This window comes from Cibotium barometz, chromosome 49 (genome assembly GCF_041138505.1).
Source record: "Cibotium barometz isolate CiBa-2024 chromosome 49, ASM4113850v1, whole genome shotgun sequence".
NCBI lineage: Eukaryota > Viridiplantae > Streptophyta > Polypodiopsida > Cyatheales > Cibotiaceae > Cibotium > Cibotium barometz.
The window spans coordinates 3,040,528-3,112,616 of NC_141094.1; positions in this window are offsets into that span (position 1 = coordinate 3,040,528).

Consider the following 72,089-nt stretch of genomic DNA (forward strand, 5'->3'; position numbering starts at 1 on the left):
CTTTCGGAGGTAGCTGTGGTAATGGATTGAAATCCAAAGATATCTTTGCCCTTAGGTAGAAATTGAGCACTAAAAGTGCTCTTATTCCAAGAAGCCTTGCCACTCCCCTAATCATTTCAGCATTTGGTGATGCTATTTCCTCATCTCTTGCTCTGCAGATGGGGTTTGCTAGGGCATCAGGCGGTGGAGGATTTACTTGCATCATTGGTGGTGGTGTTCTTCTTTCGGAGGTAGCTGTGGTAATGGATTGAAATCCAAAGATCTCTTTGCCCTTAGGTAGCAATTGAGCACTAAGTGCTCTTATTCCAAGAGGCCTTGCCACTCCCCTAATAATTTCAGCATTTGGTGATGCTTTTCCTCATCTCCTGCTATAGATTCAGGGGAAATGACATCCTCATCCAAGTCCTCTGTTACTGGTGAATTAGGTGGATTGATTCCTTCATTCGGATCCTCTGCCAAAGATGATAATCTTTCACCCAACCTAATTCTGAACTGCGTGTCATACATATGAACAGGTCTTCTGAAATATTGTTCCTCCTCACTCATCTACATTTGCACCCGCAGTATCAGCACTTGTGATGAAACTGATGATAATAACAGTTCTCTAGAAACCTTTGGGCCTTACTTTTGGACCATTCACTATTCCAAAGGGAAGAAAGTTTTTCCTCTGTGTTTTCCAAATGATTGCCCGTATATGCCGAATCACATCCACATGCAAATGAGGAAACTCCTCCCTTAGAAATACCTCTACATAGGCTGTATATTCCTCTTCCTTGGTAACCCAATTGTTGCTAAATTCTTGGAGCCATGTATCCATTTATTTAGCCTTTCCCAGAATTGCTATTGCCATGTCTCCTTCCCATAGATAAAGCTACTAGGCATGCGAAACATTAGGATCTCCAAAAGTGTTGAGGCTAAACTCAGCCCCCGAATAATCATCACACACAGACATGAGACATTACAAGAAACAAGCTTCAAATACTTTCCACACATCACCATCATCATTTCAAGTTACCAAGATAAGCACAAACTAACTATCTTCATCTCAGATACATAATTTAGCATTACATTATATCAAGAAAATAGTTTCTTGAAAGATCACGTAAACCAACAAAACAATAAGACAAATGTAGAGATGCTTAGAATTCAGTTTCTAGCTACACATAATGCACGATTCAAAACGGTTATATCTATATATAAGTTCCAAATGCTATCGCTTCAAATCTTAGGTAAAAGACTAAGGTTCAAAGTATCTAAAGGAAACTATGTAAAACTCAAGGTTTAATACAGAAGCTCCGCAGAATTTGAGATATGCTTGGAGTTCATGAGCTAGAGTTGAGCTTGAGGGGGAGTGTTGAGATGTCAAGCTCAACATAAGCTAACACTCACGAGGCGCCTGCATGACTATTTGACATTTATATCACTATGGGTTTAGTAGCTAACACTGACATATCTTCGCTAGAGATTCTACAACGCTGGACCACGACCACACTGACTAGTCCACATCTACCCACTCCTCTTAGCATGTTCACATTATGTACCACTTGTAGATACTCTATATGTGTGTTAGTCACTTTATCTTCTTTGTAGAACTCTTTTGTTGTGTGAATAAGAAGAAGATTTTTTACCCTCTCACCTTGTGTGCTCTCTTCTAGGGTTTGTGTGAGTGTGTGTGTGCTTGCAAGAGCTCAAGCTCTCTTCTCCCCTGCATCTTTTCACTACCATCCATAATGTGCTTTTGATTAGCCCTAAGGCCATTGTTTCAGTCACATTGTGCATGGTAGAATGATCGTGTGGCCATTCTAAGCACATTATGCTTGCAAGGTTGGCCATAGGGGCATTCTACCATGCGTATTCTTGTTATATTACACATCGATTATATTTTATGACAATCTTACTTTAAAATGGTAGGGATGGATGTTCAACTTGGAGGCAAGGTATATATGATGCTAGCAAGCGAATGTGTTGGTATTGGTTGTGTGTCTAGAGTAGATCCAACTTATTTTTGCAGTGGTACAGAGATTGGGTAGGGGATTTGTTTTGTGTTTGTGGAGGAGTGTGTGAAGGATGCACATCTTCCATTTCTTACAATGGATACAAGTGAGCTAAGAGCTAAGAGGTGCAATGTGGAGTACCTTTTGGTGACTCTAATAGTCATAACAAATTTTCCAAAGTAAATCTACAAAAATCCAACCGTTAGATTTGTAATTTTACCTTATACCCACATTATACTAATCTTTCCCAATCTAATCATCACTAGATCCATACAATTTGAGCATTTTAAATGGTAGATGTGGTGGGAGGATAAAATAGTTTATTTTTTAATAATTTTAATACCTTTTAAATAATATAGAAAATAGTAGAACACATCAAAAATTACTCGATAAATCAAGTTAAGCTCTATGTTATTTGTATTTGTGATATGCAAAGTGGGAACATCATATGAGTAATAATGTAAAAGTTATAGGCAATTTACTCACATTCACTGTATATGTCTAAACCTACGACAGGGCCTGTATACAAACTTGGTTCCCAAAGAAAAGGGGATTTGCAATTATTGGATATTTGATCAGATTATAGTTTTAGGTGCCCAACTTTGCATATGATGTTTCATTAGAAGACCTTGAAGTGAAACTCCTTGGCTAACTAGGAGAGATTGGCTATTCTTCTTGAAAAAATGCCTGTTTTCCAGCTAACGCCAAGGGCGCCCACTACATGAAACTAGATAACCTCATCTTGCAACCACCCTAGACCATTATTGTGTTAAAGATATGAATGATATGATCTGAATGAATTGTTAAAGCTCATGATGTACTGCCGATGAAGATGTAGATGAGCTTGGGATATCAAGACTCTCAACACTCCCCCTCAAGCTCATCCCATGTACTCCCAACATAGTCCGGAAGTACTCAAACTTCTCCCTGCTAAGTGGCTTCGTGAAGATGTCTGCCACCTGCTCATCAGTCTTCACATAGTGAAGATCAACTGTACCATCCAGCACCTTTTCTTTGACAAAGTGATAATGGACCTCTATGTGTTTGGTCCTCACATGAAACACTGGATTCTTTGCCAACTGTATACTGCTCATGTTGTCACAATGAATGACAACTTTGCCATCAAGAGGCTCACATAAATCTGCCAAGAGACTCTTTAACCATATAACCTCACAAGTAGCAATGGCTACTCCTCTGTACTCAGCCTCTGTACTGGATAAAGCAACTGTAGGTTGCTTTTTTCTACTCCAACTCACCACAGCACTTCCAAGTGTAAAAGCATATCCACTAGTAGACCTCCTGTCATATGCGCTACCTGCCCAATCAGCATCTGTGTAGCCATGTATGTCCAAGCTTTTACCACTCTGATAAAATAAACCATAATGTGCTGTGGTCTTCACATATCTCATGATGCGTCTCACTGCATCCAAATGTGGTTTCCTGGGGCTCTGCATAAACTGGCTGACTAGCCCCACAGCATAACTCAAATCCGGGCGTGTGATAGTCATGTATATGAGACTACCAACCATCTTCCTATACATAGAAGGATCACCAATTCCTCGCCATAATCAGCCCGCAACTTCACATTTTGCTCCAATGGTGTACTCATAGGCTTACACCCTGTCATGCCATACTTTGCCAACATATCCAATGCATATTGGCGCTGTACTAACCAAGTACCTGCATGATCTTTCACCACTTCAATTCCAAGGAAGTATCTCAACTCACCAAGATCTTTCATGTCAAATTGCCCACTCAAAGCTTTCTTGACATGCATCACATATGCACCATGATCACCTGTGATAATCAAGTCATCCACATAGATGACTAGTAAAACAATCCCATGCTCTGTCTTCTTCACATAGAGTGAAGAATCTGCTGTAGAGATCTGAAAACCAAGTGAGATAAGATATCTGCTCATCTTATCACTCCAAGCACGTGGTGTTTACTTCAGACCATATAATGCCTTTTTCAACCTGCATACGTGAGTGGGATATCTAGGGTGTACATACCCTTCTGGCTGTGCCATGTATACTTCCTCTTGTAGATCTCCATTTAGAAATGCATTCTTAACATCCATCTGATGCATTTCCCAGCCATTAGCTGCAGCCATAGCAATGACTGCTCTCACTGTGCCCATCTTAGCCACTGGACTAAACGTCTCATCATAATCCAATCCATGGGTCTGTGCTTAACCCTTTGCTACCAATCTTGCTTTATGTCTCTCAATAGAACCATCAGATTTGCACTTTACTTTGTAAACCCATTTACATCCAATAACATTCTTGTCCTTTGGTAGTGCAACCAAGTCCCATGTATCATTATGGACCAATGCGTCCATCTCCACATCCATTGCTTTTTCCCATACATGCTCTCCAATAGCCTCTGTATAGCATGTAGGTTCCACATGCTTCACCATAGATGTCATATATGCATAGTGCATAGCAAAATCTCTGTATGTCAATCTATCAACAGGATATCTGACTCTCTGGGATCTCCGCAATGCCTGCGGGTCACTCTGTACACCTGTAACTCTAGCATGTGGTGGCACATATCTGTCCTGCCTCGCACCAGGTGTGCGTAAAACAGGTATGCCAAGCTCCTCATCCAAACTCTCTGAACTAGATGACTTTCTTTTTGCCTTTATCCATAGCACTACTCCCAGTGCTTACACTCTCATGCCTCAAACGTCCTGACCATGGACGTACATTGCTACTCTCAGCTTCTGCTGCTGGCCCAGACATAGTAGTAGAACTAGAACTTGCTTGTGATGGCAAGTTCACATGAACATCAGCCTCAAGTGACTCAATAACACCCTCATCTTTTGCTTTATACCAACTAGCAAGCTCATCAAACACCACATCACGTGAGATGACCACTTGTCTAGTTTGTGGATTATAACACTTGTAGGCCTTTCGATCCTGTGCATATCCAACAAATATACATTTCTCTGCCTTAGGATCCAACTTCCTTCTTCTTTCATCAGGCACATGCACATAAGCTATGCATCCAAAAACTTTAAGATGTCCAATGTCTGGCCTGTAACCTGTGAGCCGCATCTCTGGCGTGCTTCCATGAATGGCTGCTGTAGGTGTTTTGTTCAATATATACACTGCAGTAGCACATGCTTCTGCCCAATAGTAATCTGGCATGCTCTTTTCATTAAGCATTGCCCTTGCCACTTCACATATGACTCTATTCTTTCTCTCAGCCACACCATTCTGCTGGTGTATACCTGCAAGTCAGCTGTCTCCTTATTCCATGCTTCCTCAAGAAATGCTCAAAAGCTTTTGAGGTGTATTCACCACCTCCATCTGTCCTCAGACATTTAATCCAACAGCCATATTGCTTTTCTGCAAAAGCTTTGAAATCCATGAACTTTTCCAATACTTCACTCTTCTCTCTCAGAAAGTATATCCATGTCATCCTGCTAAAATCATCTATGAATGTAACATAGTATAAACTGCCTTTGATAGATGGGTTTTGTGCAGGACCCCATACATCACTGTGTACTATCTCAAGTGGCCTGTTACTCATATTTCCTTCTCTAGGAAATCTCAACCTTGCCTGCTTCCCAAACTGACAGGCTTCACAAACATGCATATGTCCATCATATTTGAATCTAGGCAATCCATTGACAATGCCTCTTGTTTGCATGTTCTTTAATCTCTATATATTGACATGTCCACCAATCCTCTTGTGCCACATATCAATGTCCTGTACCACATTCCTGCTCTTTGAGAACATGGCTGATTTTAGCTCAGGAATTCCAGCATCCAGCTTAAACAGTCTTCCTTCTTTCTTGCCTTTAGCAATCACTCTACATCCATGTTTAAAATCTTCAACGAAGCATCCATGCTCGTTGAAACGAACCTGTAATCCCTGTTCCACCATTTGACCAACTGAGGCCAAGCTTTTAGTGATCGAAGGCACATACAGCACATCTAACATAGACTTTGTCTGACCATTATGCATGACCAATCGTACACTCCCAACATGTGTAATGACATGCTGGGTATCATCACCTGTTTCCACATAGCCTTTTACATCCATAGGCTTCATGTGCTCAAACCATTCACCATGGCATGTCATATGGTTTGATGCTCCTGAGTCCATATACCATGTATCATCATTCTCAGCATTTGTTGTCATAGAACCCACAACATGCTTCATGGCAAACAAATGATTTGCAGTTCCATCATTGCTACTTGATGCATAGTTACCACCATGTTGTGCATAGTTTCCACCATGATGCATAGTTACCACCATGTTGTGCATAGTTTCCACCATAATGACCACCACATTGTGCTCTTCCCCCTCTCAAATCATTCTATTTGCGAAAGCAATCTCTCGCCATATGACCATATTTGCCACAATAATGGCATTCCACATCTTGCATAGAATTTTGTTGGCCTTGCCAACGTCCTCTTCCACGGGGATTACCACGACCTCTTTGAGGTGCATATCCACGACCACCTCGAGCACCATATGAAGGCTGAAAATTCTGTTGTGGAGGCCTATCCTGCCATCCACGACCATTACCACCACATCCACGTGATGCAAATCTCCCCCTGCCTCTAAAACCTCTTTGCGAGTAGAAAGCCTGATTTCTGCCATCATCATGGCTAGAAGATGCATCCAGAAATGAATCACTGAGCTTGATTTCCTCAACCAATAATAGTGAAACCAACTCATCGAAGTCGGGTAGACCTGTACTCCTCACTGAGATAGATGTATCAAAGGATTTGTATTTCTTGCCAAGACCACGTAAGGTAATATCCACAAAATCATCATCAGGCATGGGGGCATTTATTGTGGCCAATGCATCTGCAAACTTCTTGATTTCTTGCACATAATCATGTATGCTCCTTTTATTCCTTTTCACATTATGTATCTGCTGTCGCAACTAAGACTTGCGAGCACTCGTATCTGTATCAAACATCTTGACCAAAGTATCCCATGCATCTTTGGGATTCTCAGCATCCTGAATGTGTATGAGCATGGCATCAGAAATGCATATAGACAAATAATGCAGCACTTTGAATGCTCTCTCTGACCATTGCTTATGAGCAATAAAGCTGCTGCTGTGTAGGTTGCCGAGGTAGCTCAGGCTCTGGCTCAGCACCTGTAATGAGATTCCAAAATCCTTTCCCTTTCAAGAAACTCTTTATCTTGTACTTCCATGCCTGGAAGTTCTTCGTATCCAGCTTTTCACCAACAATCTGAACTGGATTATCCGACATGTTGCTCAATGCATACACCTTCCGCACACTTCAAATCTGTAAATGAGCCTTCCTCAGCTCAACCACACTCCAATGAATGTTCCAGATACTCCAAGATAGCCAACAAACTCCAAATTTGATGTAGAAATTCAACCTATAATCATCCAAGATGAACTGACTCACGCAGTCCGGGATACCCTGTATTGACACGCCTTCCAAGGCTCCAAATCGCAATGTAATGGTGAAATCAAGTCTAGGCAACTTGCATTGACACCTAATGAACCTCAATGTTGAGTATCAACTCCATCTGACATGTGTAATTATCAATTTTTGAAAACCCCTTTCTCTGTTTTTGGAAAAACCAGAAAAACCAGAAAAACCAGTAGAAAATTTGCTCTAATTCCTTCAATATTTCACCAAATTGAGCAACCAGGAATTCATTGGCTTAGAAATAGTGTCCATCAACTCCATGTAAGAGGAATTTGTCCAATTGTAAAACACCAAAGATTAATTGCTCAATTAAAATGCTCTGTTTCTCTGCAACCAGTGGACAGCCTGTTTTAATCAGTTCATTCCCAGGTCAATTAAGCATCATTGACCAAACAAATCACATAGCCCTCTTCTCCAAGATGTAAAGCATCCAATTGCTAAAGAGATTGTGGAAGGAACCAAGCACCCAATGAGAAATTGACCTCCTCGTAGGCAAAAACCAGAAAAATGCTCTGTTTTCTCTGTATGGACTGCGCCGCCTGCTGTAGGGCCCTTTGGGAAGCTTTATGATGATAATTGATGAGTGCTACAAGTGCCCAAGACACCTAGGTATGTGTGCAATCCACCAATGGTTGGATTTTAGCCAAAATCACACTCCAATTGCTTCAATTTTGGGCTTCTTTTTCACTGTTTTGTGAGAGCTCAAAAAACAGAGTTTTCCACTCAATTAAATGCATTCAAATTGCTCCAAAATTTGTTCAAGGCTTGCACATGGGTTGCCAATACATCCCTCTTTGACAAATGCATATGTCTTTTGCCAGAATCACACGTATTTCCACCATACATCAATGTTGTCAAGCTTTAATGGAAAGCTTCAAAAACCAGAATTTTGCTTTGCTTTGATTTGCTCTATTTTGCTTTGTTTTTGCCTGTATCACCTGCAATCCGCTCAAGGATGTTTAGAGGACCTTACCCGGTAGGCCAAGCTTTCAGATCTGATAGTATTTGGTGTGCTCCAAGCTTCACAGCTTCTCTTCATAGCTTCTTCTTTTCCCTCTTCACTCACTCACTCATAAACCCTAATAAACAGCACAAGGCTCTGATACCATGTTGAAAGAACGGTAGAGGAGGAGGAGACACACACACAGGAGCAAACCCTAATGTATATTGCAAACCCTAACCATAGAGGGAAGCCATGTCCACTCTCACACAAAGCATAATGCACTAATCCATAATCCACACAACACACAATGAGATGTGTCCACACTCTACTAACCCTAGCTAATGTCCACACACTATGACCAGTTGGACACGCGGTCATTTATGTCTCACACATGTTCCTACCTAATCTGCAGCACATAGCATAGCTGACTCACACTGACATCGAGCTTGAATCTCAACAGCCCCTCTCAAGCTCATGATGTACTGCCGATGAAGATGTAGATGAGCTTGGGATATCAAGACTCTCAACAGTTATATCTGATGATGAGTTCTATATGAGGGATCTTTATCCCAGGATTCTGTTGGCCCTGACGAGACTATAAGGAACCCCAGAATCAGTTGGATCTTAAGGGAAAGAGTTGTCCTCTAGTTTGCGAGATGACGACATCTCGCATTTTTTAAGTCGGGTAGGATGTAAGATTCCTCCCTCTAGCTTTTGAGGTGTGCAAGTGTAAGAACTTCCCCTTATGATCTTATAATTATTTCCCTCTCTGAAATAAAAGAAAGATCCTGTTTTACCCTATTTTGGCCTGGAGAGAGAACATGTCTAGAGGGAGGTAATTAAAAATTGAGATATTTTTTGATATAAAAATCCTCCTAGTGTCTAAAATGGTTTCCCCTAAAACAGAAGTTCAAAAAGAACTTTCCAATGTGCAATTGGAATTAATTGAAAATAGGTATAAAGGACCTTAGCCTAAGGGTTTAGATTTTCAAAAAAAATTAGATTATGCTTCAATTAAGGTTCCTTTGGGCCAATAGGATCAATTCAAGTGTAAGGAGAAGATAAATTGAAGAATAAAAGAAAAAGCCCCCAAAAATGAGTAAATGCTCACATAAGATGGAGTGGACTTAAGGACCAAAGAAAATAATTAAAAAATTGAATTTTGACATCACCTCAATGTGGGGATCTCCCCTCATGAGGTAGGTACCTTTTTCTCATCATTACCCCCAATTTTTAATCAATAAAATGACATATTTTCATCTCTCCTCTCTCCTATTTCAAAACTAGATCCTGAAAGTAAGCTGAACTAACCCAAAAATGGTCAAAAATTGACCAAACTGATCTGGACAATTCTAGAATCAATTTGCTTGGTCAGATCCTCACTTTTTACTATAAATAGAAGCCTCCCTCTTTGTCAAAGCTTAATGGTGTTTTATGCACTGTTACTCTACTCCTGTCCTGAGCCACCTACATTGATTTTTTTAATAATTCAATTGTTTTTGGCCTAATCCTCTCCAAAGTGAATTGGTGGCCACTATTGCTTCAAATAACAGTAGAACCCTCAATCCCTCAAGCCAAAGGAGAGCTTACAAGCTCCATGTAAGCTAATTTTCTTACTTGTTTTCAAATTTTAATGAAAAGTCTATGGTTTTCTTGATTTTTATGTTTTGCTAATGTTGAATTAAATTCAAATGCTACACCTTTGATAAAAAGGCCATCCCCTTCTCTTCTTTACATTCCAACCTTTTTCAATTCTAGAAAGATTAACTAAGAGATTAATTAAACTCTTCTTATTGTTTACTCTCTTGAATTTAGAAAATTGTGTACATTAGAGTTCTATAAATCTAATTTGGGTTAACTTAAGTTAAATAAAGAATGACAAAAATGAGAAATGGTCAGCCATATAAAGGAGGTAATGGTAAAATTTTCCAGAATTTTGTGGAAAAGAAAGTTTATTTTTTAGTTATTCTAAAAGACAATTCCCACCATTTTTGCATCTAAAAGAAATATTCTAATTACTCCATGTACATATTCACCTATAAATACGCATGGATCTCACTGATATTAATTATTAAATATGATTTTGATGCATAGAAAGATGCATAAAGGAAATTTTTTATTTATAAAAGTGTTATTCTTATTAAATTTGATTTTTATGCATAGAAAGATGCATAAAGGAATTTTTTTATTATAAAAGTGTTATTCTTTACTAAATTTGATTTTTATGCATAGAAAGATGCCTAAAGGTAATTTTTAATTATAAAAGTGTTATTCTTATTAAATTTTATTTTTATGCATAGAAAGATGCATAAAGGATTTTTTAATTATAAAAGCGTTATTCTTATAAAAATTGATTTTTATGCATAAATAGATGCATAAAGAAATTCTTTTTATTTTAAAAGTGTTATTCCTATTAAATTTGATTCTATGCATAAGAGTATTTTTATTTTATAAAAGTGTTATTTCCATTGAAGTTGATTTTTATGCATAAATAGATTTTATAACAAAATTAGAATTCTCTTAAATTTTATGTTTAAATTCTATGAGTATTTGATAAATGAATAATTAAATACTCTAAGAGAGAAATTTCTATTATTTTACATTCACACGGATCGTAAAAAGAAAATTCTAAAAATCTATCGAGATCAAAATATTCAGATAAATGATTAATTTATTCCTCATTGGGATTCATAACTAGTTTAGAAATCAGTTAAGTGATTATTCAAAGAAAGAAATTGAGTAAAATAGTAACTGAATTATCAAACCTTTTCGAGAAAGATAGTTCGGGAAAAATCTTATCTGACTCAAACCTTGAATCAGACTATGACCAAGACCAAACTCTTGCGCCAGTTTTGAGGAAAGAAGGTGTGACCAGTTTAGAAAAATACACTCAAAACTCCGTCAAAATGAAAATTAAGTTAGAGATGCTTCAAATTGATATGTGGATCAAGGTTATAGAATTCGAAGAATTCTGGTATGTAATTCAAAATTTTGATGAAGAAGTTTTGGGGATACTGATTCAAGAAATACTCCTTGTCTTCAAAAGAAAATCAAACTGAAAACTTGCTTAGAAACCCTGTTTTCTTAAAGGACTGTCTTACGCCAGAATGGATGTGGATGTGTATGTGAAAGAAAGGAGGTGGGTGTGTATGTGAAAGAATGGATGTGGATGTATGTGAAAGAATGGATGTGGATGTGAAAGAATGGATGTATGTGAAAGAATGGATGTGGATGTATGTGAAAGAATGGATGTGGATGTGGATGTGAAAGAATGGATGTGGATGTATGTGAAAGAATGGATGTGGATGTGTATTTGAAAGAATGTGGATGTGGATGTGTATGTGAAAGAATGAATAAGGATGTGTATGTGAAAGAATGGATGTGGATGTGTATGTGAAAGAATGGATGTGGATGAGTATGTGAAAGAATGGATGTGAATGTGTATGTGAAGAATGGATGTGGATGTATGTGAAAGAATGGATGTGGATGCGTATGTGAAAGAATGTGATGTGATGTAAACAGATGTAATGTGACATGAATATATGTGGATGTGAAGTGATAGATATGAATGTATGGATAGATGTGGGTAGTTGTACATGTGAACGATTGGATGGATGTGCATGAATGAGATGAGATGTGTATGAATGAGATATGATGTGGATAGATGTGATGTGATGTGATGTGAAGTGGATAGATGTGAGTGAATGAGATGTGATGTGAATCGGGATAGATGTGAATGAATGAGATGTGAGGTGAAATGGATGTGATGTGATGTGATGTGGATCGGGGTAGATCAGAATGGATGAGATGTGAATGAATGTAATGTGATGAGATGTGGATATGGGTAGATGTGAATGAATGTGATGTGATGAGATGTGGATATGGGTAGATGCGATGAGATCTGATGAGGATAAATAAGGAAAGATGTGATGAGATGAAAATGATGTGATTAGATGAGAATGATGTGATTAGATGAGGATAAATAAGGAAAGATGTGATGAGATGAAAATGATGTGATTAGATGAGAATGGGAATACATATGAAATGGATGTGGATTAAATAATGTGGATTGATGTGGAACAATGTGGAAAGACGAGAGTTCGTCATAGAAACTGTATTTATGATCTATTTTTTAATGATTGTTTTATGTCAAGAATGCTGGGGAAGCATTTTGATCATCTTGTGAATGAGGTCGTGAAGACATAACTGATAAAGTTGCAACAGCTGACAAAGAGTCAATGGAGGACATCTCGTGTAGGAAGGTCGGCCGAGGTCTTGACCAGCCTCGGTTCGATTTAAATGGTGAGCTTTTGGTAGTACGGTGGATGATGGACTAAGGAAGCGGCCTATGATGAGTGAAGCGCTAGGTGACCTAAGAAGAATCCTAGAGGGTGACCATACGGTGCTCGGGCTCTAGGTCACCGAAGATACCCACACGTGCATCGGGGAAGATATTGGAACAAGGAGTAAGAGTTGTTTTCTGAATTCGGGCATGGATATGGTTGATTGACCTTGCTGGTCCAACGGATGAGTCCATGGCTCTTTTATATGGATCTGTTGGTTGATCTTGCTGATCTTCAATGGAGATTCCATTTTGATTTTTATAAGTAAATATATTTCCGAGTACTATGAGCTCCGAACTATCAAAAAGGCCCTTGAGTGGACAGGTGGTGAGCGTTCTGGTTGCCAATGATGCCATAGGTACACCGATGAAGGAAAAATTAAAAATTAGGATTCAACCAGATATTTTGGAGGATTATGATCAGTGATACTATAGTTTCATTAAAAAGATTGTTTTAAAGATAGCTGAATATGTTTTAAAGACAGCTGAATATGTGAAAGAGGTGATTTCATATTGGGTGTATAATTGGTGTGACTAGTTTTTGGTTTGAATGAATATCCGGCTAGGGGGCCTGGGAACTCTTTTCCCTGGTACCTGGGAAAAAACCTAACCAAATTCTTAAATGAATCCCATCACTACAGTGGTTAGGCATTTGGCTAACCCACGAGACTAGATGGGGTTAGGCTGGACTGATGGATCCCTAAAACTAGACTCAATTCTCTTATGGTGAGACACGAAGCTGGGGTTTTGACTTCGGTCACTTCTCAGAATCAAAACACACTTGTATGAAACCTCACAGCCTCCTCACCTCCCTTTCTCTCCCTAGGTTAAGATAAAGATATACACACTTGTATGAAACCTCACAGCCTCCTCACCTCCCTTTCTCTCCCTAGGTTAAGATAAAGATATACACATCAAAGGTGAGATCATAATTCATGGAAGGAAAGATGAAAGGCTCAGGAGTAGCAAGAATTTCTGCCAGTCTTGCAGCTCCAAACAAGAGGGTAATTCTTTGTTGGAAGAAAATCTTCCGACTCAGGATTATGTGAACGGAAACATACGGGGAATGTTGGTAAGGTTCATCCGTTTGAATTGGGCGATTTGGACGGAACATATTAAAGAAAAGAATATAGCAATCATTTACAAGAGGATAAGACACATGGGGTTTGCCTTTTGATAAGAGATTAGGAGGAATTAATCATGATTAAGAAGAAATAATGGCCAAAAGTCTATAAAAACAGAGATACATAGAGAATTTCAGTTTTAAATCCATATAGGCTGTGCAAAAGAGGATAACATGGATGCGTAGAGCTTGAAGAGAGCTTTGCGCCCATATAAAAACTTTCAAAAATGGACAACCGAGCGAAAAGTTATGAGCATTTTACTACAAGACTATAAAACTGCCAAAATTCGCCTAAAAGTTAGCAAATTTGGGAGAAATTCTGATCATCAATGAAGTAAGGGATTAAGAAATTAGTTACATGAGTGGAAAGAGCATATAAAGAGCTTCCTAGCCATATGATCAATTTTAGAAACCAACACCCGAGTGATGAGTAATCAGTTGAAATTTGGGTATTGGGGACCACAAAAACTGCACTTCCCTCTCTTTGCATGAAACCTCAATTTTCACATAGCCTCTTGCCTCTCATCTCCTTCATGATTCAAGCTAGAGGGTAAGGGTTAACATTTCTCAGCGGACAATCGTAAAGATTTACCTATGGTCTCCAAAGTCTTTCCACATGCTCATTACCGCTAAAACCATTGGTACCTCCAAAGGAGGGCGGCAATAAGGCAAGGGCTACCTTGAGAAGTCATAGGCCCGCTAAGATACTAACTCCTTATCCCACTTATCATGAATCATCAAAGAGGTCCAAAATTGGGTTAAGCATGAGGAGCTAATGCTAAATGAGACATTCACATGTAAAGAGAGTGTTTGAATAGGGGTTTGAAAGATAAGAGAATGGCAATGACATAAAATGCTCAATTGAGGAGGCTCATTCCTTGATTTGAAAGGGAGAGGAGGGCTCCTTTTATAGGTGGAGAATCACCCTCTCTTCCATTGTTACAAATTACAACATAACAATCTTCAACCTTGTCACCATCAATTGTCCTCTTAGGCTAAGTCTTCTATTGATTATTAAATTGAAGACTTTTTGACTTTGAGAGTGTGATGAGATAATAGCCAAGTCTAAGTGGCATGTAGGTGGAGATCCCACTTACACATGGCGGAATTCTCCTCTTCCATGTAGGCATTCTAGAAGAATCTTTCCCAATTATGCACCTACACACACTCCTCCACATGCCTTCCACACTCCCCAACTTGTAGCCTTATGGTGAATACCATATTAAAATAATACAATAAAAATCCATGTGAGCATGTAGGCCCACTTTTATTTTCCACATCACTAGCCTATCTACCATACCAAAGTATTTATCAAGCATACTTGTGGCATTTACAATGTGTGCACCCTAAATCAAGTAAAACCATTATATTTGAAGGTAGAATGCTGTTATCGGGGTAGCCGCCAAGCCGCCGCATCACCACGCCGTTATTCCATTGTGGACGCCGCAATCTTCTTGGACAAGCTTCCACCTTATTACCATTGCAAAACCATCAAAATATGCACAAAATTGACAATGAAAGATATCAATTTTTCACGTCACAATAGTACGATAGATGAAGTAAATCTTGGATATGGAAAAGAATCAACGGCTGTGCCTCTCAATGAGGAAAAAAGCGTTGGTCTCTATGATCCAAGTGCAAGTCTTTTCGTTGATCTTAATATAGAACTTACGGGTTTGGTCAGATCAGTTCAGTTAATTAAGACTCTTGACTACATTAGAGTAAATTTATCCTAGAGGAATCGCCCGTGCTTTTCGAGCGAGGGAAGTTTTTCGGGGTTCGATTTTGGAAGAACCGATGGATTAGTCTCTTGTCCAGATATCAGTGGGCGAGGCCCCGAGTGAGGGACCCTGCCCCGCGCAAGAAGTGCTACTTCCATTGCTAGCACCCCTGAATTCATTGCACGGTGGGGATAGGGATCTGTCAGCTCTTGTATCAGAGCAAATTGGCTAAAGTGGATCAACCGAGAAGCCAAAAATGTCAAAAATTTATAAAGTAACTGTAAAAAGTTAGAAATGTGTGATGAAATTCATACAAATTGATATTTAGACTGAAATTCATAATTTAGTAATTGGGTCTTCAGATGGAAGTACCATAATTGCATGGAATCCCTGACTTGCTTTAGGCCTAGACATGATGGTATTTACCTTTTATAATTCCAAGGACCATGACTACCCGTATATACTGAGGGTATAACTATAGCTCTTTATTGGTAGTATATACGAGTAAATCTAAGACCTTGAACAGATGATGAATTCGAATGTGGTTGATATGATTTTAAAACTCTGGTTGAGAACTGATGAGTTGATTTGGATTCTAATTGAAAAATGATGTTTCCTGAATTTTGGTTGAAAAGCGATAAGTTGAGTTAAACCACAATGAGGATGAATGGGACGAGTCCCTGTGATGATGTTCATAACTGGAATGACAATAATGACTTCAGCAAATCACTTTGAGATTAGTGGATTGTGTTGACAGATTGCTACTGTCAACACTTCACCCAGTGGATCAAGTTAAGGGATGACAAATTAAAAATCTATATAATTGAAATTCCCATGGAGGACTGTCCAGATGGAAATTTCGATCTAATGGACCATTATTGTGTTAAAGATATGAATGATATGATCTGAATGAATTGTTATCTGATGATGAGTTCTATAAAAGGGATCTTTATCCCAGGATTCTGTTGGGTTGACCAAACTATAAGAAACCCCAGAGTCAGTTGGATCCTAAGGAAAAGAGTTGTCCTCTAGTTTGCGAGATGAGGACATCTCGCGTTTTTTAAGTGGGGTAAGATGTAAGATTTCTCCCTTTAGCTTTTAAGGTGTGCAGTTGTAAGAACCTCCCCTTTTGATCTTATAATTATTCCCCTCTGAAATAAAAAAAAGATACTATTTTATCCTATTTTGGCCTGGAGAGAGAAAATGTCTAGAGGGAGGTAGTAGAAAATTGAGATATTTTTGGATATAAAAATTCTCCCAGTGTCTAAAATGGTTTCACCTAAATAAGAAGTTCAAAAAGAACTTTCCAATATACAATTGGAATTAATTGAAAAAAGGTATAACGGGGACCTTAGCCTAAGGGTCCACATTTTCAAAAATTTTTGGATTATGGTCCAATTAAGGTTCCTATGGGCCAATAGAATCAATCCAAGTGTAGAGAGGAGATAAATGAAAGAATAAGGGAAAACCCCCCAAAAATGAGTAAATGCTCACATAAGATGAAGAGTGGACTAAGGACCAAAGAAAAGAATTAAAAAACTGAATTTTAACACCTCAGTGTGGGGATCTCCCCTCATGAAGTAGGCACCTTTTCCTCATCATTATCCCCAATTTTTAATCAATAAAATGACATATTTTCATCTCTCCTCTCTCCTATTTCAAAACTAGATCCAAAAAGTAAGCTGAACTGACCAAAAAATGGTCAAAAATTGACCAAACTGATCTGGAAAATTCTAGAATCAGTTTTCTTGGTTAGAGGCTCACTTTTTCCTATAAATAGAAGCCTCCCCCTTTGTCAAAGCTTAATGGTGTTTTATGCACTGTTACTCTACTCCTGTCCTGAGCCACCTACATTGATTTTTTTTAATAATTCAATTGTTTTTGGCCTAATCCTCTCCACCAAGTGAATTGGTGGCCACTATTGCTTCAAACAATAGTAGAACCCTCAATCCCTCAAGCCAAGGAGAGCTTACTCCATGTAAGCTAATTTTCTTACTTGTTTTCAAATTTTAATGAAAAGTCTATGGTTTTCTTGATTTTTATGTTTCGCTAATGTTGAATTAAATTCAAATGCTATGCCTTTGATAAAAAGGCCATCCCCTTCTCTTCTTTACATTCCAACCTTCCTCAATCCTAGAAAGATTCACTAAGGGATTAATTAAACTCTTCTTATTGTTTACTCTCTTGAATCTAGAAAATTGTGTAGATTAGAGTTCTATAAATCTAATTTGGGTTAATTTAAGTTAAATAAAGAATGATAAAAATAAGAAATGGTCAGTGATACAAAGGAGGTTATGGCTAGAAAAGAAAGTTTGTTTTTATGTTGTTCCAAAAGAGTAATTCCCACCATTTTTGCATCTAAAAGAAATATTCTAATTACTCCATGTACATATTCACCTATGAATATGAATGGATCTCACTGATATTAATTATTAAATTTGATTTTTATGCATAGAAAGATGCATAAAGGATTTTTTTAATTATAAAAGTGTTATTCTTATTAAATTTGATTTTTTTAATTATAAAAGTGTTATTCTTATTAAATTTGATTTTTATGCATAGAAAGATGCATAAAGAAAATTTTTTATTATAAAAGTGTTATTCTTATTAAATTTGATTTTTATGCATAGAAAGATGCCTAAAGGTAATTTTTTATTATAAAAGTGTTATTCTTATTAAATTTTAGTTTTATGCATAGAAAGATGCATAAACAAATTTTTTTATTATAAAAGCGTTATTCTTAAAAAAATTGATTTTTATGCATAAAGAAATTCTTTTTATTTTAAAAGTGTTATTCCTATTAAATTTTATTCTATGCATAAGAGTATTTTATTTTATAAAAGTGTTATTCCTATTGAAGTTGATTTTTATGCATAAATAGATTTTATATAAAAATTAGAATTCTCTTAAATTCTATGTTTAAATTCTATGAGTATTTGATAAATGAATAATTAAATACTTTAAGAGAGAAATTTCTATTATTTTATATTCACTCGGATCGTAAAAAGAAAATTCAGGAAATCTATCGAGATCAAAATATTCAGATAAATGATTAATTTATTCCTCATTGAAATTCATAACTAATTTAGAAATCAGTTAAGTGAATATTGAAAGAAAGAAATTCAATAAAATAGTAACTAAATTATCAAACCTTTTCGAGAAAGATAGTTCAGGAAAAATCTTATCTGACTCGAACCTTAAATCAGACTATGACCAAGACCAAACTCTTTCGTCAGTTTCGAGGAAAGAAGGTGTGATCAGTTTAGAAAAATACACTCAAAACTTCACCAAAACTGAAACTAAGTTTGAGACCCTTCAAATTGATATGTGGATCAAGGTTATAGAATTTGAGGTATTCTGGTTTGAAATTTAAAATTTCGATCAAGAAGTTTTGGGGATACTGATTCAAGAAATACTTCTTGTATTCAAAAGAAAATGAAATTGAAAACTTGCTTAGAAACCCTGTTTTCTCATCAAAAGACTATCTTACGCCAGATTGGATGTGGATGTGTATGTGAAAGAATGGATGTGGATGTGTATGTGAAAGAATGGATATGGATGTATGTGAAAGAATGGATGTGGTTATGTATGTGCAAGAATGGATGTGGATGTATGTGAAATTTGGATGTGGATATGTATGTGAAAGAATGGATGTGGATGTATGTGTAAGAATGGATGTGGATGTGTATGTGAAAGAATGGATGTGGATGTGTATGTGTATGCGATAAAAATGGATGTAAATATGTATGTGAAGAATGGATATGAATGTGTATGTGAAGAATGGATGTGGATGTATGTGAAAGAATGGATGTGGATGTGTATGTGAAAGAATGTGATGTGATGTGACATGCATATATGTGGATGTGAAATGATAGATATGAATGTATGGATAGATGTGGGTAGTTGTACATGTGAACAATTGGATGGATGTGGATGAATGAGATGAGATGTGTATGAATGAGATTTGATGTGGATAGATTTGATGTGATGTGAAAAGGATAGATGTGAGTGAATGAGATGTGATGTGAATCGGGGTAGATGTGAATGAATGAGATGTGAGGTGAAATGGATGTGATGTGGATCGCGGTAGATATGAATGGATGAGATGTGAATGAATGTGATGTGGATATGGGTAGATGCGAGTGGATGATGAGATCTGATGAGGATAAATGAGGAAAGATGTGATGAGATGAAAATGATGTGATTGGATGAGAATAGGAATACATATGAAATGGATGTGGATTAATGTAGAACAATGTGGAAAGATGAGAGTTTGTTATAGAAACTGTATTTATGATCTATTTTTAAATGACTGTTTTATGTCAAGAATGCTGCAGAAGTATTTGGATCGTCTTGTGAATGAGGTCGTGGGAGACCTAACTGATAAAGTTGCAACAGCTGACAGAGAGTCAATGGAGGACGTCTCGCGTAGCAAGGTCGGCCAAGGTCTTGACCAGCCTCGGTTCGATTTAATTGGTGAGCTTCCGGTACGGTGGATGAGGGACTAAGGAAGCAGCCTATGAGTGAAGCGCTAGGTGACCTGCGAAGGATCCTAGAGGGTGTTGACCATACGATGCTCGGGCTCTGGGTTGCCGAAGATACACACACGTGCCACGGGAAGATATTGGAACAAGGAGTAAGAGTTGTTTTCTGAATTCGGGCATGGATCTGGTTGATTGACCTTGCTGGTCCTCAACGGATGAGTCCATGGCTCTTTTTTATATGGATCTATTGGTTGATCTTGTTGATCTTCAATGGAGATTCCATTTTGATTTTTATAAGTAAATATATTGCCGGGTACTATGAGCTAGAAACTATCGAAAAGGCCCTTGAGTGGACAGGTGGTGAGCGTTCTAGTTGCAATTGATGCCATAGGTACACCGATGAAGGAAAAATTAGAAATTAGGATTCAACTGGATATTTTGGAGGATTATGATTAGTGATACTATAGTTTCATTAAAAGATTGTTTTAAAGAGAGCTGAATCTGTGAAAGAGGTAATTTTATATCGGGGGTGTGTAAGTGGTGTGACTAGTTTTAAGTTGCATGAATATCCGGCTAGGTGCTCGGGAACTCTTTTCCCTGGTGCCCGGGATAAAACCTAACCAAAATCTTAAATGGATTCCATCACTATAGTGGTTGGAAGGTTGGCTAACCCACGGGACTAGATGGGGTCAGGCTGGACTGATGGATCCCTAAAATGAGACTCAATTCTCTTATGATATGATAGATGAAGTAAATCTCGGATATGGAAAAGAATCAACGACTGTGCCTCTTAATGAGGAAAAAAACGTTGGTCTCTATGATCCAAGTGCACGTCTTTTCCTTGATCTGACTATGGGACTTACGGGTTCAATCAGATTAGTTCAGTTGATTAAGACTCTTGACTACGTTAGAGAAAATTTATCCTGGAGGAATCGCCCATGCTTTTTGGGCGAGAGAAGTTTTTCCGGGTTTGGTTTTGGAAGGACCCATGGATTAGTCTCTTGTCATCAAGATATCCATGGGCGAGGCCCCGAGTGAGGGACCCTGCCTCGTGCAAGAAGTGCTACTTCTGCTACTAGCACCCCTGAATTTGTTACGTAGTGGGGACAGGGATCTTTCAGCTGAATCAAAGTGAATTGCCTAAAGTGGATCAACCGAGAAGCCAAAAATGTCAAAAATTTATGAAGTAACAGTAAAAAGTTGGAAATGTGTGATGAAATTCATACAAATTGATATTCAGACTGAAATTCATAATTTAGTAATTGAGTCTTCAGATGGAAGTACGACAATTGCATGGAATCCCTGACTTGCTGTTGAGGCGCCTAGACATGATGGTATTTACCTTATAATTCCAAGGACCGCGACTACCCGTATATACCGAGGGTATAATTGTAGCTCTTTACTGGCAGTATATATGAGTAAGTCTAAGACCTTGAAATTATAAGCAAAAATGCTATCCAGATAATGAATTTGAATGTGGTTGATATGATTTCAAACTCTGGTGGAGAACTGATGAGTTGATTTGGATTTTGATTGAAAAATGATGATTCTTGAATTTTGGTTGAAAAGCGATAAGCTGAGCAAAACCACAGTAAGGATGAATGGGATGAGTCCCTGTGATGATGTTCATAACTGGAATGATGATAATGACTTCAGCAAATCACTATGAGATTAGTGGATTGTGCTTGACAGATTGCTACTGTTAACACTTGACCCAGTGGATCAAGTTAAGGGATGACAAATTAAAAATCTGTATAATTGAAATTCCCATGGAGGACTGTTCAGATGAAAATTTTGGTCTAATGGACCATTATTGTGTTAAAAATATGAATGATATGATCTAAATGAATTGTTATCTGATGATGAGTTCTATATAAGGGATCTTTATCCTAGGATTCTGTTGGGTTGACCAGACTATAAGGAACCCCAGAATCAGTTGGATCTTAAGGGAAAGAGTTGTCCTCTAGTTTGCGAGATGAGGATATCTCGCGTTTTTTAAGTGGGGTTGAATGTAAGATTCCTCTCTCCAGCTTTTGAGGTGTGCAGGTGTAAGAACCTCCCCTTCTGATCTTATAATTATTTCCCTTTCTGAAATAAAAGAAAGATCCTGTTTCACCCTGTTTTGGTCTGGAGAGTGAAAATGTCTAGAGGGAGGTAATTAAAAATTGAGATATTTTTCGATATAAAAATCCTCCTAGTGTCTAAAATGGTTTCCCCTAAAACAAAAATTCAAACAATTAAGGTTCCTATGGGCCAATAGGATCATTCCAAGTGTAGGGAGGAGATAAATTGAAGAATAAAAGAAAAACCCCCCAAAAATAAGTAAATGCTCACATAAGATGAAGAGTGGACTAAGGACCAAAGAAAAGAATTAAAAAACTGATTTTCACACCTCAGGTGTGGGGATCTCCCCTCATGAAGTAGGCGCCTTTTTCTCATCATTACCCCCAATTTTTAATCAATTAAATGACATATTTTCATATCTCCTCTCTCTTATTTCAAAACTGGATCCAAAAAGTAAGCTGAACTGACCCAAAAATGGTCAAAAATTGACCAAACTGATCCGAGAAATTCTAGAATCAGTTTGCTTGGTTAGAGGCTCACTTTTTCCTATAAATAAAGGCCTTCCCCTTTGTTAAAGCTTAATGGTGTTTTATGCACTGTTACTCTACTCCTATCGTGAGCCACCTACATTGAATTTTTTAATAATTCAATTGTTTTTGGCCTAATCCTCTCCAAAGTGAATTGGTGGCTACTGGTGCTTCAAACAATAGTAGAACCCTCAATCCCTCAAGCCAAAAGAGAGCTTACAAGCTCCATGTAAGCTAATTTCTTACTTGTTTGTAAATTTTAATGAAAAGTGTATGGTTTTCTTGATTTTTATGTTTTGCTAATGTTGAATGAAATTTAAATGCTATGCCTTTGATAAAAAGGCCATCCCCTTCTCTTCTTTACATTCCAACCTTTCTCAATCCTAGAAAGATTAACTAAGGGATTAATTAAACTCTTCTTATTGTTTACTCTCTTGAATTTAGAAAATTGTGTAGATTAGAGTTCTATAAATCTAATTTGGATTAATTTAAGTTAAAAAAAGAATGATAAAAATGAGAAATGGTCAGCCATACAAAGGAGGTTATGGTAAAATTTTCCAAAATTTTGTGGAAAAGAAAGTTTATTTTTACGTTATTCCAAAAGAGTAATTCCCACCATTTTTGCATCTAAAAGAAATATTCTAATTACTCCATGTATATATTCACCTTTGAATATGCATGGATGTCACTGACGTTAATTATTAAACTTAATTTTTATGCATAGAAAGATGCGAAAAGGAAATTATTAATTATAAAAGTGTTATTCTTATTCAATTTGATTTTTATGCATAGAAAGATGCATAAAGAATTTTTTTTATTATAAAAGTGTTATTCTTATTAAATTTGATTTTTATGCATCGAAAGATGCATAAAGGAAATTTTTTATTATAAAAGTGTTATTCTTATTAAATTTGATTTTTATACATAGAAAGATGCATAAAGGATTTTTTTTAATTATAAAAGCGTTATTCTTATAAAAATTGATTTTTAAGCATAAATAGATGCATGAAGAAATTCTTTTTATTTTAAAAGTGTTAGTCCTATTAAATTTGATTCTATGCATAAATAGATGCATAAAATGATTTTTTATTTTATAAAAGTGTTATTCCCATTGAAGTTGATTTTTATGCTTAAAGAATTTTTATATCAAAATTCGAATTCTCTTAAATTCTATGTTTAAATTCTTTAAGTATTTGATAAATGAATAATTAAATACTCTAAGAGAGAAATTTCTATTGTTTTATATTCACATGGATTGTAAAAAGAAAATTCAAGAAATCTATCGAGATCAAAATATTCAGATAAATGATTAATTTATTCCTCATTGGAATTCGTAACTAATTTAGAAATCAGTTAAGTGAATATTCAAAGAAAGAAATTCAATAAAATAGTAACTGAATTATCAAACCTTTTCGAGAAAGATAGTTCAGGAAAAATCTTATCTGACTCGAAGCTTGAATCAGACTATGACCAAGACCAAACTCTTTCGTCAGTTTCGAGGAAAGAAGGTGTGACTACTTTAGAAAAATACACTCAAAACTTCACCAAAACTGAAACTAAGTTTGAGACCCTTCAAATTGATATACGGATCAAGGTTATAAAATTCGAGGAATTCTGGTATGAAATTCAAAATTTTGATCATGGGGATACTGATTCAAGAAATACTCCTTGTATTCAAAAGAAAATCAAACTGAAAACTTGCTTAGAAGCCCTATTTTCTTAAAGGACTATCTTACGCGACAATGGATGTGGATGTGTATGTGAAAGAATGGATGTGGATGTATGTGAAAGAATGGATGTGGATGTGTATGTGAAAGAATGGATGTGGATGTGTATGTGAGAAAAATGAATGTGGATGTATGTGAAAGAATGGATGTGGATGTGGATGTGGATGTGAAAGAATGGATGTGGATGTGTATGTGAAAAAAATGGATGTGGATGTATGTGAAAGAATGGATGTGGATGTGTATGTGAAAGAATGGATGTGGATGTATGTGAAAGAATGGATGTGGATGTATGTGAAAGAATGTATGTGAAAGAATGGATGTGGATGTGTCACTACAAGGGATCGGGCTCATACCCGCGCTCCTAGCCGCTAAAAATGACTTGTGAAAAAAAGTAGCGGACCTGTGTATCAGCGCGTGTATCATCTCGCAGCCAGAGACATACGGGCGTATACACGCATTCTGTCAGTTTAGCTACATTTAGACGCGCTGATACAAGTGTCTATACACGCATTTTGTGACTTTAGATGCGCTTATACACGCGTATTTCTCAGATTTGACATGTTTATATACGCGTGTTTTACAGATTATCCACGTATATACACGCGACTTTTTACAATTCTGACGTGTTTATACACGCGAACAGAGAGAAAAAAAAATCTAGAGTATTTGGTACCTGAATGCTATTCCAGCATTCCAACACCCAATAACACTCTCTGGATTTTTTTTTGTGCATTGGACCATCCACGAAGAACATATCCACGAGAAAGATTAAGACAAGAATGACATGAATGCATACATTGTCAATACACGATTCAAGACAGACATGAATGCAATACTATCGATTCACGATTCAATATTACTATCAAAATTTCACACATATATACAAGGGAGTCCATATGTCGAAGTAGCCCATGGCTTCAGTTTACAAAAAAATATATACAACCACATGGAATGTGATACTATAAGTATGAGTACTACTCAGACCCAGATGATGACTCGGTGCTCCCTCCATGCTCAGGTGAGCTCACATCGGTCGGAATGTCCGATGAGTAGTGCTCATGTCCACCCTCTGCAGTGGCGGCGGGTGGATCATCAGCAACTTGTGCCTGTTCAAGTAATATATAGTATATAAGTATATATATATATGTAATTCAATAAACCAAAATCATTCGTTTAGAGTTTTCAAGTAACTGTCGACCGTATGGTCTCATGGCCATCTCAAACTGCGCGTCCGTAATACGTCCCTCGGCTCTGAAGATGGCCCACGTGTCACGTCTGCTATGGCTGCGAGCATACGCAGTATCGTGGGTTGTGGGCTTCCTCCCCGTAACCCGTCGCTGTATCATAATCAACACAATTTATAAGATTAAAATAATCATAGAATCAATGAATTAAGTAAACAATCAAATAAAGTGGCAAGATACTTACGAACTCTGCCTCCCATGACTCGACACCGCCAGATCCGAAATGCGAAGATCCAATGGTCTCCATCTGGATCTGTCGTGCCTCCACATGCTGCCTGCTCTTCATGCCACCCTCTGCTCGTTTCTTTGCCTCCTTCCACTCGCGTTTGTGCGCAGTGGGGCAGGTTTCTCGGCAGGATAGCCACCCGCCCCGCAGCTACATTTAGCCCATCATCGTACGCGAGTTTTTTAAGGTGAGATCTTTTATTACTTAAGATCTCCCTTATTCGTGTCCTTCCCCATACATCCGAGAATGTAGCATGTGGGGGATTGGGGTACCGACTATGTATAGCCTCTATCACCTCCCCAACTAATCGGCTATTTTGATCTTTAAATTTAATAAAACAATTTCTATACAAGTTTGATACTACCCCACGCATGTACTCCATTACCTATTTCCCCCTGGCATCCATCACTATCCCGCCCCTATCCGTCACATCATAGCAGATCACTCCCTCCACCTCTCTCATCTCCTCCTCTTCCGAACTGTCTCCTCTAACTCTTCTCCCTCTATCTCCTCTCTCACCGCGTGCCCTACTACCTTCCCCACCAAAGCACCCGCCGCATCCTCCACTCCCACTCTTCCTACTGCTGCGGGTGGAGTCACGACTGGGGGATTATCTACGTGACGGTGGCTGTGAGCCCTGACGTGACGGTGGCTCTGAGGGAGTACGTGATGGTGGCTGTGAGCCCTGACGTGACGGTGCTTGGGAGGGTGTGCGTGAGTGTGTCTGGGACGAGGTATGTCTCCTCGGTGGGCGTGGAAGAGGAGAAGCTGCATGCCGTCTCGTCGGACTCTCGTAGGCATAGATGGCTGTGGAGTGCCCTGGATACTCGCGGTAGGGGTATAGACACCAGGCATGGAAGGAGGGGGATGGGCATACATGTACTCTGTAAGCTCAACTGGACCAGGATGGCGCCCAAAATGATTTAGCATCTCCATCAGCCAATTGCTGTACGCAAATGGATCGGATGAAGAACCTAGAATATCCATAAAGAATCTGTAAAAATAATCCTCATGTACATCAAGGGCAGTCTCTTGACTCACACAAATATCATCATCCAAGTCACCTATTAGCCTGCAAACCATAGAAACAGGAAACACAGTCTCGTGTATACACCCGTCCAAAAACGCGTGTATACACCCGTCTAAAAACGCGTGTATACACCCATCCAGAAACAGGAAACACAGTCTCGTGTATACACCCGTCCAGAAACGCGTGTATACACCCGTCCAAAAACGCGTGTATACACCCGTCCAGAAACGCATGTATATCCGCGTGAACAGTCTGTGCAGACAGGATACACGCAGATATACACGCGTTTTTACACGCGACCTGCGCAAAAAAAATTTTGAAAGCGACCGACCTCCGACAATGTGTCCTTATAAAAGGCCCACTGTCGCCCCTGTTAGAATCGTTCACCCAAAATCGCAACCAGACAAGCAAAAGGACGGAGACAAACCCAAAAAGCAAAGAGAAAATAGCATAAACAAATCTGAGGAAGGAGACAAGGCAAAGGACAAACTGACTCACCTCTGAAAAAGTGAGTCTTCTTTCTTGGTCGGTTTCCTTCACCCGTGTGTGCTCCTTCTCTACTCACTCCTTGCACTTAGGTTTAGTGTCTGTTGAAAGAGGCGAAAACGAAAGAGAGCAGATATGTTAGTTCAAAATGTTTATTTGGAGAAGGCGGGTTATTTTTAGTTTAAACAGGCCGTCGCGTGTAGAAACGCGTGTATTTTCGCGTGTATGATAAATTAGCCACGTTTATACACGCGATTTTAAAGATCTAGCCGCGTTTATACACACGATTTTTAGGAAGTACCCGCGTTAATACACGCGATTTTTAGGAAATAGCCGCGTTAATACACACAATTTTTAGGAAATAGCCGTGTTAATACACGCGATTTTTATACTTTCATTAAAAACATATTATGATTTTGTGTTTTCTGGTTTGTACATAGGATGTCATCAACCTCCTCAAGCAGTTCGGGGAAGATGAGACAATGCGTCATCGTAATCGCGATGTGTGGTTGGGACAACGGATCAAATGTATGTGTAATTGATGTCAAGGATGCATTGTACGAGCACGTCGAATTACCTTGAATCACATCTCCATGTATGGAGAATGGAATCAAACAGGTTTAGAGGTGAGTAGATGTAAATTGAAATGACTCATGGTGGTATCCAAATTAAATTAATGGAGTTGTAATATATAAACTCTAATTGAAGAAGGATGCAGTACCACACCCTAACATGGTGCCCTACGCACGGCGAGAGCACACAAAGCGTCGATGAGATGATGCTGGAGCTTTGGGATCTATTGTCAGAGATGAGTGGGAAAGGGATGACAATAGCCCTGCACCCCACGAAGTTGTGGAAGAGGAAGTGTTTGATGATATGGTGCGGAATCTTTTGAAGGATGATCCCAAAGGTATGGACGACGATGATATGGAACAAGAGCATCTTTACAAGGCTTCATCGACACCGGTTTTTGAAGGGTGCACATTCTCTATTTTACGTGCTTCACTTGAACTACTCAATATACAAACAGTTTATGGATGGAGCAATGCAAGTCTTGACGCATTATTGAAGTAAGCATTCTAACTTGCAAATTTGAATTAGTGGTTTAAGGTTTAGGATTTAGGACTAATTGATGATATTGGATGCAGGCTATTATCAAACATGCTTCCAAAGGGAAATAGACTACCCACCTCAAGAGACATAGCGAGGTGCTATGTGACATCTCTTGGAGGATTGGATTATGATCGCATACATGCATGCGTCAATGATTGCATTCTCTTTCGTGGGACGCATAAGGAGGCTCGACATTGTCCCACTTGTGGTGAAGCAAGGTATAGAATAGATGTGAAGAGTTTTGATGTACCTCGTAAAGTCTTGCGACACTTTCCTATAATTCCTCGCATCAAACACATGTTCAAGTGCAAATCCATAGCAGAGCTCATGTCATGGCATTCCTCACATCGATCGCATGATGGCATGTGGAGAATTCCCGCAGACACTCTTGCTTGGAAGCATATTGAAGATGAGTGGCCCAGCTTTAAAACTGAGCCCAGAAACTTGAGACTTGGCCTAGGTATGGATGGAGTGAATCCATTTGGTTTCAAAAGCACGAGATGGTTTAAAGAAAATAGTTTTTAATTTTGTAAAGAAATTCAGTTTTTTTTACCAAGCGTGTATTGATGCGTGTATTAATGCGTGTATTAATGCGTGTATTGATGCGTGTATTATTGCGTGTATATACACGCGCTGATAGATGCCAATATACACGCGAATTTAAATGCCAAAATACACGCGCTCGATTCTATTCAAATACATGCGCGACCATACACGCGCCCGTAATTTATCGCGTGTATGAAACGCGTGTATGGCAGCATTGTCTTGTAGTGTGTATGAGAAAGAATGGATGTGTATGTGAAAGAATGGATGTGGATGTGTATGAGAAAGAATGGATGTGGATGTGTATGTGATGAAAATGGATGTAAATATGTATGTGAAGAATGGATGTGAATGTGTATATGAAGAATGGATGTCGATGTATATGAAAGAATGGATGTGGATGTGTATGTGAAAGAATATGATGTGATGTAAAGAGATGTGATGTGACATGAATAAATGTGGATGTGAAGTGATAGATATGAATGTATGGATAGATGTGGGTAGTCGTACATGTGAACGATTGGATGGATGTGGGTGAATGAGATGAGATGTGTATGAATGAGATATGATGTGGATAGATGTGAGTGAATGAGATGTGATGTGAATCGGGATAGATGTGAATGAATGAGATGTGAGGTGAAATGGATGTGATGTGGATCGGGGTAGATATGAATGGATTGGATGTGAATGAATGTGATGTGATGAGATGTGGATATGGGTAGATGCGAGTGGATGAGGATAAATGAGAAAGGTTGTGATGAGATGAAAACGATGTGATTGGATGAGAATGGGAATACATATGAAATGGATGTGGATTAAATAATGTGGATTGATGTGGAACAATGTTGAAAGACGAGAGTTCGTTATAGAAACTGTATTTATGACCTATTCTTAAATGACTGTTTTATGTCAAGAATGCTGGGGAAGCATTTTGATCATCTTGTGAATGAGGTCGTGGTGGAGACCTAACTGATAAAGTTGGAATAGCTGATGAAGAGTCAATGGAGGACGTCTCACGTAGCAAGGTCGGCCGAGGTCTTGACCAGCCTAGGTTCGATTTAAATGGTGAGCTTCCGCCGGTGTACGGTGGATGAGGGACTAAGGAAGTAGCCTATGAGTGAAGCACTAGGTGACCTGCGAAGGATCCTAGAGGGTGCTTACCATACGGTGGTCGGGCTGTGGGTCACGGAAGATACCCATACATGCGTCGGGGAAGATATTGGAACAAGGAGTAAGAGTTGTTTTCTGAATTCGAGCATGGATCTGGTTGATTGCCCCAACGGACGAGTCCATGGCTCTTTTATATGGATCTGTTGGTTGATCTTGCTGATCTTCAACGGAGATTCCATTTTGATTTTTATAAGTAAATATATTGCCGGGTACTATAAGCTAGGAACTATCAAAAAGGCCCCTTAGTGGACTGGTGGTGTGAGCGTTCTGGTTGCCAATGATGCCATAGGTACACCGATGAAGGAAAAATTGGATATTAGGATTAAACTGAATATTTTGGAGGATTATGATCAGTGATACTATAGTTTCATTAAAAGATTATTTTAAAGACAGCTGAATATGAAATTGTCTCTTTCACAGCTGAATCTGTGAAAGAGGCAATTTCATATTGGTTTTAAAGACAGCTGAATATGAAATTGTCTCTTTCACAGCTCAATCTGTGAAAGAGGCAATTTCATATTGGTGGGTGTGTAAGTGGTGTGACTAGTTTTAAGTTTGCATGAATATCCGGCTAGGGTGCCTAGGAACTCTTTTCCCTAGTACCCGGGACAAAACCTAACCGAATTCGTAAATGGATCTCATCACTACAGTGGTTGGGTAGTTGGCTAATCCACGGGACTGGATGGGGTAAGGCGCTGGAATGATGGATCCCTAAAATATGACTCAATTCTGTTATGGTACGATAGATGAAGTAAATCCCAGATATGGAAAAGAATCAATGGCTGTGCCTCTCAATGAGGAAAAAAGCATTGGTCTCTATGATCCAAGTGCAAGTCTTTTCCTTGATCTTACTATGGGACTTACGAGTTCGGTCAAATCAGTTCAGTTAATTAAGACTCTTGACTACATTCTCTTGACTACGTTAGAGTAAATTTATCTTGGAGGAATTGCCCGTGCTTTTCGGGCGAGGGAAGTTTTTCCGGGTTTGGTTTTGGAAGAACCGATGGATTAGTCTCTTGTCCATATATCCGTGGACGAGGCCCCGAGTGAGGGACCCTGCTCTGCGCAAGAAGTGCTACTTCCGCTACTAGCACCCCTGAATTCGTTGCGCGGTGGGGACAGTGATCTTTCAGCTGGTATCAGAGCGAATTGGCTAAAGTGGATCAACCGAGAAGCCAAAAATGTCAAAAATTTATGAAGTAACAGTAAAAAGTTGAAAATGTGTGATGAAATTCATACAAATTGATATGCAGATGCAAATTCATAATTTAGTAATTGCGTCTTCAGATGGAAGTACCATAATTGCATGGAATCCCTAACTTGCTTGAGGCCTACACATGATGGTATTTACCTTATAATTCCAAGGACCGTGACTACCCGTATATACCGAGGGTATAACTGTAGCTCTTTACTGGGAGTATATACGAGTAAGTTTAAGACCTTGAAATTATAAGCAAAAATTTCTATCGAGATGATGAATTCGAATGTGGGTGATATGATTTTAAAACCTTGGTTGGGAACTGATGAGTTGATTTGGATTTTGATTAAAAAATGATGATTCGTGAATTTTGGTTGAAAAGCGATAAGCTGAGAAAAACCACAATGAGGATGAATGGGACGAGCCCCTGTGATGATGTTCATAATTGGAATGACGATAATGACTTCAGCAAATCACTATGAGGTTAGTGGATTGTGCTGACAAATTGCTACTATTAACACTTGACTGAGTGGATCAAGTTAAGGGATGACAAATTTAAAACTTGTATAATTGAAATTCCCATGGAGGACTGTTCAGATGGAAATTTCGGTCTAATGGACCATTATTGTGTTAAAGATATGAATGATATGATCTGAATGAATTGTTATCTGATGATGAGTTCTATATAAGGGATCTTTATCCCAGGATTCTATTGGGTTGAACAGACTTTAAGAAACCCCAGAATGAGTTGGATCTTAAGGGAAAGAGTTGTCCTCTAGTTTGCGAGATGAGGACATCTCACGTTTTTTAAGTGGGGTAGGATGTAAGATTCCTCCCTCCAGCTTTTGAGGTGTGCAGGTGTAAGAACCTCCCCTTCTGATCTTATGATTATTCCCCTCTTAAATAAAAACAAGATCTTGTTTTACCCTGTTTTGGCCTGAAGAGAGAAAATGTCTAGAGGGAGGTAATTAAAAATTGAGATTTTTTTGGATATAAAAATCCTCCTAGTGTCTAAAATGGTTTCCTTTAAAACAGAAGTTCAAAAAGAACTTTCCAATATGCAATTGGAATTAATTGAAAATAGGTATAAAGGACCTTAGCCTAAGGGTCCAGATTTTCAAAACTTTTTGGATTATGGTCCGATTAAGGTTCTTATGGGCCAATAGGATCAATCCAAGGTAGGGAGGAGATAAATTGAAGAATAAAACAAAAACCCCCCAAAAATAAGTAGATGCTCACATAAGATGAAGAGTGGACTAAGGACCAAAGAAAAGAATTAAAAAACTGATTTTTCACACCTCAGGTGTGGGGATCTCCCCTTATGAAGTAAACACTTTTATTTTCTCATTATTACCCCCAATTTTTAATCAATCAAATGAGATATTTTCATCTCTCCTCAATCTTATTTCAAAACTAGATCCAAAAAGTAAGCTAAACTGACCCAAAAATGGTCAAAAATTGACCAAACTGATCTGCAAAATTCTAGAATCAGTTTGCTTGGTTAGAGGCTCACTTTTTCTTATAAATAGAAGCCTCCCCCTTTAAAGAAGCTTAATGGTTTTTTGTGCACTGTTACTCTTGTGAGCCACCTACATTGAATTTTTTAATAATTCAATTGTTTTTGGCCTAATCCTCTCCAAAGTGAATTGGTGGCCACTATTGCTTCAAACAATAGTAGAACCCTCAATCCCTCAAGCCAAAAGAGAGCTTACAATCTCCATGTAAGCTAATTTTCTTACTTGTTTTTAAATTTTAATGAAAAGTGTATGGTTTTCTTGATTTTTATGTTTTGCTAATGTTGAATTAAATTCAAATGCTATGCCTTTGATAAAAAGGCCATCCCCTTCTCTTCTTTACATTCCAACCTTTCTCAATCCTAGAAAGATTAACTAAGGGATTAATTAAACTCTTCTTATTGTTTACTCTCTTGAATTTAGAAAATTGTGTAGATTAGAGTTCTATAAATCTAATTTGGGTTAATTTAAGTTAAATAAAGAATGATAAAAATGAGAAATGGTCAGCCATACAAAGGAGGTCATGGTAAAAGTTTCCAGAATTTTGTGGAAAAGAAAGTTTGTTTTTATGTTATTCCAAAAGAGTAATTCCAACCATTTTTGCATCTAAAAGAAATATTCTAATTACTCCATGTTCATATTCACCTATGAATATGCATGGATATCACTAATATTAATTATTAAATTTGATTTTTGTGCATAGAAAGATGCATAAAGGAAATTTTTTAATTATAAAAGTGTTATTATTATTAAATTTGATATTTATGCATAGAAAGATGCATAAAGGAAATTTTTTATTATAACAGTATTATTCTTATTAAATTTGATTTTTATGCATAGAAAGATGCATAAAGAAAATTTTTTATTATAAAAGTATTATTCTTATTAAATTTGATTTTTATGCATAAAAAGATACAGAAAGGATTTTTTTTTAAATTATAAAAGCATTATTCTTATAAAAATTGATTTTCATTAGAATTCGTAACTAATTTAGAAATCAGTTAAGTGAATATTCAAAGAAAGAAATTGAGTAAAATAGTAACTGAATTATCAAACCTTTTCGAGAAAGATAGCTCAGGAAAAATCTTATCTGACTTGAACCTTGAATCAGACTATGACCAAGACCAAACTCTTTCGTCAATTTTCGAGGAAAGAAGGTGTGACCAGTTTAGAAAAATACACTCAAAACTCAACAAAAATTGAACCTAAGCTTGAGACCCTTCAAATTGATATGTGGATCAAAGTTATAGAATTTGAGGAATTCTGGTATGAAATTCAAAATTTTGATCAAGAAGTTTTGGAGATACTGATTCAAGAAATACTCCTTGTATTCAAAAGAAAATCAAACTGAAAACTTGCTTAGAAGCCCTGTTTTGTTAAAGGACTATCTTACGCCAGAATGGATGTGGATGTGTATGTGAAAGAATGGATATGGATGTGTATGTGAAAGAATGGATGTGGATGTGTATGTTAAAGAATGGATGTAGATGTATGTGAAAGAATGGATGTGGATGTGTATGTGATAGAATGGATGTGATGTGTATGTGATAGAATGGATGTGGATGTATGTTGGATGTGGATGTGTATGTGAAAGAATGGATGTGGATATGTATGTGAAAGAATGGATGTGGATGTATGTGAAAGAATGGATGTGGATGTGTATGTGATGAAAATCGATGTAAATATGTATGTGAAGAATGGATGTGAATGTGTATGTGAAGAATGGATGTGGATGTATGTGAAAGATTGGATGTGGATGTGTATGTGAAGGAATGTGATGTGATGTGACATGAATATATGTGGATGTGAAGTGATAGATATGAATGTATGGATAGATGTGGGTAGTCGTACATGTGAACGATTGGATGGATGTGGGTGAATGAGATGAGATGTGTATGAATGAGATATGATGTGGATAGATGTGATGTGATGTGAAGTGGATAGATGTGAGTGAATGAGATGTGAGGCGAATCGGGATAGATGTGAATGAATGAGATGTGAGGTGAAATGGATGTGATGTGATGTGATGTGTCTTACCCTTTTTTGGCCTAGAGAGAGGTAATCCAAAATTGAGATATCTTTGGATATAAAAATCCTCCTAGTGTCTAAAATGGATTCCCCTGAAACAGAAGTTCACAATGAACTTTCCAATGTGTAATTGGAATTAATTGAAAATGTGTATAAGGGACCTTAGCCTAAGGGTCTACATTTTAAGAAATTTTTAAATTATGGTCCAATTAAGGTTCCAATGGACCAATTGGATTAATCCAAGTGTTGGGATGATATAAATCCAAGAGAATAAATGAAAATACCCAAAAATGAGTAAATACTCACATAAGATGAAGAGTTGACTGAGTACAAGGTTTATTAGTTAAAAATTATGAGATATTACTAAAAAAATGAGATATTTTGGAATAATGATGCCTTTTGACACCTTGGTAAAGAGAGGGGGACTCTTGAGGCAAACGCATATTTCACATGTGTGGAAGGGTTTTAATTCAAAAAATTTGTGATATTTTTATCTCTCCTCTCTCTCCTGAATCAAACCAAATAAAAAAGGGAGCCAAATTGGTCCAAATCTTGTCCAAATTGAGTCAAATTGAACATGGAAAATTCTAGAACCTAGATGGACTTGATTACTGACCTCCCTCATCTATAAATAGACCCTCAATAGTCATTTGTAAAAAAATATTGGAGTTATACCATGCCAGTATTATATTAAAATAATCATATTTTCTATTATCCCTTAAATTTTCCTCTCTCTTGGGAGCTTGGAGATCTCTCTCTCTACAACAACTCTTGGAGTTGCTCTTCTCCTCTTGGTGGACCAATTGATTGGTCAGGGGCTTCACTGCTAATAGATAATCAAGCCAAACGTGGAGGTAAAATCATTTTTTATGGTTTTTCACAATTTATCTCAATGACTTTCTTCTTTTCAACCCTTCTCAAGCTTGAGAAGCTTTCTAAATAATTTTTTAAATTCAAATCAAGCTTTCCCTTAAAGTCTTAATGCTTAATTAAGAGAAAGTTAATCTTTATGCTTATTTGTAATGCTTTCTTTAAGTAAATCTCTCTCTCTCTCTAAAAGAATAGCCAGCTTTATGTCTAAATCCCTTGAAAAAGGATGCTTCTCAATGATAGTCTCTTAATTCAAAGCTAAACTCTAGGCTTGATAAGCTAGAGATTAAGAAAATGGTATTTATTTGATTTTGTGTTTATTTATAAGTAGTTAAAAACTACTTTGATTGATTCTAAATGAGAAATAGATTATCCTATCAATTTGGAAAAAGAGAAATAATGGAATGAGCTTAATCTAGTGGGATAATCATAATTAAGTTTATGACTGGTTAAAATTATGATTTAAATTCATAGTTTGAGTTTAAGCATAAAAGAGGAACTACTATCATATTTTCATTACAAGCTTTTACTCTTTTAAGAAAAATTGAGAATTGTCAGTAATAGCACAGCGAAGCTATGGCAAAATTTTCAAAGAATAATACATATCTTATTTTTATGCATAATGCTAAAAGAGGACTTCCTAACATATTCTAGGATTGGACATCCTATGCAAAAAGAAATATTTTCATCATATTCATAAGGAATATTTTTTTTGTTAATTATGCATAAATAATTGATTATGAGAAAAGAAAAAAAATTGGTAAAATTATTTTTATACAAAAAAAAAGGAATTCCCATGATATTTGAGATCCAAGTAATTAAATGGTAAAAGAGGATTTTTGGCATAATTCAAATTATGAGTATTTATCAAAAGTGGAATTTTGAGCATTATTATTTTATTGGAAAATATGGGTAGAATTGATTTTTATAAATCCCATAAATCTTTTACTCAAAAAGAAGAATAATGAATATATTTCACTTGAGAAATTTGAGAAAGAATATGAAAATATCCATCGAGAAAAAGTGCCTTTAACTAGGCCAAGCAATTGGAAGAAACTTAGAAAAGTCCCATCAATATCGAAAGTAGAAAACGGTTCTAAATGTGAATAAGATGTGAATGCGATGTGATAAGAGATAAGATGTGAGTGGATGTGGATGAGATGTGATGTGATGTGATGTAAATGGATGTGGATGTGGATGTGGATGTGGATGTGATGCGATGTGGGTGGGATGTGATGTGATGTGATGTAAATGGATGTGGATGAGATGTGATGTGATGTAAATAGATGTGGATGTGAATGTGATGAGATGTGAATAAGATGTGATGATATGTGAAAAGATGTGATGTGTGGATGAGAATGAGATGTGATGATATGTGAAAGGATGTGATGTGATGTAAATGGATGAGAATGGGATGTGATGTGATAGATATGCATGTGAATGAATGGATGGATGTGGATGAATGTGATGAGATGTGAATGGATGTGATGTCATGTGGATGGAATGAATGAGATGTGATGTGGGTAGATGTGGACGTGATGTAATGTGGATGGAATGAATGTGATGTGATATGGATGGAATGAATGTGATGTGATAAGGATAGGTGTGGATGGAATGTATGTGATGTGATGTGGATGCAAAGAATGTGATGGATGTGAATGGGTGTGATGGATGTGAATGGGTGTGATGAGATATGAATGGAGGTGATGAGATATGAATGGAGGTGATGAGATAAGAGTGGATGTGATGAGATGTGAATGTGATGTGATGATATCTGAATGGATGCGATGAGATGTGAATGGATGTGAATGTGATGTGATGATATCTGAATGGATGTGATGTGATGTGAATATGATATGATGAGATGTAAATGGATGTGAATATGATGTGATGAGACATGAATGGATGAGATGAGATGTGATGTGGATGGATGTGATGTGATGAGATGTGGATCTGAATGAATATAAATTAATGTGATGTAATGTGAATGGATGGATGAGATGTAAGGTGGATGAATGTGATGAGATGTGGATCTAGGTAGATGTGAATGGATGTGATGTGGATCGGGGTAGATGTGAATGGATGAGATGTGATGTGAATAGATGTGATGTGATGTGATGTGGATATGGATAGATGTAAATGGATGAGATGTGGATAGATGTGATGAGATGTAATATGATGTGATTGGATGAGAATGGATGAAGACGATGGGAATACATATGACACTGGATGTGGATTAAGCAATGTGAATTGATGTAGAAGAATGTAGAATAACGAGAAATGATGTGGAACAATGTGGAAAGATGAGAGTTTGTTAGAAATTGTATTTATGACCTGTTTTTAAATGACTGTTTTATGTCAAGAATGCTGGGGAAGCAATTTGACCATCTTGTGAATGAGGTCGTGGAGACCTAAGTGATAAAGTTGCAACAGCTGATGGAGAGTCAATGGAGGACATCTCGCCTAGCACAGTCAACCAAGGTCTTAAATGGTGAGCTTCCGGTATGCTGGATGAGGGACCAAGGAAGCGGCCTATGAGTGAAGTGCTAGGTGACCTGCGAAGGAGCCTAGAGGGTGTTGACCATACGTTACTCGGGCTCTGGGTCGTCGAAGATACCCATGCGTGGGTCGAGGAAGAAAATGAAACAAGGAGTTAGAGTTGTTTTCTGAACTCCGGCATGGATCTAGTTGATTTTCCTTGCTGGTCCTCAATGGATGAGTCCATGGCTCTTTTATATAGATCTGTTGGTTGATCTTGCTGATCTTCAAAGGAGAGTCCATTTGGATTTTCTTAAGTGAATATATTTTCAGGTACTATGAGCTAGGAACTATTGTAAAGGCCCCTGAGTGAACAGGTGGTGAGAGTTTTGGTTGCCAATGATGCCATAGGTACACCGATGAAGGAATGATTGGAAATTAGAATTCAAGCTGGATATTTTGGAGGATTATGATCAGTGATACTATGGTTTCATTAAAAGATTGTTTTAAAGACCGCTGAATATGTGAAACAAACAATTTCATATTGGGTGTATAAGTGGTGTGACTATCTTGAAGTTTGCTTGAACTGCCAGCTAGGGGGCCTGGGAACTCTTTTCCCTCTAGTACCCGGGGCAAAACATAACCAAATTTCTAAATGGATCCTATCACTACAGTGGTTGGGTGGTTGGCTAACCCATGGGATTGGACGGGGTTAGGCTGGACTGATGGATCCCTAAAATGAGACTCAATTCTGTTAAGTTACGATAGTTAAAGTAAATCCCGGATAGCCCTTGTTCTATGGAGAAGAATCAATGGCTATGCCTCTTAATGAGGAAAAAAGAATTGGACTCTATGATCCAAGTACAAGTCTTTTCCTTGATCTGACTCACCATGAGACGTATAGGTTCAGTCGTCGGATCAGTTTGGTTAGTGATGACCTTGACTACATCAGAATAAAATTATCCTAGAGGATTCGCCTATGTCTGCTGGGCGAGGGAAGTTTTTTCGGGTTCGGTTTTGGAAGAACCGAGGGATTAGTCTCTTGTCCGGATATCCGTGGGGGCGAGGCCCCGAGTGAGAGGCTCTGCCCTGCACAAGAAGTTCTACTTCCACTGCTAACACCCCTGAATTCATTGTGCGGAGGGGGTAGGGATCTTTCAGCTGGTATCAGAGCGAATTAGCCAAAGTGGAACAACCGAGTAACCAAAAATGTCAAAAATTTATGAAGTACCAGTAAAAGATTGTAATTGTGTGATGAAATTCATACAAATTGATATTCAGAATGAAGATTCATAAATTGGAAATTGGGTCTTCAAATGGAAGTACCGCAATTGTATGGAATCCTTGACTTGCTTGAGGCCTAGATATAATGGTATTTACCTTATAGCTCCAAGGACCGTGACTACCCATATACCATCGGTATATCTATAGCTCTTTACTAACAATATATACGAGTAAATTTAAGACCTTGAAGTTATAAGCAAAAATGCTATATATACAGGATCAATTCGAATGCTGGTTGATATGATTTTTGAATTCTGGTTGAGAATTGATGAATTGATTTGGATTCTGATTTAAAGATGATTTCTGAATTCGGGTTGTGAAAGAAGATAAGTTGAACAAAGCCACAATGAGGATGAACGGGACTAATCCCAATGTTAGTAACTGGAAGATGATTATAACTTTCAGTAGATCACCATGAGATTATTGGATTATGCTGACAGATTGCTACTGTTTGGCCTTTGACCCAGTGGATCTAATTAAGGGATGACAAATTGAGAACTTGCATAATTGAAATTTCCATGGGGAATGTTCAGATAGAATTTTTGGTCTGATGGACCATTATTGTGTTAAGGATATGAATGATATGTTCTGAATGAACTGTTCTCTGATAATGAGTTCTATATTTTCTTCTTGTAGAAGGGATCTTTATCCCTGGATTCTACATGGGTTGACTAGACTATAAGGAACCCCAGAATCAGTTGGATCTTAAGGTGAAAGAGTTTATCCTCTTGCTGCGAGATTAGGACATCTCACATTTTTTTTAAGTGGGGTAGGATGTAAGATTCCTCCCTCCAGCTTTTGAGGAGTAAAGGTATAAGAACCTCCCCTTCTGTTCTTGAAATTATTCCCCTCTCTGAAATAGGAGAAAGATCTTATTTTACCCTGTTTTTGGCCTAGAGAGATATAATCCAAAATTGAGATATCTTTGGATATCAAAATCCTCTGAGTGTCTAAAATGGATTCCCCTGAAACAAAAGTTCAAAATGAACTTTTCAATGTGCAACTGGAATTAATTGAAACTTTCCAATGTGCAACTGGAATTAATTGAAAATGTGTATAAGGGGCCTTAGCCTAAGGGTCTACATTTTCAAAAAAAATTGGATTATGGTCCAATTAAGGTTCCAATGGGCCAATTGGATTAATCCAAGTGTTGGGATGAGATAAATCCAAGAGAATAAAAGAAAATACCCAAAAATGAGTAAATACTCACATAAGATGAAGAGTTGACTGAGTACAAGGTTTATTAGTTAAAAATTATGAGATATTACTAAAAAATGAGATATTTTAGAATAATGCTACATTTTTGACACCTTGGTAAAGAGAGGGGGACTCTTGAGGCAAACGCATATTTCACATGTGTGGAAGGGTTTTAATTCAAAAAATTTGTGATATTTTTATCTCTCCTCTCTCTTGGATCAAACCAAATAAAAAAGGGAGCCAAATTGGTCCTAATCTTGTCCAAATTGAGTCAAATTGAACCTGGAAAATTCTAGAACCTAGATGGACTTGATTATTGACCTCCCTCACCTATAAATAGACCCTCAGCAGTCATTTGTAAAAAAATATTGGAGTTATACCATGCCAGTATTATATTAAAATAATCATATTTTCTATTATCCCTTAAATTTTCCTCTCTCTTGGGAGCTTGGAGATCTCTCTCTCTACAACAACTCTTGGAGTTGCTCTTCTCCTCTTGGTGGACCAATTGATTGGTCAGGGGCTTCACTGCTAATAGAGAATCAAGCCAAACTTGGAGGTAAAATCAATTTTTATGGTTTTTCACAATTTATCTCAATGACTTTCTTCTTCTCAACCCTTCTCAAGCTTGAGAAGATTTCTAAATAATTGTTTTAATTCAAATCAAGCTTTCCCTTAAAGTCTTAATGCTTAATTAAGAGAAAGTTAATCTTTATGCTTATTTGTAATTCTTTCTTTAAGTAAATCTCTCTCTCTAAAAGAATAGCCATATTTATGGCTAAATCCCTTGAAAAAGGATGCTTCTCAATGATAGTCTCTTAATTCAAAGCTAAACTCTAGGCTTGATAAGCTAGAGATTAAGAAAATGATATTTTTTATGATTTTGTGTTAACAAAATAATGGTTATTTCTTTTAGATTATTTATAAGTAGTTAAAAACTACTTTGATTGACTCTAAATGAAAAATAGATTATCCTATGAATTTGGGAAAAGAGAAATAATGGAATGAGCTTAATCTAGTGGGATAATCATAATTAAGTTTATGATTATGGTTAAAATTATGATTTAAATTCATAGTTTGATTTTAAGCATAAAAGAGGAACTACTATCATATTTTCATTACAAGCTTTTACTCTTTTAAGAAAAATTGAGAATTATCAGTAATAGCAGCAGCGAAGCTATGGTAAAATTTTTAAAAAATATTACATATCTTATTTCTATGCATACTGCTAAAAGAGGACTTCCTACCATATTCTAGGATTGGATATCCTATGCAAAAAGAAAGATTTTCATCATATTCATGAGAAATAAGTTTTTGTAATTATGCATAATTAATTGATTATGAGAAAAGAAAAAAATTTGGTAAAATCATTTTTATACAAAAAAAAAGAAATTTCCATGATATTTGAGATCCAAGTAATTAAATGGTAAAAGGGAAATTTTTGGCATAATTCAAATTTTGAGTATTTATCAAAAGTGGAATTTTGAGCATTATTAATTTTATTGAAAAATATGGGTAGAATTGATTTTTGTAAATCCCATGAATCTTTTACTCAAAAAGAAGAATATTGAATATATTTCACTTGAGAAATTTGAGAAAGAATATGAAAATATCCATCGTGAAAAAGTACCTTTAACTAGGCCAAGCAATTGGAAGAAACTTAGAAAAGTCCCATCGGTATCGAAAGTAGAAAACGGTACTAAATGTGAATGTGATGTGAATAAGATGTGAATGCGATGTGATAAGATGTGAGTGAATGTGGATGAGATGTGATGTGATGTAAATGGATGTGGATGTGGATGTGATGTGATGTAAATGGATGTGGATGTGAATGTGATGAGATGTGGATGAGATGTGACGTGATGTAAATAGATGTGGATGTGAATGTGATGAGATGTGAATAAGATGTGATAATATGTGAAAGGATGTGATGTGATGTAAATGGATGAGAATGAGATGTGATATGAATAAGATGTGATGTGGTGTAAATAGATGTGGATGTGAAGTGATGAGATGTGAATAAGATGTGATGATATGTGAAAGGATGTGATGTGATGTAAATGGATGAGAATGAGATGTGATGATATGTGAAAGGATGTGATGTGATGTAAATGGATGCGAATGGGATGTGATGTGATAGATATGCATGTGAATGAATGGATGGATGTGGATGAATGTGATGAGATGTAAATGGATGTGATGAGATATGGATGTGATGTAATATGGATGGAATGAATGAGATGTGATGTGGGTAGATGTGGACATGATGTAATGTGGATGGAATGAATGCGATGTGATATGGATGGAATGAATGTTATGTGATAGGGATAGATGTGGATGGAATGTATATGATGTGATGTGATATAGATGGAATGAATGTTATGTGATAAGGATATATGTGGATAGAATGTATGTGATGTGATATGGATGCAATGAATGTGATGGATGTGAATGGGTGTGATGAGATGTGAATGGAGGTGATGAGATGTGAGTGGATGTGATGAGATGTAAATGGATGCGATGAGGTGTGAATAGATGTGAATGTGATGTGATGATATCTGAATGGATGCGATGAGGTGTGAATAGATGTGAATGTGATGTGATGATATCTGAATGGATGCGATGAGATGTAAATGGATGCGATGAGATGTAAATGGATGTGAATGTAATGTGATGATATCTGAATAGATGTGATGTGATGTGAATATGATATGATGAGATGTAAAAGGATGTGAATATGATGTGATAAGACGTGAATGGATGAGATGAGATGTGATGTGTGGATGGATGTGATGGTGAGATATGGATCTGAATGAATATAAATGATTGTGATGTAATGTGAATGGATGGATGAGATGTAAGGTGGATGAATGTGATGTGATGTGGATCTAGGTAGATGTGAATGGATGTGATGTGATGTGATGAGGGTCAGGGTAGATGTGAATAGATGTGATGTAAGGTGGATGAATGTGATGTGATGTGGATCTAGGTAGATGTGAATGGATGTGATGTGATGTGATGTGGGTCAGGGTAGATGTGAATGGATGAGATGTAAGGTGGATGAATGTGATGTGATGTGGATCTAGGTAGATGTGAATGGATGAGATGTAAGGTGGATGAATGTGATGTGATGTGGATCTAGGTGGATGTGAATGGATGAGATGTAAGGTGGATGAATGTGATGTGATGTGGATCTAGGTAGATGTGAATGGATGTGATGTGATGTGATGTGGGTCAAGGTAGATGTGAATGGATGTGATGTGATATGATGTGGATATGGGTAGATGTGAATGAATGAGATGTGATGAGGATAGATGTGGATAGATGTGATGAGATGTAATATGATGTGATTGGATGAGAATGGATGAAGACGATGGAAATACATATGACTGGATGTGGAATATGCAATGTGAATTGATGTAGAAGAATGTGGAATAACGAGAAATGATGTGGAACAATGTGGAAAGATGAGAGTTCATTAGAAACTGTATTTATGACCTTTTTTTAAATGAGTGTTTTATGTCAAGAATTCTGGGGAAGTATTTTGACCATCTTGTGAATGAGGTCGTGGAGACCTAAGTGATAAAGTTACAAGAGCTGATGGAGAGTCAACGGAGGACGTCTCGCGTAGCACGGTCGATCGAGGTCTTGACCAGCCTCGGCTCAATTTAAATGGTGAGCTTCCAGCACGGTGGATGAGGGACCAAGGAAGCGGCCTATGAGTGAAGCGCTAGGTGACCTGCGAAGGAGCCTAGAGGGTGCTGACCATACGGTGCTCGGGCTCTGGGTCGCCGAAGATACCCACGTGTGCATCGAGGAAGAAAATGGAATAAGGAGTTAGAGTTGTTTTCTGAACTCAGGCATGGATCTAGTTGATTGTCCTTGCTGATCCTCAACGGATGAGTCCATGGCTCTTTTATATGGATCTGTTGGTTGATCTTGCTTATCTTCAAATGGAGAATCCATCTAGATTTTCTTAATTGAATATATTTTCGGGTACTATGAGCTAGGAACTATTGAAAAGGCCCCTCAGTGAACAGGTGGTGAGCGTTCTGGTTGCCAATGATTCCATAGGTACACTGATGAAGGAATGATTGGAAATTAGAATTCAAGCTGGATATTTTGGAGGATTATGATCAGTGATACTATGGTTTCATTAAAAGATTGTTTTAAAGATAGCTAAATCTGTGAAATAAGTAATTTCATATTGGGTGTGTAAGTGGTGTGACTATCTTGAAGTTTGCTTGAAGCGCTGGCTAGGGGGCCTGGGAACTCTTTTCCCTGGTACCTGGGGCAAAACATAACCAAATTTCTAAATGGATCCTATCACTACAGTGGTTAGGCGGTTGGCTAACCCATGGGATTGGATGGGGCTGGATTGATGGATCCCTAAAATGAGACTCAATTTTGTTAAGTTACGATAGTTGAAGTAGATCCCGGATAACTGACTCGCCTCCAAGCTAAGCGTCCAACAACTACCATGGCCCCTCTAACTATGCTTCTGCGTCCTAACTCACTTCCAAATACACTCAACTGCCCACACAAATGTATCTTAAAACTACCCCAAACACAGTGCTGCACAGCCTCGCATAGTCCAACAATCAAACTTTAATCTCTCAGTCACCCAAATTCTCTACCTCTCTCTCTCAGGGACTATGACATGTCTAAGTCGTTTCAATTGTGATGCGTTGTGGTTCCTTTTAATCACACTGCCTCTCTAACACTTCTGACACAATTTTCCACACACCACTGCTACTTAACTCACTCTCACACAAAACTCATGAAAATCTGAACTTTTATTGATCCAATTCTCTCCCTCTTTCCTTTGAATGCCACTAACATGCACAATCACACACATCCTTTGCAATCAACCATTATGCTAACAAATCAAACTCTCTCTCTATCACTAGCAATGAATAAACAGGCAGCAAAGAGCACCTCTCACCAATAAATTGATAAGCTACTCTCTTTACTTCTCTGTTCACATACACTCTCTTTCACATATTATCATGCAACCACTTTCAAAATAACCACGCTTCGTTTTTTATGTGTGTATGTTTACTTTTGCAACGATTTTAAATGTTTTTATAAGTCAATTTAACAGATTCAAGCGCACTAACCAACTGCAATCGGCTTTGCTGCTAGTCCGTCTTCTGTCTGTCTTCTGCTACGCTCTTTTCTCGCTTCTTCTCAGGCTCACTTGTTCATTCTCCTTCTCTCCTATCTTCCTCTTCTCATGCTCACAAGCATTCACGTTGCCGGTTGCACTTCCCCTGACTCTCTCTCTTCCTCTCTTTCTTGCACACCTCTCTCTAACTCATCAATGCCAACTCTCTAGTTTTCTACTAACTCCAGCCCATGCACACAGGCGACTAACTCAACCTACTCTCTTCTGAATATCACCAAAGAATTGGCGTTCACTCTCTCTCTTCTTCAACTCTGACCAAATAGTTTCTCTCTTTCTATCTCTAGCGCTCCCCAATGAACAGTAACTCCAGCGTTTCCTCTCACTGTTTCGCTCTCCCTACTCTCTATGGCGCAGCCCACACTGAGAATCAACTCAGCGTTTCTCTCTCTCTCTCTCTCTCTCTCTCTCTCTCTCTCTCTCTCTCTTTCTATCTATCAAGCGTTTTTCCTCTCTTTCTCTACTCAACAACTCCAACGACTTCTCTGTCTCCTACTCACTGTGGTGCTGCCCACACAATTCTCCCTCGCTGTCGCTTCTCTACAAGCTACAGAGGGCCCACAATAACTCCAGTGAATTCTTTCTCTCGCTCTATTCCAATGGCTGCCCAACTGGCTATGGATAGCAACGCAGACCCTCTCCCTCTTACTCCTCTTGCGCTACCCTATTCCTAAGGCGCTGCCCCACACACAACAAACTCCAGCGTTTTTTTTCTCTCTAATCGCTAACCCTGCCCGGCTATGGACACACCCATGCGCACACAGAAAGAAGGCTGCCCATGCGCCATGTTTTTCTGTCTCCTCTACTTGCTCTACACACGCTGCCCAACTGATAACTCCAGCGATTTCCTCCCTTCTCTATCTACGCATACTCCAGCGATTTCCCTCTCTGATTTTGCTACTCGGCTGCCCACGCTATCGGAACTGTGCTTATTCTCTCTCTCTTCCTTGGCTAACCCGCACACAGGAGATCTCTCTGCCCGACTCTCCCTCTTCTCCTCTAACTTACACGCTCCTTCTCCCTCTTCTCATGTGCCTGCAGACCTCCCCCATCGCGGGACTTCTCCCCCCTCTTGACACTGCTCCCTTCTCTCCTCTGCCGGCTGGTGCATCCGGGTGGCGCCCCCACCTCTTCTCCTTCCTGCTCATCCTCCTCCATCCGCAGTGCTCCTGGCGGGTCCCCCCCCCCCCGCCGGTTGCTCTCGAGTCTCTGCTGGCTCCTTCTCAACCAACCCATACCTTTTCAAATCCCCCTTTATTTTAATTAGAACTTTTTTTATGCATGGCCCCCCTAGCCCCGATTCACACCACTCTCACTTCCTCACTGGACACACACTCGCACACTATCCTACCTAGACCCACACCCTTTCGGAATAGGCACGCAAGACCATAGCCACTACCAAACAGTCACAACTCGTATGGAAATGCACATAGCAAAGTCTGGGTGGCTGCCGATACGACAAAATGTGTATCCTAATGAATCCAAGATCGGACGAAGCTTTGCATTGACCGCATGGCCACTAATTCCACAAAGAATAGGTCCAGATGAGTTCGCAATGGAAACCCAAATCTATCCTCAAAGAAAGATGCAGTTACAAAACTACATCATGGTCATCTCTATCATGTATGACAGCAGTGAACACATATTACAACATTGTCACTAGCGTCCTCCATGTCTAATAGCACGTATAGATCTAAGTATGAGCCTAGACTTGACCTCATCTTCTCTCTCTTCCACTTCTTTATAACGACCAAGCAGTTTAACCAGATTCTAATGGCATCTTCCAATCAGCAAGAAATTATACATGCAAATGCGTCACACCAAAACCATAACAATCACGCCACAATATGCAATGATTTATGTCTTAATGCAGCTAAGATGACCCATGCAGATCCCAAATAGTCCCCAAAAGTTACAAATTTGTGCCAAATCCAAGGGTCTACATTCCTCCCCCACTGAAATGTGAAGTCGTCCTCGACAAACAAACACTGGCACTGATCACTGATCATGACTTATTAGAACTTAACCATCTGGATGAGAGTAGTGGCCGAACTTAACCATCTGGATGAGAGTAGTGGCCCATGGACGTGCTCTCAATCAAGAGGTCAAGAACTAAAAAGACATACAGAACAATCATGGAAAGCTTAAACCGCTGCTCCTCTACATCGCTGCAGCACCTCAGCGTGTTTTTAAAAAATACTCTCCCCTTCTCAATTGCGAACGTCCTCGTGAGCACCTGAAAAACAAAAACACTTCCATAGTAAAAATGCTCAGGATAAACCACAAAAATACACCAAAATATCACAAATCTCAAGCCCACAAGGGATAAGTCACCAAGCATCAAATAAAAGTAATCTCAGTACTCTAAACCAACACCTCCCATAATAGCAACCACTTCCTCAGTTGGAAAGGTCAACAAATCAAAAATTGTGAGCTAGACCAGTCATAACCCTCAATAGGAAAGGTAAGGTCAACTGTTAATGTGACCATAGTCAACTTGCTAAGTCTAGATAATTATGTTATTGCTGTTTAATCGCGAGAGCTATCAATGCTGGTCTCAGGTCTGAAAAGAGGCTATTTCCCAAAAAACGCCCAATTCCAAATATGATAAAGGCAATCACTCTAGTGATGGTCATCGCCTGATTTTATTCCCAAGTACAACATACATACATATACCACATCACAATGGCGACCATCCTAAGATAGAACAGGCATCGACCCTGGTTCCTCATTATCCACAAGGCCTTCTCCAGGAATCTACCAGTCTACCCTAGGCATGGCTATCCCGCACCAACCCAAGGCATCGGCTCGGGGCCCTAGCAAAGCTAGAGGGACTCCCCCCACCTACCAAAGACCAGTACGGCGATAGACCCACAACACAACATGCAAATTTTTTTATTTTATTAGTTTTTTCTTTTTTTTCTTTCTTTTTTTTCGCCATTTCTTTTGGATTTGTCTTTTCGTGAGGTTTTTTCTGTATTTTGCAGTCACGATGTGTCTTTCCTTTTTTTTTTTCTTCTGTTTTTTTTTTCTGACATACATAAAGAACTGGCAAACCAAACATTCCCCTTCCCAGGCTCATCACACAGTGAAACATTCCTTTAGAATACCAGAAATCAGGTGTTAAAGAGGATTAAGCCCACTAGAAAGACCAGACACTTGCCTATACAAGCTACATCCATCGGATTAAGAGCATAACCACAACTATCAAGCATTAGAAAGCACTATGTTCACATTAAAAGAGGATCTCCACCGTACCCAATGTAGTCAATATCTAGCTAGGTCACAACTTATGATTGGTAAACCGAACCAAAAGAGGAGGTGGAGTCAAGACTATAGCAGGTCGTAGCCTAGAGTACAGAAATCACCCTATTTAATAACCAATGACTTAATCACTTCTCTCAATAACAAGCATGAATTGACCAATTTTTTTGAATTAAATCATGTGAACATTGGAAAGGAAACACCTGTTTATTTGCCTTCATTGGTTTCTCATCAAGCAAGCAATAGCCATCAACACATATCCTCAGCAGCTACAAGCAAAACACCAGCTCTCTGAAGTCCTGAATATTTCTGCAAAATAGGTAAGACCACACCCTTCCCTAACATAGGGTATTTCCTCTCACACTTGATTGGGAACTCTTACAAGCTAACTGTCGAAGAAGACTCTTCACTATGCAGCATCGATCACACAACCTCTCCTTTCTTAACCTCTCCGTTCTTAGGGCTCTTAGCTTATATATCCATCAACTCTCAACTTCACTTCTACACTCTTCACGTCGCTTGCTCCATCTACTTATCAATTCACTCCTACAAACTTCTGCTCCTCACCATTCCTCACGCTCCAACTAGTAACAACTCCCCATATCTTCTTCATTTCTTAGCAGTCAAACATATAAATTGGAAAAATCAGCCTCGACACTTAGTCTTTCAAAAGCTCCCACTCTTTATGAAAGAGAAATCACACATCTCGCTTACAAGCACCACCATAAGGACTACCCCCAACAAAGAGTTTAGCATATATCTCCTTCCTCTCTCATGATCTCCAACAAACTCCATCTCTCCATCGATGTCATGTTTTTTTTTCTATTTTGTTTGTTTTTTTAGTTTTTTTTTTCTTCATGGATTGCAGGCATCTACATGCTACAGTCACCTACTTCTGTTGCAAAGAGCTTCAGTGTCCTAGACATAGACCATGCCTCTGCCACAAACACCTATATGTCATCCAGCCACCTACTCTCAAACAAAAGCTACAGTGTCCTACACATAGGTCATACCCTCTCCACTCCACACATTTTTTCACATGCTATGGCTTGCAAGCATCTATACATCTTTCAAACACTTAATCTTTCGTAAAAACCCACAGCATCCTACACATAGACCATGTCCTTTTGCCAAACATCTATATGTAATACAGACAAGACCTCACTAAAACAACTACAGTGTCCTAAATGTCGACCATGCCCTAACCTCTACGCACATTATATCTCTAACGATGCACAGCTTTTAGCTTCACGGCTCTCTTCTCTCCACATGATCTAGCAATATGGCCTTCTATACCACACTGCCTACACTTAGGTCGATATTTTGACTTCAAAATCCTCTCTTCATTCCTTCTGGATACCTCTTCACATTCTAGGGCAGATGGACTCTCCTTTCTTACACTCTCAATACTATCAGGTCTATTGCTCACTTCTCTCCATTGTTCACCCCAAGAATCACTATTGGCTTTGGGCACTACACTTACGTTCTTCTTTACACATGATTTAGCAATGTGGCCAAGATCACCACAACACCTACACCTAGGTTGACTTTTAGGCTTAGCATCACCCTCTTGATCAACTCTAAATTCTTTGCTATCTTCTGAGGAGAATTCAATCCCAACATCCACACTAGCATGCCTTTTAATCACTTTACTTCCATGCTTATGGCAACAATTCATATGGGCTATTGATACACATATCTCACCCTCCGCTTGCCTCTCACGACTATAGGAACCTAGGTCTCTTGATGCAATTGTTTTATACTTGTCAAGCTCCTCTCTCAAGGCTCTAACATATGCACTCATCACGGTCATTTGGTCCCTGTGGTAGCTACGGTCACGCTCAAGCATTTTACACATTTCACTTATCTCATCTTTTAGTTGTGGCACCTCTTGCAACAGATAACCACTCACTAGACTGGCTAGCTCTCTAGTTTGCCTCACTTCCAAATGGACTTGTTCTTTCTCTATCTTCATTAAGGACATCTTACCAAGGTATTCTCTTATCTCCTTGTTAGGATCAAATGTTGATTGGCTAGAACCATCTTCCATAAGATCGCTCTCGTGCCGTTCCTCCATAGTCATTTCGGTTCTCTCTCAAGTGGCCACAATCTCTTCACTCAAGAACACCATATAGTCTCTAGGTAAAGTTTGCTCTGAGGCTAGGTCACTCATCAACCCAACCTCATCTAAGATCCATCAATGGAAGTACTCTCATAACAAGTCCCTAGACTCATAGTCCTCTGACATCTAGACCAGAGTTGGAAGCATGCAAAATATATGCATTGGGATTACCCATAGCCTATCAAAGACTAGCTCCCTCCCGGCGAACGCACCAAAAATGACTCGCCTCCAAGCTAAGCGTCCAACAACTACCATGGCCCCTCTAACTATGCTTCTGCGTCCTAACTCACTTCCAAATACACTCAACTGCCCACACAAATGTAGCTTAAAACTACCCCAAACACAGTGCTGCACAGCCTCGCGTAGTCCAACAATCAAACCTTAATCTCTCAGTCACCCAGATTCTCTATCTCTCTCTCTCAGGGACTATGACATGTCTAAGTCGTTTCAATTGTGCTGCGTTGTGGTTCCTTTTAATCACACTGCCTCTCTAACACTTCTGACACAATTTTCCACACACCACTGCTACTTAACTCACTCTCACACAAAACTCATGAAAATCTGAACTTTTATTGATCCAATTCTCTCCCTCTTTCCTTTGAATGCCACTAACATGCACAATCACACACATCCTTTGCAATCAACCATTATGCCAACAAATCAAACTCTCCCTCTATCACTAGCAATGAATAAACAGGCAGCAAAGAGCACCTCTCACCAATCATTGATAAGCTACTCTCTTTACATCTCTGTTCACATACACTCTCTTTCACATATTATCATGCAACCACTTTCAAAATAACCACGCTTCGTTTTTTATGTGTGTATGTTTACTTTTGCAACGATTTTAAATGTTTTTATAAGTCAATTTAACAGATTCAAGCGCACTAACCAACTGCAATCGGCTTTGCTGCTAGTCCGTCTTCTGTCTGTCTTCTGCTACGCTCTTTTCTCGCTTCTTCTCAGGCTCACTTGTTCATTCTCCTTCTCTCCTATCTTCCTCTTCTCATGCTCACAAGCATTCACGTTGCCGGTTGCACTTCCCCTGACTCTCTCTCTTCCTCTCTTTCTTGCACACCTCTCTCTAACTCATCAATGCCAACTCTCTAGTTTTCTACTAACTCCAACCCATGCACACAGGCGACTAACTCAACCTACTCTCTTCTGAATATCACCAAAGAATTGGTGTTCACTCTCTCTCTTCTTCAACTCTGACCAAATAGTTTCTCTCTTTCTATCTCTAGCGCTCCCCAATGAACAGTAACTCCAGCGTTTCCTCTCACTGTTTCGCTCTCCCTACTCTCTATGGCGCAGCCCACACTGAGAATCAACTCAGCGTTTCTCTCTCTCTCTCTCTCTCTCTCTATCTATCAAGCGTTTTTCCTCTCTTTCTCTACTCAACAACTCCAACGACTTCTCTGTCTCCTACTCACTGTGGTGCTGCCCACACAATTCTCCCTCGCTGTCGCTTCTCTACAAGCTACAGAGGGCCCACAATAACTCCAGTGAATTCTTTCTCTCGCTCTATTCCAATGGCTGCCCAACTGGCTATGGATAGCAATGCAGACCCTCTCCCTCTTACTCCTCTTGCGCTACCCTATTCCTAAGGCGCTGCCCCACACACAACAAACTCCAGCGTTTTTTTTTTCTCTCTAATCTGTAACCCTGCCCAGCTATGGACACACCCATGCACACACAGAAAGAAGGCTGCCCATGCGCCATGTTTCTCTGTCTCCTCTACTTGCTCTACACACGCTGCCCAACTGATAACTCCACCCAGTGATTTCCTCCCTTCTCTATCTATGCATACTCCAATGATTTCCCTCTCTGATTTTGCTACTCTGCTGCCCACGCTATCGGAACTGCGCTTATTCTCTCTCTCTTCCTTGGCTAACCCGCACACAGGAGATCTCTCTGCCCAACTCTCCCTCTTCTCCTCTAACTTACACACTCCTTCTCCCTCTTCTCATGCGCCTGCAGACCTCCCCCATTGCGGGTCTTCTCCCCCCTCTTCACACTGCTCCCTTCTCTCCTCTGCCGGGGCTGGCACATCCGGGTGGCGCCCCCACCTCTTCTCCTTCCTGCTCATCCTCCTCCATCCACAGTGCTCCTGGCAGGTCTCGCCTCCCCCCCGCCGGTTGCTCTCGAGTCTTTGCTGGCTCCTTCTCAACCAACCCATACCTTTTCAAATCCCCCTTTATTTTAATTAGAACTTTATTTATGCATGGCCCCCCTAGCCCCGATTCACACCACTCTCACTTCCTCATTGGTGGACACACACTCGCACACTATCCTACCTAGACCCACACCCTTTCGGAATAGGCACGCAAGATGTGAGATCCCCCTGTTCCCACCGAGCAACGGATTCGGGGTACTAGCAGCGGAAGTAGCACATCATGCGTGGGTAGGGGTCTCACACTCGGGGCCTCGCCCACGGATATCCGGACAAGAGACTAATCCGTCGGTTTGTCCAAAACCGAAACTGGAAAAACTTCCTTTACTCGGAAAGCATGGGCGATTCCACCAGGATAACTCTTTACTCTAACGTAGTCAAGATCATTACGGATCAACTGATCTGACTGCACCTTTAACGGTACTTGGTCAAATCAAGGTAGAAACTTGCACTTGGATCATTGGGATCAACGCTTTTTTCCCCATCAAGAGGCACAGCCGTTGATTCCTATCCATAGAACAATTTCTATCCGGGATTTACTTTATCTATCGTAAAAACAAAGTTGAGTCTCGATTTATGGATCCATCAGTCCAGCCTAACCCCATCCGATCCCATGGGTTAGCCAACCGCCCAACCACTGTAGTGATGGGATCCAATTTGGAATTTGGTTAGGTTTTGTCCCGGGTACCAAGGAAAAGAGTTCCAAGGCCCCCTAGCCGGAATTTCATGCAAACATAAAACTAGCCACACCACTTACACACCCAATATGAAAATTGCCTTTTTCTTAGCATCAGCTAACTTTAAAACAATCCTTTAATGAAACCATAGTACCACTGATCACAATCTCCCAATTTATCCAGTTGATTCATAATTTCCCATCATTCCTTCATCAGAGTATCTATGGCATCATTGGCAACTAGAACGCTCACCACCTGTCCACACAGAGGCCGTTTCCATAGTTCCTAGCCCATAATACTCGGCAATATAATCACTTATCAAGATGGACTCTCGTTGAAGATCAGCAAGATCAACCAACAGATCCATATAAAAGAGCCATGGACTCATCCGTTGAGGACCAGCAAGGTCAGTCAACCAGATCCATGCCCGGTTTCACAAAACAACTCTTACTCCTTGTTCCAATATCTTCCTCGACGCACGCGTGGGTATCCTAGGCGACCCAGAGCCCGAGCACCGTATGGTCAGCACCCTCTAGGATCCTTCGCAGGTGACCTAGCGCTTCACTCATAGGCCGCTTCCTTGGTCCCTCATCCACCGTACCGGAAGCTCACCATTTTAATCGAACCGAGGCTGGTCAAGACCTCGGTCGACCTTGCTACGCGAGACGTCCTCCATTGACTCTCCGTCAGCAGTTGCAACTTTATCAGTTAGGTTTCCACGACCTTAATCACAAGACGGTCAAAATGCTTCCCCAGCATTCTTGACATAAAACAGCCATTTACAAACAGCATTTACAAACAGTTTACAAATACAGTTTCTATATTAACTCTCATTTTTCCACATTATCCCTCATTAATCCACATTACTTATTCCACATTCCATGTATATGTGTACTCATCCAATCACCTCCTTTTCCATCTCTGCACTTCAGATTCCTTCACATCACATATCATATATTCACATCCATATCCACATCCATACATCCACATCCACATCCACATTCACATCCATACATCCACATCTACATGCTTATCTCCATTTTCACATCCTCATTTATACATCCACATCCCATATCCACATTCATACATACACATCCATATATCCACATCTACATCCACATACATACATACATCCACATCCACATTCCACATTCACATCTACATTCACATTCACATACATCCACATCTACATTCACATTCACATACATCCACATCCCCATTCCCATTCACATCTATACATCCACATCTACATCCACATACATACATACATCCACATCCACATTCCACATTCACATCTATACATCCACATCTACATCCACATTCACATACACCCACATCCACATTTCCATTCACATTTATACATCCACATCCATTCACATCTATACATCCACATCTACATCCACATCTACATACATCCACATCCACATTCCCATACATCCACATCTATACATCCACATCTATACATCCACATACATACATACATCCACATCCACATTCCACATTCACATCTATACATCCACATCTACATCCACATTCACATACATCCACATCCACATTTCCATTCACATCTATACATCCACATCCATTCACATCTATACATCCACATCTACATCCACATTTACATCTATGCATATACATCTTCATGCATATATCCATTTTCATGTTCATACATCCACACTCCCATCTCCATATCCACACATCCACATACATACATCCATTTTTCACATTCCCATTTATATAACCCCATATACCTTCACATCTAATCTTTTACATCACATCCATTCTCGCCCTATCACAACCCATATACATCTTATCCTATCACATACACTTCTTACCTCATCCCCCCATACACATCTTAATTCATCTTATCACATCCTAACTTATTTCATAAGCATCTTATCACCTCTTAACACACCTCTTATCACATCCTATCAACTTCCATACGCATCTTATCAATTCTTATCACATCTCATACACCTCTTATCACATCTTATCACATTTCATATCTTTTTTTTTTTTTTAAAAGAGAATTCTTTTATTTGATATAAGATTTCTCTACACATTTATTTATACATAAATTCCATTTAAGGAGACTAACACTTTCGAAATTAAAATCAATCTTTTATGCATCTTCTTATGCATGATTTCAATTTGGTAGAGAATTATACTTTTAGAATAAAAGAATTTCTCTTATGCATCTAAGTTAAGCATAAAATCCATTTATGAGGAAAATCATACTTTTAGTATAAAAAGAATAACTTTTATGCATACCTATATGCATGAAATCCAATATGATAAAAGTAACACTTTTGATATAAAAATTTTTCCTTTATGCATACTTCTATGCATGAAAATTAAAAATGATAAAAGTAACACTTTTAATATAAAAATTTTCCTTTATGCATACTTCTATGCATGAAAATTAAAAATGATAAAAGTAACACTTTTGATATAAAAATTTTCTTTTATGCATACTTTTATGTATGAAATAAAAATGATAAAAGTAACACTTTTGATATAAAAATTTATCCATTATGCATACTTCTATGCATGAAAATAAAAATGGTAAAAATAACACTTTTGATATAAAAATTTATCCTTTATGCATAATATTAAAATTCAATTTCTCCATGATTATAATGAAATTCTTTCAATTAATCTAGGATGATGATTCCTAGAATATGGTAGGAAGTCCTCTTTTTATGCTTTGAATGAAAATTTTTTTTGCATAATTTTTATAAAAATTTTGCCATAGCTCCGCTGCTATGACTGATAAATCTCAATTTTTCTAAGGGATAAAGCTTATCATTAAGGAAATAATTAAAATGATTCTCTAATTGGATCCTTAATCCATAATGGATTGAATCATCAATATACATAAACTAAAAGCATAAGAAAAAGCCATTAATTTGGCCTCAAGCATAGCTTAATCTTGGGTTAAGGAAAAGCTTTATGAAAAGCTTGATTTGGATTGAGAATGGGTCATGAGTATGACCATTTCTTGAGTGAGAGAGAGAATTTACATAAGAATCATTAGAATTTAAACATGAATAAAAAGTAACTTCAATAGCATTTATTAAATTATGTAACTCTTCACTACTATTCAAACTTCAATAGCATTTAAAAAAAAACCATACCAATTAAACTTCTCAAGCTTGAGAGGGGTTGAGAAGAGAGAAACATTGAGAAATTATAGAAAGATGAATATTCACTAATTACCTTACAACTTGCTTGATTCTTTGTTCACGGTAGAGGCCCCCAACCAATCAATTGGTTAAGTATGTTGATGGAGCCACTAATTGGGATTAAAGAAAGAGGGAAGCTCCAAAAACTAGTGAATTATTAAATGAATTCACAGTTCTTGGCTTAGGTGGAGTAGAGTAACGATGCATAAACACTATATATTTTTCAACAAGGGGGAGGCTTCTATTTATAGGGAAAATTGAGCTCCTAACCAAACAAACTGATTCTAGAATTTTCTAAATCAGTTTGGTCAATTTTTGACCATTTTTAGGTCAGTTAAGCTAACTTTTTGGAACTAGATTTGAATGAGGAGAGAGGAGAGATGAAATATCTCAATTTTTATGAGTTTAAAACTCATTCAAGCATGTGAAATATGCACCTCCTTTAAAGAACTCCCCTTCCTTACATATGTGTCATAATGGAATCATTTTAATATTGCTCATAGTTTTTTAACTAATAAACCTTGTACATTTTCAACTCTTCATCTTATGTGAAATATGCACCTTCTTTAAAGAACTCCCCTTCCTTACATATGTCATACTTTTAATATTGCTCATAATTTTTTACTAATAAACCTTGTACATTTTCAACTCTTCATCTTATGTGAAATATGCACCTCCTTTAAAGAATTCCCCTTCCTTACATATGTGTCATAATGGAATCATTTTAATATTGCTCATAGTTTTTTACTAATAAACCTTGTACATTTTCAACTCTTCATCTTATGTGAGCATTTACTCATTTTTGGATACCCAAAATATCTCATATTTTTAATATTGCTCATAGTTTTTTACTAATAAACCTTGTACATTTTCAACTCTTCACCTTATGTGAGCATTTACTCATTTTTGGGTATCTTCTTTTTACAAATTGGATTTATCTACTCCCTACACATGGATTGATGCTATTGGCCCATAGGAACCTTAATTGGACCATAGTCTAAAGATTTCTGAAAATCTAGACCCTTAGACTAAGGTTCTTTATACCTATTTCCAATTAATTCCAATTGCACATTGGAAAATTCTTTTTGAATTTCTGTTTCAGGGGAACTCATCTGAATTATAAGAGATATTTTTCTATCCAAAAATATTCAAAATCTGAATATTCTCTCTCTAGAATATTTTCTCTCTCTAAGCTAAAATAGTTAGAAACAAGGTCTTTATATTTCTGAAGAGGGGTTGATTACAGGGGAAGATACTAGACATCAAAAAGGGGTTGGGAGAGGAATCTTACATTCTACCCCACTTAAAAAACGCGAGATGTCCTCATCTCGCAGGTGGAGTATGATTTCTTTCATCACATCTTCTTCTTCTTCAATCACATTCAACTTTACGCCTTGGAAGTGGACGGTCGATTTTTCCCTGGTATTCTGCTGGAGTATGGATGACTTGAGAACTGTCGGTTAAGTCCTTGGTTTTTCAATTGCAGTAAAGATCTGCCCTTCTTTCCTCTTCTACTTCTTCTGAAATTGTGACTGCTCTGGCTGCTGCAGTCTGAGGTGGAATTCTTTCTCTTTGGTTGCCCCTGTTCTGGAAAGGAGTTCTAAGGTTATTCTGGGTAGAGGCAGATGGTTGATTTGGAGTTCTTCTGGGGTTACCCTGGCTTGGGTGAGACGGACCCTGATTAGACTGGTATGAAGGAATTGGTCTCTGCCCTGTCCCCTTGACATGGCAGGAGTTGGGCAGTCTTTTAACTGATGACCAAAACCTTGGCATCCAAAACACCGGTTCTCACTTCTGGGCTCATTGTTCTGCATCCTTAAAATAGATGGTCCTCCTGAGAAAGTATTTTGGGGGAAGGATCTTCCTTCACTTTGGAATCTTCCTGCATCTTGATTCTGAATCGGTCCTTGCTGCCTCTTTGGAGGTGGAAAGTTTGAAGTACCTTCCTGGGCTTGGAATCTTTTAAAGTTAGAGGGTGCAGGTTTTGGCGGGACCTTTACTACAAAGGCTTTGGCAAAATCCTTTGCCATTTTTACTGCTTCAGCCATGGACACTGGTTTGGCATTTTTGACCAGTGTGTCCAAAGGTTCGTTCATTGCCCGAATGAACCTGGCCATGAGCTGTTCTTCATCTAGAGGTGGTGAGTATTTGAGTAGAAGAGCAAAGGCCTGGTGATATTCTTCAATGGTTTTGTTCTCCTGCTTTAGTTCTAAAAATTCGTTCATTTTGGTTTCCAAAAATCCAGGGGGACAGAATCTCTTTCTCAAATAGTTTTTTAGGTCATTCCAAGATTGGGTATTTCTATTTAGACGGTTGGTGTCACAGTGGTTCCTCCATGCTACCCTGGCTGTTTCCACTATTTTCAACCGGCCAAGAGCTATTTTGCTCAGCTCATTATAACCTGTGACGTCAAAATACTCTTCCATGGCTTCCACCCATTTCTCCACAGTCTCACCTAGGTTCTCCCCTTCTCCTTTGAAGGGTCCTGGTTGAGTCCTATGAAGAGCCTTGCGAACATCACGATCAAGTTCGTTATCTTCAGTGATGACAGGGTCTGGCTGCTGACGGCTACGATTTCCTCGTCTCATGATTCTGTCAAAAATTTATATATTAGAGAGAGAATAGTTATAAGATTAGAGAGGAGATTCTTATTTTTGAATACCTCAAAAACTGGGGAGAATTCTTACATTCTACCCCACTTAAAAAAAGCGCGAGATGTCCTCATCTCGCCAAGTAGAGGACAACTCTTTTTCTTAAGATCCAATTTATTCTAGGGTTCCTTATATTCTGGTCAACCCAACAGAATACGGGGATAAATATCCCTTATATAGAACTCATCATGAAATAATTTCATTTCAGATCATATCATTCATATCTTTAACACGATAATGGTCCATCAGATCAAAAATTTTTCTTTCTGAACATTCCTCCACGGGAATTTCAGTCAAGCAAGTTTTCAATTTGTCATCCCTTAACTTGATATACCGAGTCAAGTGTTAACAGTAGCACTTTGACAGCACAATCCACTAATCTCATAGTGATTTGCTGAAATCATTATCATCATTTATCATTACAGGGACTCGTCCCATTCATCCTCATTGCGGTTTTGCTCAGGTTATTATATTTCAACTAAATTTCAAAAATCATCATTTTTCAATCAGAATCCCAATCAATTCATCAGTTCCCAAACAGAATTAAAAATCATATCAACCACATTCAAATTCATCATCTGGATAGCATTAACGCTTATAATTTCAAGTCTTAGATTTACTCGTATATACTGTCAGTAAAGAGCTGCAGTTATACTCTCGGTATATACGGATAGTCACGGCCCTTGGAATTATAAGGTAAATACCATCATGTCTAGGCCTCAAGCAAGTCAGGGATTCTATATAATTGCGGTACTTCCATCTGAAGACCCAATTACCAAATTACGAATTTCAGTTTGAATATCAAATTGTATGAATTATATCACACAATTACAACTTTTTTGTGTTTCTTGATAAATTTCTGACCTATTTGTCTTCTCAGTTGATCTTTATTAACCAAATGCTCTGATACCAACTGTGAGATCCCCCTGTTCCCACCGAGCAACGGATTCGGGGTACTAGCAGCGGAAGTAGCACATCATGCGTGGGTAGGGGTCTCACACTCGGGGCCTCGCCCACGGATATCCGGACAAGAGACTAATCCGTCGGTTTGTCCAAAACCGAAACTGGAAAAACTTCCTTTACTCGGAAAGCATGGGTGATTCCACCAGGATAACTCTTTACTCTAACGTAGTCAAGATCATTACGGATCAACTGATCTGACTGCACCTTTAACGGTACTTGGTCAAATCAAGGTAGAAACTTGCACTTGGATCATTGGGATCAACGCTTTTTTCCCCATCAAGAGGCACAGCCGTTGATTCCTATCCATAGAACAATTTCTATCCGGGATTTACTTTATCTATCGTAAAAACAAAGTTGAGTCTCGATTTATGGATCCATCAGTCCAGCCTAACCCCATCCGATCCCATGGGTTAGCCAACCGCCCAACCACTGTAGTGATGGGATCCAATTTGGAATTTGGTTAGGTTTTGTCCCGGGTACCAAGGAAAAGAGTTCCAAGGCCCCCTAGCCGGAATTTCATGCAAACATAAAACTAGCCACACCACTTACACACCCAATATGAAAATTGCCTTTTTCTTAGCATCAGCTAACTTTAAAACAATCCTTTAATGAAACCATAGTACCACTGATCACAATCTCCCAATTTATCCAGTTGATTCATAATTTCCCATCATTCCTTCATCAGAGTATCTATGGCATCATTGGCAACTAGAACGCTCACCACCTGTCCACACAGAGGCCGTTTCCATAGTTCCTAGCCCATAATACTCGGCAATATAATCACTTATCAAGATGGACTCTCGTTGAAGATCAGCAAGATCAACCAACAGATCCATATAAAAGAGCCATGGACTCATCCGTTGAGGACCAGCAAGGTCAGTCAACCAGATCCATGCCCGGTTTCACAAAACAACTCTTACTCCTTGTTCCAATATCTTCCTCGACGCACGCGTGGGTATCCTAGGCGACCCAGAGCCCGAGCACCGTATGGTCAGCACCCTCTAGGATCCTTCGCAGGTGACCTAGCGCTTCACTCATAGGCCGCTTCCTTGGTCCCTCATCCACCGTACCGGAAGCTCACCATTTTAATCGAACCGAGGCTGGTCAAGACCTCGGTCGACCTTGCTACGCGAGACGTCCTCCATTGACTCTCCGTCAGCAGTTGCAACTTTATCAGTTAGGTCTCCACGACCTTAATCACAAGACGGTCAAAATGCTTCCCCAGCATTCTTGACATAAAACAGCCATTTACAAACAGCATTTACAAACAGTTTACAAATACAGTTTCTATATTAACTCTCATTTTTCCACATTATCCCTCATTAATCCACATTACTTATTCCACATTCCATGTATATGTGTACTCATCCAATCACCTCCTTTTCCATCTCTTCACTTCAGATTCCTTCACATCACATATCATATATTCACATCCATATCCACATCCATACATCCACATCCACATCCACATTCACATCCATACATCCACATCTACATGCTTATCTCCATTTTCACATCCTCATTTATACATCCACATCCCATATCCACATTCATACATACACATCCATATATCCACATCTACATCCACATACATACATACATCCACATCCACATTCCACATTCACATCTACATTCACATTCACATACATCCACATCTACATTCACATTCACATACATCCACATCCCCATTCCCATTCACATCTATACATCCACATCTACATCCACATACATACATACATCCACATCCACATTCCACATTCACATCTATACATCCACATCTACATCCACATTCACATACACCCACATCCACATTTCCATTCACATTTATACATCCACATCCATTCACATCTATACATCCACATCTACATCCACATCTACATACATCCACATCCACATTCCCATACATCCACATCTATACATCCACATCTATACATCCACATACATACATACATCCACATCCACATTCCACATTCACATCTATACATCCACATCTACATCCACATTCACATACATCCACATCCACATTTCCATTCACATCTATACATCCACATCCATTCACATCTATACATCCACATCTACATCCACATTTACATCTATGCATATACATCTTCATGCATATATCCATTTTCATGTTCATACATCCACACTCCCATCTCCATATCCACACATCCACATACATACATCCATTTTTCACATTCCCATTTATATAACCCCATATACCTTCACATCTAATCTTTTACATCACATCCATTCTCGCCCTATCACAACCCATATACATCTTATCCTATCACATACACTTCTTACCTCATCCCCCCATACACATCTTAATTCATCTTATCACATCCTAACTTATTTCATAAGCATCTTATCACCTCTTAACACACCTCTTATCACATCCTATCAACTTCCATACGCATCTTATCAATTCTTATCACATCTCATACACCTCTTATCACATCTTATCACATTTCATATCTTTTTTTTTTTTAAAAAGAGAATTCTTTTATTTGATATAAGATTTCTCTACACATTTATTTATACATAAATTCCATTTAAGGAGACTAACACTTTCGAAATTAAAATCAATCTTTTATGCATCTTCTTATGCATGATTTCAATTTGGTAGAGAATTATACTTTTAGAATAAAAGAATTTCTCTTATGCATCTAAGTTAAGCATAAAATCCATTTATGAGGAAAATCATACTTTTAGTATAAAAAGAATAACTTTTATGCATACCTATATGCATGAAATCCAATATGATAAAAGTAACACTTTTGATATAAAAATTTTTCCTTTATGCATACTTCTATGCATGAAAATTAAAAATGATAAAAGTAACACTTTTAATATAAAAATTTTCCTTTATGCATACTTCTATGCATGAAAATTAAAAATGATAAAAGTAACACTTTTGATATAAAAATTTTCTTTTATGCATACTTTTATGTATGAAATAAAAATGATAAAAGTAACACTTTTGATATAAAAATTTATCCATTATGCATACTTCTATGCATGAAAATAAAAATGGTAAAAATAACACTTTTGATATAAAAATTTATCCTTTATGCATAATATTAAAATTCAATTTCTCCATGATTATAATGAAATTCTTTCAATTAATCTAGGATGATGATTCCTAGAATATGGTAGGAAGTCCTCTTTTTATGCTTTGAATGAAAATTTTTTTTGCATAATTTTTATAAAAATTTTGCCATAGCTCCGCTGCTATGACTGATAAATCTCAATTTTTCTAAGGGATAAAGCTTATCATTAAGGAAATAATTAAAATGATTCTCTAATTGGATCCTTAATCCATAATGGATTGAATCATCAATATACATAAACTAAAAGCATAAGAAAAAGCCATTAATTTGGCCTCAAGCATAGCTTAATCTTGGGTTAAGGAAAAGCTTTATGAAAAGCTTGATTTGGATTGAGAATGGGTCATGAGTATGACCATTTCTTGAGTGAGAGAGAGAATTTACATAAGAATCATTAGAATTTAAACATGAATAAAAAGTAACTTCAATAGCATTTATTAAATTATGTAACTCTTCACTACTATTCAAACTTCAATAGCATTTAAAAAAAAACCATACCAATTAAACTTCTCAAGCTTGAGAGGGGTTGAGAAGAGAGAAACATTGAGAAATTATAGAAAGATGAATATTCACTAATTACCTTACAACTTGCTTGATTCTTTGTTCACGGTAGAGGCCCCCAACCAATCAATTGGTTAAGTATGTTGATGGAGCCACTAATTGGGATTAAAGAAAGAGGGAAGCTCCAAAAACTAGTGAATTATTAAATGAATTCACAGTTCTTGGCTTAGGTGGAGTAGAGTAACGATGCATAAACACTATATATTTTTCAACAAGGGGGAGGCTTCTATTTATAGGGAAAATTGAGCTCCTAACCAAACAAACTGATTCTAGAATTTTCTAAATCAGTTTGGTCAATTTTTGACCATTTTTAGGTCAGTTAAGCTAACTTTTTGGAACTAGATTTGAATGAGGAGAGAGGAGAGATGAAATATCTCAATTTTTATGAGTTTAAAACTCATTCAAGCATGTGAAATATGCACCTCCTTTAAAGAACTCCCCTTCCTTACATATGTGTCATAATGGAATCATTTTAATATTGCTCATAGTTTTTTAACTAATAAACCTTGTACATTTTCAACTCTTCATCTTATGTGAAATATGCACCTTCTTTAAAGAACTCCCCTTCCTTACATATGTCATACTTTTAATATTGCTCATAATTTTTTACTAATAAACCTTGTACATTTTCAACTCTTCATCTTATGTGAAATATGCACCTCCTTTAAAGAATTCCCCTTCCTTACATATGTGTCATAATGGAATCATTTTAATATTGCTCATAGTTTTTTACTAATAAACCTTGTACATTTTCAACTCTTCATCTTATGTGAGCATTTACTCATTTTTGGATACCCAAAATATCTCATATTTTTAATATTGCTCATAGTTTTTTACTAATAAACCTTGTACATTTTCAACTCTTCACCTTATGTGAGCATTTACTCATTTTTGGGTATCTTCTTTTTACAAATTGGATTTATCTACTCCCTACACATGGATTGATGCTATTGGCCCATAGGAACCTTAATTGGACCATAGTCTAAAGATTTCTGAAAATCTAGACCCTTAGACTAAGGTTCTTTATACCTATTTCCAATTAATTCCAATTGCACATTGGAAAATTCTTTTTGAATTTCTGTTTCAGGGGAACTCATCTGAATTATAAGAGATATTTTTCTATCCAAAAATATTCAAAATCTGAATATTCTCTCTCTAGAATATTTTCTCTCTCTAAGCTAAAATAGTTAGAAACAAGGTCTTTATATTTCTGAAGAGGGGTTGATTACAGGGGAAGATACTAGACATCAAAAAGGGGTTGGGAGAGGAATCTTACATTCTACCCCACTTAAAAAACGCGAGATGTCCTCATCTCGCAGGTGGAGTATGATTTCTTTCATCACATCTTCTTCTTCTTCAATCACATTCAACTTTACGCCTTGGAAGTGGACGGTCGATTTTTCCCTGGTATTCTGCTGGAGTATGGATGACTTGAGAACTGTCGGTTAAGTCCTTGGTTTTTCAATTGCAGTAAAGATCTGCCCTTCTTTCCTCTTCTACTTCTTCTGAAATTGTGACTGCTCTGGCTGCTGCAGTCTGAGGTGGAATTCTTTCTCTTTGGTTGCCCCTGTTCTGGAAAGGAGTTCTAAGGTTATTCTGGGTAGAGGCAGATGGTTGATTTGGAGTTCTTCTGGGGTTACCCTGGCTTGGGTGAGACGGACCCTGATTAGACTGGTATGAAGGAATTGGTCTCTGCCCTGTCCCCTTGACATGGCAGGAGTTGGGCAGTCTTTTAACTGATGACCAAAACCTTGGCATCCAAAACACCGGTTCTCACTTCTGGGCTCATTGTTCTGCATCCTTAAAATAGATGGTCCTCCTGAGAAAGTATTTTGGGGGAAGGATCTTCCTTCACTTTGGAATCTTCCTGCATCTTGATTCTGAATCGGTCCTTGCTGCCTCTTTGGAGGTGGAAAGTTTGAAGTACCTTCCTGGGCTTGGAATCTTTTAAAGTTAGAGGGTGCAGGTTTTGGCGGGACCTTTACTACAAAGGCTTTGGCAAAATCCTTTGCCATTTTTACTGCTTCAGCCATGGACACTGGTTTGGCATTTTTGACCAGTGTGTCCAAAGGTTCGTTCATTGCCCGAATGAACCTGGCCATGAGCTGTTCTTCATCTAGAGGTGGTGAGTATTTGAGTAGAAGAGCAAAGGCCTGGTGATATTCTTCAATGGTTTTGTTCTCCTGCTTTAGTTCTAAAAATTCGTTCATTTTGGTTTCCAAAAATCCAGGGGGACAGAATCTCTTTCTCAAATAGTTTTTTAGGTCATTCCAAGATTGGGTATTTCTATTTAGACGGTTGGTGTCACAGTGGTTCCTCCATGCTACCCTGGCTGTTTCCACTATTTTCAACCGGCCAAGAGCTATTTTGCTCAGCTCATTATAACCTGTGACGTCAAAATACTCTTCCATGGCTTCCACCCATTTCTCCACAGTCTCACCTAGGTTCTCCCCTTCTCCTTTGAAGGGTCCTGGTTGAGTCCTATGAAGAGCCTTGCGAACATCAGGATCAAGTTCGTTATCTTCAGTGATGACAGGGTCTGGCTGCTGACGGCTACGATTTCCTCGTCTCATGATTCTGTCAAAAATTTATATATTAGAGAGAGAATAGTTATAAGATTAGAGAGGAGATTCTTATTTTTGAATACCTCAAAAACTGGGGAGAATTCTTACATTCTACCCCACTTAAAAAAAGCGCGAGATGTCCTCATCTCGCCAAGTAGAGGACAACTCTTTTTCTTAAGATCCAATTTATTCTAGGGTTCCTTATATTCTGGTCAACCCAACAGAATACGGGGATAAATATCCCTTATATAGAACTCATCATGAAATAATTTCATTTCAGATCATATCATTCATATCTTTAACACGATAATGGTCCATCAGATCAAAAATTTTTCTTTCTGAACATTCCTCCACGGGAATTTCAGTCAAGCAAGTTTTCAATTTGTCATCCCTTAACTTGATATACCGAGTCAAGTGTTAACAGTAGCACTTTGACAGCACAATCCACTAATCTCATAGTGATTTGCTGAAATCATTATCATCATTTATCATTACAGGGACTCGTCCCATTCATCCTCATTGCGGTTTTGCTCAGGTTATTATATTTCAACTAAATTTCAAAAATCATCATTTTTCAATCAGAATCCCAATCAATTCATCAGTTCCCAAACAGAATTAAAAATCATATCAACCACATTCAAATTCATCATCTGGATAGCATTAACGCTTATAATTTCAAGTCTTAGATTTACTCGTATATACTGTCAGTAAAGAGCTGCAGTTATACTCTCGGTATATACGGATAGTCACGGCCCTTGGAATTATAAGGTAAATACCATCATGTCTAGGCCTCAAGCAAGTCAGGGATTCTATATAATTGCGGTACTTCCATCTGAAGACCCAATTACCAAATTACGAATTTCAGTTTGAATATCAAATTGTATGAATTATATCACACAATTACAACTTTTTTGTGTTTCTTGATAAATTTCTGACCTATTTGTCTTCTCAGTTGATCTTTATTAACCAAATGCTCTGATACCAACTGTGAGATCCCCCTGTTCCCACCGAGCAACGGATTCGGGGTACTAGCAGCGGAAGTAGCACATCATGCGTGGGTAGGGGTCTCACACTCGGGGCCTCGCCCACGGATATCCGGACAAGAGACTAATCCGTCGGTTTGTCCAAAACCGAAACTGGAAAAACTTCCTTTACTCGGAAAGCATGGGTGATTCCACCAGGATAACTCTTTACTCTAACGTAGTCAAGATCATTACGGATCAACTGATCTGACTGCACCTTTAACGGTACTTGGTCAAATCAAGGTAGAAACTTGCACTTGGATCATTGGGATCAACGCTTTTTTCCCCATCAAGAGGCACAGCCGTTGATTCCTATCCATAGAACAATTTCTATCCGGGATTTACTTTATCTATCGTAAAAACAAAGTTGAGTCTCGATTTATGGATCCATCAGTCCAGCCTAACCCCATCCGATCCCATGGGTTAGCCAACCGCCCAACCACTGTAGTGATGGGATCCAATTTGGAATTTGGTTAGGTTTTGTCCCGGGTACCAAGGAAAAGAGTTCCAAGGCCCCCTAGCCGGAATTTCATGCAAACATAAAACTAGCCACACCACTTACACACCCAATATGAAAATTGCCTTTTTCTTAGCATCAGCTAACTTTAAAACAATCCTTTAATGAAACCATAGTACCACTGATCACAATCTCCCAATTTATCCAGTTGATTCATAATTTCCCATCATTCCTTCATCAGAGTATCTATGGCATCATTGGCAACTAGAACGCTCACCACCTGTCCACACAGAGGCCGTTTCCATAGTTCCTAGCCCATAATACTCGGCAATATAATCACTTATCAAGATGGACTCTCGTTGAAGATCAGCAAGATCAACCAACAGATCCATATAAAAGAGCCATGGACTCATCCGTTGAGGACCAGCAAGGTCAGTCAACCAGATCCATGCCCGGTTTCACAAAACAACTCTTACTCCTTGTTCCAATATCTTCCTCGACGCACGCGTGGGTATCCTAGGCGACCCAGAGCCCGAGCACCGTATGGTCAGCACCCTCTAGGATCCTTCGCAGGTGACCTAGCGCTTCACTCATAGGCCGCTTCCTTGGTCCCTCATCCACCGTACCGGAAGCTCACCATTTTAATCGAACCGAGGCTGGTCAAGACCTCGGTCGACCTTGCTACGCGAGACGTCCTCCATTGACTCTCCGTCAGCAGTTGCAACTTTATCAGTTAGGTCTCCACGACCTTAATCACAAGACGGTCAAAATGCTTCCCCAGCATTCTTGACATAAAACAGCCATTTACAAACAGCATTTACAAACAGTTTACAAATACAGTTTCTATATTAACTCTCATTTTTCCACATTATCCCTCATTAATCCACATTACTTATTCCACATTCCATGTATATGTGTACTCATCCAATCACCTCCTTTTCCATCTCTTCACTTCAGATTCCTTCACATCACATATCATATATTCACATCCATATCCACATCCATACATCCACATCCACATCCACATTCACATCCATACATCCACATCTACATGCTTATCTCCATTTTCACATCCTCATTTATACATCCACATCCCATATCCACATTCATACATACACATCCATATATCCACATCTACATCCACATACATACATACATCCACATCCACATTCCACATTCACATCTACATTCACATTCACATACATCCACATCTACATTCACATTCACATACATCCACATCCCCATTCCCATTCACATCTATACATCCACATCTACATCCACATACATACATACATCCACATCCACATTCCACATTCACATCTATACATCCACATCTACATCCACATTCACATACACCCACATCCACATTTCCATTCACATTTATACATCCACATCCATTCACATCTATACATCCACATCTACATCCACATCTACATACATCCACATCCACATTCCCATACATCCACATCTATACATCCACATCTATACATCCACATACATACATACATCCACATCCACATTCCACATTCACATCTATACATCCACATCTACATCCACATTCACATACATCCACATCCACATTTCCATTCACATCTATACATCCACATCCATTCACATCTATACATCCACATCTACATCCACATTTACATCTATGCATATACATCTTCATGCATATATCCATTTTCATGTTCATACATCCACACTCCCATCTCCATATCCACACATCCACATACATACATCCATTTTTCACATTCCCATTTATATAACCCCATATACCTTCACATCTAATCTTTTACATCACATCCATTCTCGCCCTATCACAACCCATATACATCTTATCCTATCACATACACTTCTTACCTCATCCCCCCATACACATCTTAATTCATCTTATCACATCCTAACTTATTTCATAAGCATCTTATCACCTCTTAACACACCTCTTATCACATCCTATCAACTTCCATACGCATCTTATCAATTCTTATCACATCTCATACACCTCTTATCACATCTTATCACATTTCATATCTTTTTTTTTTTTTAAAAGAGAATTCTTTTATTTGATATAAGATTTCTCTACACATTTATTTATACATAAATTCCATTTAAGGAGACTAACACTTTCGAAATTAAAATCAATCTTTTATGCATCTTCTTATGCATGATTTCAATTTGGTAGAGAATTATACTTTTAGAATAAAAGAATTTCTCTTATGCATCTAAGTTAAGCATAAAATCCATTTATGAGGAAAATCATACTTTTAGTATAAAAAGAATAACTTTTATGCATACCTATATGCATGAAATCCAATATGATAAAAGTAACACTTTTGATATAAAAATTTTTCCTTTATGCATACTTCTATGCATGAAAATTAAAAATGATAAAAGTAACACTTTTAATATAAAAATTTTCCTTTATGCATACTTCTATGCATGAAAATTAAAAATGATAAAAGTAACACTTTTGATATAAAAATTTTCTTTTATGCATACTTTTATGTATGAAATAAAAATGATAAAAGTAACACTTTTGATATAAAAATTTATCCATTATGCATACTTCTATGCATGAAAATAAAAATGGTAAAAATAACACTTTTGATATAAAAATTTATCCTTTATGCATAATATTAAAATTTAATTTCTCCATGATTATAATGAAATTCTTTCAATTAATCTAGGATGATGATTCCTAGAATATGGTAGGAAGTCCTCTTTTTATGCTTTGAATGAAATTTTTTTTTGCATAATTTTTATAAAAATTTTGCCATAGCTCCGCTGCTATGACTGATAAATCTCAATTTTTCTAAGGGATAAAGCTTATCATTAAGGAAATAATTAAAATGATTCTCTAATTGGATCCTTAATCCATAATGGATTGAATCATCAATATACATAAACTAAAAGCATAAGAAAAAGCCATTAATTTGGCCTCAAGCATAGCTTAATCTTGGGTTAAGGAAAAGCTTTATGAAAAGCTTGATTTGGATTGAGAATGGGTCATGAGTATGACCATTTCTTGAGTGAGAGAGAGAATTTACATAAGAATCATTAGAATTTAAACATGAATAAAAAGTAACTTCAATAGCATTTATTAAATTATGTAACTCTTCACTACTATTCAAACTTCAATAGCATTTAAAAAAAAACCATACCAATTAAACTTCTCAAGCTTGAGAGGGGTTGAGAAGAGAGAAACATTGAGAAATTATAGAAAGATGAATATTCACTAATTACCTTACAACTTGCTTGATTCTTTGTTCACGGTAGAGGCCCCCAACCAATCAATTGGTTAAGTATGTTGATGGAGCCACTAATTGGGATTAAAGAAAGAGGGAAGCTCCAAAAACTAGTGAATTATTAAATGAATTCACAGTTCTTGGCTTAGGTGGAGTAGAGTAACGATGCATAAAC